General features: G+C 50.7%; 4 protein-coding genes across 4 annotated transcripts in view; 1 reads left to right on the top strand and 3 right to left on the bottom strand.

Moving 5' to 3' along the window:
* LOC132836335 (dapper homolog 1-like) overlaps nt 1-5,401 on the top strand; it is a 19,495-nt gene extending 14,094 nt beyond the window's left edge. Inside the window, exons 2-4 of the mRNA XM_060855778.1 lie at nt 267-594; nt 2,209-2,490; nt 3,071-5,401. Of these exons, the coding sequence (XP_060711761.1) occupies nt 267-594; nt 2,209-2,490; nt 3,071-4,149 (1,689 nt within the window). The 3' untranslated portion in view covers nt 4,150-5,401. The remainder of the gene's footprint in view (nt 1-266; nt 595-2,208; nt 2,491-3,070) is intronic.
* A 1,540-nt stretch (nt 5,402-6,941) lies between these two features.
* On the bottom strand, nt 6,942-14,148 carry LOC132836285 (tetratricopeptide repeat protein 9C-like). The gene is made up of 4 exons (XM_060855673.1): nt 14,070-14,148; nt 12,434-12,689; nt 9,918-10,100; nt 6,942-7,398 (listed from the first exon to the last, which is right to left on the bottom strand). Exons 1-4 carry the CDS (start codon nt 14,079-14,081, stop codon nt 7,301-7,303), a joined length of 549 nt encoding a protein of 182 aa, XP_060711656.1. The 5' UTR covers nt 14,082-14,148; the 3' UTR covers nt 6,942-7,300.
* A 9,455-nt stretch (nt 14,149-23,603) lies between these two features.
* LOC132836365 (heterogeneous nuclear ribonucleoprotein U-like protein 2) lies at nt 23,604-38,143 on the bottom strand. The gene is made up of 14 exons (XM_060855861.1): nt 37,368-38,143; nt 35,068-35,242; nt 33,901-33,977; nt 33,094-33,233; nt 32,535-32,634; nt 32,276-32,388; nt 31,479-31,742; nt 30,369-30,491; nt 29,020-29,148; nt 27,763-27,931; nt 27,164-27,349; nt 26,644-26,744; nt 26,161-26,268; nt 23,604-25,301 (listed from the first exon to the last, which is right to left on the bottom strand). Exons 1-14 carry the CDS (start codon nt 37,918-37,920, stop codon nt 25,242-25,244), a joined length of 2,298 nt encoding a protein of 765 aa, XP_060711844.1. The 5' UTR covers nt 37,921-38,143; the 3' UTR covers nt 23,604-25,241.
* Nucleotides 38,144-52,717: 14,574 nt separating this feature from the next.
* LOC132836229 (transmembrane protein 179-like) lies at nt 52,718-66,252 on the bottom strand. The gene is made up of 4 exons (XM_060855560.1): nt 65,802-66,252; nt 58,358-58,495; nt 55,874-55,952; nt 52,718-53,386 (listed from the first exon to the last, which is right to left on the bottom strand). Exons 1-4 carry the CDS (start codon nt 66,107-66,109, stop codon nt 53,195-53,197), a joined length of 717 nt encoding a protein of 238 aa, XP_060711543.1. The 5' UTR covers nt 66,110-66,252; the 3' UTR covers nt 52,718-53,194.
* Between the last annotated feature and the right edge of the window lie 4,144 nt (nt 66,253-70,396).

The raw sequence follows: 70,396 nt of genomic DNA, 5'->3' as shown, positions 1-70,396 counted from the left end.
AGGGGTTTAGGGAGACTCCGCCAGAGCCCAGGGCTTCATGCAGCTCTGGGAACATGGTGGAGCGATGGGAATCAGCAGAGGGGGTAGATGCTCAAGAGGCTGGGATTGGAGGGGGCGAGAGAGATAGGGAGGGGGCGTAGGGGGCGAGAGGGAGATAGGGTGGGGGTGTAGGGGGCGAGAGGGAGATAGGGTGTGTACACTGTTACCTGTGGATAGTGCAATGCAGTGATTATGTTGTGTGGTTTGTGTGTGTGTTTTTTTTACAGACCTGCTCACTGGCACCTGGTCACCCTGACACCCAGCGGAGTCCTCTCCACCAGCTCGCCGGGACCCGCCCGGGCAGTGGTGAGAGCCAACCCATCTCAGGCCTGGAGGATGGGCCCTATCGACCCCCAGAGGAGCCCTCCAGCCCGGGGGAACCCCAGCCCTCCCTGACGTCGGGTGCCAAATCCCCCGGGACGGCACGAGGTGGGAGGGCAGAGCGGCCTCCAGAGCTGCCTGCGATGTCCGTGGGCCTGGAGAGGCTTGGCTCGGGGCTACTGCTCACCGACAGCCCTGTGGAAAACCTCGACTCTGACTCCCGGCCTAGCTCAGGTACTGATCCAGGGCCGAGAGCTCGGAGATGCTTACTCCCTGTGAGGAGAAATCTTCTCGTAATCCGGGTGAGGGGGCTGGGTGGGTGCTGACGCAGTCATGGGAATAGACGCTGCTCTCCTTGGACAGGATTGAGAAGGCCATGTTGCCTGAATTTGGGATATCCGGTCAAGCGCGGGCAGGTTGGGGGCTAGTCTGGCTTGGCGTTACAGTCGGGCCGAAGGGTCTGTGAGACCCGCCTGGGCTGCAGAGTGGGGAGGGGAACGCTGCAGTAGATGTGGAACGGGATGTCTCCACTAACTGGGCATGGCCTCAGAGGAAAGGGACGACACTTTCGAAGCAAAGCGAGGAGAAATCTGTTCAGCCAGAGGGTGGGGAATCTCCGGGGGGGGCCAGGTCACTGAGTATCATTAAGAGCAAGGGATAGAAAGGGCCTTGATTAGTAAGGGGGTCGAAGGTTACAGGAATTACTCTGTTAGTGTTCCATTGGCCACACATGGAGAAGGGCAGGAGAGTGGCGGAGGAGACTCGATGGGCCAAACGGCCTTAATTCTGCTCCCTGTATTTGTATGGGTGTCCGTTGGCCCCAGGGACATTGCTGATCTGTTAAAATGGGCAGGTCTGAGGTCTAAGGAAGGAGAGTGAAGGGAAAGACGTTGGGCAGTGGGAGGGAGGGGGCTGGAGGAGAGAGAGAGAGAGAGAGAGAGGGAGGGGGTGGAGTGGAGTGGAGGGGAGGGAGGAGAGAGGGAGGGAACTGGAGGAGAGAGGGAGGGGACTGGAGGAGAGAGGGAGGGGGGAATGGAGGGGGCTGGAGGCTGGAGGAGAGGGGGGGGGAATGGAGGGGGCTGGAGGAGAGGGGGATGGGGGGGCTGGAGGAGAGGGGGATGGGGGGGTCTGGAGGAGAGGGGGATGGGGGGGGCTGGAGGAGAGGGGGATGGGGGGGTCTGGAGGAGAGAGGGAGGGGGATGGAGGGGGCTGGAGGAGAGGGGGATGGGGGGGGTCTGGAGGAGAGGGGGATGGGGGGGGCTGGAGGAGAGGGGGATGGAGGGGGCTGGAGGAGAGAGGGAGGGGGATGGAGGGGGCTGGAGGAGAGAGGGAGGGGGATGGAGGAGAGAGGGAGGGGGATGGAGGGGGCTGGAGGAGAGAGGGAGGGGGATGGAGGGGGCTGGAGGAGAGAGGGAGGGGGATGGAGGGGGCTGGAGGAGAGAGGGAGGGGGATGGAGGGGGATGGAGGAGAGAGGGAGGGGGATGGAGGGGGCTGGAGGAGAGAGGGAGGGGGATGGAGGGGGCTGGAGGAGAGAGGGAGGGGGATGGAGGAGAGAGAGAGGGGGATGGAGGGGGCTGGAGGAGAGAGGGAGGGGGGTGGAGGGGGCTGGAGGAGAGAGGGAGGGGGGTGGAGGGGGCTGGAGGAGAGAGGGAGGAAATCAGAGTGGGGATGGGATAGTGTTGATAACCTGGGTAAGAGAGATATTGAGGCGGTGGGGTTGGGGGGGGGGGTGGGGGGTGTGTGACTGTGTCAGAAACGGGGTGTGGGGAGGGGGAATGGGTTACACAGTGTCTGTGGCTCTGACTATATCTCTCTCTCTCTCTCTCTCTCGCACGGCGGGCGGGCAGGGTTTTACGATGTCAGTGACAGCACGTCATGCTCCCTCTCCAACTCCTGTACGTCGGTGTACAGCGAGTGTCCATCAAGCTCCAGGTGGAGTATGCAGTCCCTCACGCAGCTTCCCCGGCCGAACAGCCACCGGAACAGGCCCCGCTCAACGGACGATGCGGCCGTCTGTTTCGGGGAGCTCCGATCGCAAAGGATGCTGCTGTCTGGCCGTGAGGTACACACTGGAGAGGCCGGTGGGGCCCTTAGGAGGTGCAGAGTCTCCCAGAGGCCTGTCTCCACAGGTAAAGATCCCCTCGATGCTCTCTGTCTTGCCTCTGTGCGTAATATATACATCATAGGATTCCCGAATTAACACCCCCTCCACCTCCCTCGGTCGCAGGAACCTGACAGGCATCTCTCTGCCCATCCCCTCAGCACTGACCCTCCGACAGTGCCCACTCCCTCAGCACTGACCCTCCGACAGTGCGACACTCCCTCAGCACTGACCCTCCGACAGTGCGACACTCCCTCAGCACTGACCCTCCGACAGTGCGACACTCCCTCAGCACTGACCCTCCGACAGTGCCCACTCCCTCAGCACTGACCCTCCGACAGTGTGACACTCCCTCAGCACTGACCCTCGGACAGCGCGGCACCCCCTCAGCACTGACCCTCCGACTGCGCGCTCCCTCAGCGCTGACCCTCCCACAGTGCGGCGCTCCCTCAGCACTGACCCTCCGACAGTGCCCACTCCCTCAGCACTGACCCTCCGACAGTGTGTGTGTGTGGGGTGAATATGAGGGTTTGTGTGGGTGAGGGGTGGGGGGAGGTGTTGTTGCTCTGATGGATCGTCTCTAACCGGCCTTCTCTCTGTCTCTCCAGGAGACCTGATCACTCTTCGTCGCTTTCTGAGCGCTGACCCGGGTGGAGGGCCCTCACCCTCCAGCCCTGGCTCCTGGTTACCACCGGGTCCTCCGGACCGTAAGTACCGGTGTGACCTGGTCTCCCGGCACGGTGCGGAGGTCTACCACTACCCGAGCCCCCTGCACGCCGTGGCTCTGCAGAGCCCCCTGTTCACGGCCTGCTCAGCCCGGGCCTACCCCCTGGGCCTGCCCCCTCCCAGGGAAGCAGGGGCCGCGGGCGAAGGGATCCCCGAGGCCCAGGAGCCGCTGGAGGCCTACCGGGGCCGGCTGGACAAGTACATCTCGGGCCTGGTGCTGCGGTCGCGGTGTAGGCCTCTCCCAGGCCGCTCTGAGCTGGCCTGTCGGGCCAAGAGCCTCTCACTGTCGTCGGTCTACAGCCAGAGCTCCTTGGCGTCGGGTGGAGCTCTGGCCAGTCTCCCCGCCGCTGGCTGGAAGCTCCGCCGGAGGATCTCCACCTGCTGCCCCAGCTCGGACAAGGCCCCGCGCTCACCAGGAGAGGCCCAGGCTTGCGGGGCCTACTCGGAGATGGGCCAGCAGCCGCCGGGCCCCTCTGAAGCCCCTCTCTACCGGGGGCGGCACCTGCACCGGGAGCTGGTCAAGTGCCCCTCGGCGCAGGCCGACTCCTGGGAGCCGAGGCCCGGCAGGGATTCGACCGCCCGCTCCCTCTCGGAGGCCCACCTGGACTCAGCCCCGGTGGGCGCCGCGGCGTCCCCTGGCAGCTCTGGCGCCACCCGCGGCCGCCAGAGGAAGTGGGCCTCGGTGCTGGAGATCGCCGGCCGCTGCGGGCACAGGAGGCCCAGCCTCCTCAGCCAGGCCCAGGCTTTCCTCAGCCGCCGGCAGCGCTCCTGCCCCGGCGGGCCTCCCGCCTCCCCGCGGCTGGGTCGGGCCCAGGAGGCCGGCGCCGACACCTTGCCCAGACTGGGAGGGGCCCCCTTGGAGGGTCGCTTCCACCGGTCCAAGTCCTTCAAGGAGCTCAGGAAGAAGGTCCAGCTCTCCATCCGGCCTTGGTCCCTCAAGGTGAACAACTCCTCCAAGTGACCTCTGGTTGGGGGTGGGGGAGAGAGCAGGGGGTGAGATCTGACCCTCTCTCCCTCGGGGGGTGGGCCACAGGGGTGACATTTGCCCCCCGAGTTGTCGGGGACAGGGCTGAGGGGGTGAGATCTGTCCCCTCAGTTATTGGGGGGTAAGCTCTGCTCTCCCCCACCTCCTGTTGGGGAGGGGGAAGGGGGGTGAAGGGAACAGGGGGAGAAAAGAAATCTGCCCCCTCCAGTGGTCAGGAGCGGGCGAGAGGAAGGAAATCCGTCCCTTCAGCTCTTTGGAGAGGTGAGGGTGTGCAATCTTCCCCTGGGATGATAAAGGGCCTTGGGGGGAGTGGGGTGAGGTGGGGGAACCTCCAGAACACCGACTGTGGTGGGAGAGCGAGGCAAATGTGGGGACAGTAGCAGCAACAGGCCATTCGGCCCTTCCAGCCCCTCCTGCTATGCAAGAGGGTGGTGGCTGATGCTTGATCTCAATGCCGTGTTCTCGCTTTCCCGCCATACCTCTTTAAATATCTTTTCAAAACAAGATTTCCTTTTTTTTCTGAAGGTCCGCAGGGACCCAGCCTCCCAGGGGTTCGCCATCCTCTGAGTGAAGGAACATTCCTGCTCTGCTCAATCCTAACTGGCCCTATCCTGAGACCATGTGCCCGAGACCCCCTGACCCAAAGGGGAGGAAACACCCTCCCTGCGTCGTCTTTTCCTAGCCCTGTTAGAATTTTGTGTATTTCAATCAGGTTCCCCCCATCCCCCCCCCCTCGCCATACCCTTGAACCTTCTAAACTCCAAACATGAGGGAAATTGGGCCCCCCGACCAGCTATTCGCCAATGGGTGGCTTCGCGGCCCAGCATCTTCGAACATGGAGGGTAGAATTTAGACACCCCTCTCTCTTTGAGATTCCCAGCACCCCTTCACCCCCCCCTTCTCTTACCACCCCCACCCCAGGTCTTGAGGAGGGGAGGGGGGGTACAGGACGGGCGAAGGGAAAACAGAGGGCGAGGCCAGCACCATTCTGGCAGGGCGAAGACGGGCCGAAGGGCTGTGTTTTCCTGGGAAGTGCAGCAATGTGAAATGGTGTGCCTTAAAACAAAAAGTTTCTTTTTTTTTTAAAAAAAACACCTTTTTTTAAAAAAACAAAATCTCGAATGGTTTCTTTATGGGAAGAAGTTTGTAAACTGACTTTTCCTGCTGGGATGTAATGTTTTTCCGATACTGAATGAATGTGGAGTCCCATTAAAGCTGTGTGATTGCAGTCTGCCTGACTCGGTTTGTGTTTGGGGGTACAACAGACTGGGACGTTCGACTGGGGTAGGCATCACGGCCGTCAGTGAGGGAGCTGGGATGACAATGCTGCGCGAGGGACCCACTAGAGTCATAGGGATGTAGAGCACGGAAACAGACCCTTCGGTCCAACCCGTCCATGCTGACCCAGATATCCCAACCCAATCTAGTCCCACCTGCCAGCACCCGGCCCATATCCCTCCAAACCCTTCCTATTCATATACCCATCCAGATGCCTCTTAAATGTTGCAATTGTACCAGTCTCCACCACATCCTCTGGCAGCTCATTCCATACACGTACCACCCTCTGCGTGAAAAAGTTGCCCCTTCGGTCTCTTTTATATCTTTCCCCTCTCACCCTAAACCTATGCCCTCTAGTTCTGGACTCCCTGAACCCAGGGAAAAGACTTTGCCTATTTACCCTATCCGTGCTCCTCATAATTTTGTAAACATCTATAAGGTCACCCCTCAGCCTCTGATGCTCCAGGCAAAACAGCCTAGTGATGGGACAGAAGGCTACTCGGCCTGCTGTGTCCATTCTAGCTCTTTAACAGACTCTGTCCACCCATCCCATAGCCCTGCCAATGAGTCCCTTTCAAATATGTTGGGAATCTGCTTCCCCTGTACAGGCAATCCAGATCCGAAATAACTCGATGCATCGAAAAGTCTCCCCTCTTGAGTCAGTTCTCTGCAATATGTTTCTCACTGGTGCCTGGACAGGACCTTGGTTAGGATTCTGGTCTCCCCGCTGTAGGACAGACGTTGTGAAACTTGAAAGGGTTCAGAAAAGATTTACAAGGATGCTGTCCCGGTTTGAGGGCATGAGCTATAAGGAGGGGTGGAACAGGCTGGGGCTGTTTTCCCTGGACCATCAGAGGCTGAGGGGTGACATTATAGAGGTTTATTTAATCATGAAGGACATGGGTAGGGTGAGTAGAGAAGGTCTTTTCCCTGCACTGGGGGGGGAGTCCAGAACTAGAGGGTCTAAGGTGAGAGGGGAAAGATTTAAAAGGGACCCAAGGGGCAACTATTTCACACAGAGGGTTGTGCGTGTGTGCAATGGTGGAGGCTGGTACAATTACAGCATCTAAAAGGCATCTGGATGGGTATATGAATTAGAAGGGTTTAGAGGGATGTGGACCAAGTGCTGGCAAATGGGATGAGATTAATTTAGGATATCTGGTCGGCATGGAGGAGTTGGACCGAAGGGTCTGTTTCCCTGCTGTACATCTCTATGCCTGCCCTTGTTTCTGGAAACAGTTTCCCTGTACTTCATCTAGCAAGCGCCCATGATGTTGAACAACTCAATTCAATTTCCCCCTTAACCTTCTGTCCTGGAAGGTGAATAATCATTGCTTTGTCGGTCCCTCCACATCAAGCGGACCCCCCCCCCCCTTGAATACCATTCCCCTCCCTGTCCGATAAATCTCCTCCGGACCCTCTTCCAAGGTTCGGGTGTCTCTCTGACTCAATTCCCAGCGAGGACTGAAATGAAAAGTGCCACACCCTCGCCGATCCGAAAACATCGGGCATCTCTTTTTATCATTTCAGTGGAAATGAAAAGCAACAAAAAAAAAACACACACGCATCATTCCGGTGCCTGGATTAAATAACGGTGTATACGCAACACACGCCCAACGCCACCCTGACCAGAGACAGTCGGTAGCAATCTGCAGACGGGTAGATTTGACATAGGGGGGTGCCACCAAGTTCACTCTGAACAGACGTGAAATGTGCCGTCCTTCCTTCCTCCCTGCTGAGGGATACACGAGGTGCTGGGTTGGGGTGGGGGGGTGGGGGGTGGAGGGGAGCTGAGGCAAATGTTCCAATGGGTGGCAACGAGGAACCAGGCATGAGGGTACCGCTACGCTCACTTGGCAAACATCTCTTTGTACATCAATTTCTCCCGCTTGTGGTACTGGGTGAGGCATCGCTCGGTCTCCTGCAGGTACCTCTTCACTTGGACATCTGCGGAAGAGGCGGTGAGAACTGTGAGAACTGGGCAGCTGTGACGCAACTCATCAGCCATTCGACCAGCTGGGGCATCGCGGGCTGAGCTGCATTTCTGTAGCCCCGGATCCCCACCGCGGGACGTTGCGCTCTTTCGGTTTCTGTTCCTGTACAGTGTGTGCACGGGCTTGCACACAGGAAGATCCCAGGGATAGCCATGCAATAAATGCCCTTGGTGCTCACAGATTTAAGTTGGCACGAGTGGGGATGTTAATTATTGGCCCCAGGAAACTTGGGTGTGACAGATTGCCCTTACTCCAGAGCAACCCCTTCCCCACCCCTCCTTCCAGTAGTGGCCATCAGATTGTTAACACTCTGCAAAGACATGCGGTGCTCCCTCAGCACTGACCGTCCGACAGTGCCCACTCCCTCAGCACTGACCCTCCCACAGTGCCCACTCCCTCAGTACTGACCGTCCGACAGTGCCCACTCCCTCAGCACTGACCTTCCCACAGAGCGGCATTCCCTCAGCACTGACCCTCCCACAGTGCCCACTCCCTCAGCACTGACCCTCCCACAGTGCGGCACTCCCTCAGCACTGACCCTCCCACAGAGAGGCGTTCCCTCAGCACTGACCCTCCGACAGTGCCCATTCCCTCAGCACTGACCCTCACACAGTGTGGTACTCCCTCAGCACTGACCCTCCAACAGTGCAGCACTCCCTCAGCACTAACCCTCCGACAGTGCCCACTCCCTCAGCACTGACCGTCCGACAGTGCCCACTCCCGCAGCACTGACCCTCCCACAGTGCCCACTCCCTCAGCACTGACCGTCCAACAGTGCCCACTCCCTCAGCACTGACCTTCCCACAGAGTGGCGCTCCCTCAGCACTGACCCTCCCACAGTGCAGCACTCCCTCAGCACTGACCGTCCGATAGTGCCCACTCCCTCAGCACTGACCCTCCCACAGTGCGGCACTCCCTCAGCACTGACCCTCCCACAGTGCCCACTCCCTCAGCACTGACCCTCCCACAGTGCGGCACTCCCTCAGCACTGACCCTCCCACAGAGAGGCGTTCCCTCAGCACTGACCCTCCGACAGTGCCCATTCCCTCAGCACTGACCCTCACACAGTGTGGTACTCCCTCAGCACTGACCCTCCAACAGTGCAGCACTCCCTCAGCACTAACCCTCCGACAGTGCCCACTCCCTCAGCACTGACCGTCCGACAGTGCCCACTCCCGCAGCACTGACCCTCCCACAGTGCCCACTCCCTCAGCACTGACCGTCCAACAGTGCCCACTCCCTCAGCACTGACCTTCCCACAGAGTGGCGCTCCCTCAGCACTGACCCTCCCACAGTGCAGCACTCCCTCAGCACTGACCGTCCGATAGTGCCCACTCCCTCAGCACTGACCCTCCCACAGTGCGGCACTCCCTCAGTACTGACCCTCCCACAGTGCCCGCGCCCTCAGCACTGACCCTGCCACAGTGTGGCGCTCCCTCAGCACTGACCCTCCGACAGTGCGGCGCTCCCTCAGCACTGACCCTCCGACAGTGCGGCGCTCCCTCAGCACTGACCCTGCCACAGTGTGGCGCTCCCTCAGCACTGACCCTCCCACAGTGCCCACTCCCTCAGCACTGACCGTCCAACAGTGCCCACTCCCTCAGCACTGACCTTCCCACAGAGTGGCGCTCCCTCAGCACTGACCCTCCCACAGTGCAGCACTCCCTCAGCACTGACCGTCCGATAGTGCCCACTCCCTCAGCACTGACCCTCCCACAGTGCGGCACTCCCTCAGCACTGACCCTCCCACAGTGCCCACTCCCTCAGCACTGACCCTCCCACAGTGCGGCACTCCCTCAGCACTGACCCTCCCACAGAGAGGCGTTCCCTCAGCACTGACCCTCCGACAGTGCCCATTCCCTCAGCACTGACCCTCACACAGTGTGGTACTCCCTCAGCACTGACCCTCCAACAGTGCAGCACTCCCTCAGCACTAACCCTCCGACAGTGCCCACTCCCTCAGCACTGACCGTCCGACAGTGCCCACTCCCGCAGCACTGACCCTCCCACAGTGCCCACTCCCTCAGCACTGACCGTCCAACAGTGCCCACTCCCTCAGCACTGACCTTCCCACAGAGTGGCGCTCCCTCAGCACTGACCCTCCCACAGTGCAGCACTCCCTCAGCACTGACCGTCCGATAGTGCCCACTCCCTCAGCACTGACCCTCCCACAGTGCGGCACTCCCTCAGTACTGACCCTCCCACAGTGCCCGCGCCCTCAGCACTGACCCTGCCACAGTGTGGCGCTCCCTCAGCACTGACCCTCCGACAGTGCGGCGCTCCCTCAGCACTGACCCTCCGACAGTGCGGCGCTCCCTCAGCACTGACCCTGCCACAGTGTGGCGCTCCCTCAGCGCTGGGTTATGTGGTTGGGTTTTGCCCCTTGGGGGCTCGGAGCGGGACTCAAAGCCATGCTCCTTCAGTGATGGACACAATGACCGGATTGAGAGAGCCACCGTGCTGCCCCCTTACCGTTTGGAGACAGCTTCACCGCTTCTGAGAGGTAGTGCAGGGCCCGGTCGTAATCTCTGATGTAGTACAGGGCCACTCCAGCCCGGTACAGAGCCTTGGCATTATCCGCCTGCCTGTCTAATACCTTCAGGCAGTAGTCCCGCACCCTGTTGTAGTTCACCTTCTCGGACTGGAGCAGGCAGGCTGGAATGGAGAGGGGGAGAACAGCAGGCAAGCAGTTAACACCCAGGGGTTCCTCACCAATGCAGCTGGAATCTCCACCCCGTCCTGGCTTCCCAAGGCTAGGGCGCCAGAGGTGAACGAGACATTCTCACAGCTAGACGTACAGCCCGTTGACAAAGATGCACACAGATCTGCACCCAGCCTCCGTAATTCTCCTTATCCTGTATCCCTTAATACTTCCTGGTCACACAAATCCAAAAGTCCCAGAAGTAAAACTAATGATCTGAGCCATGACCACGATGGAGATCCAACATCTCCCAACTGCACTACCGAAAAATCTGGCTCTCCTCTTTCCACTCTGTTCTCCAGCACGCGATTCCTCGACCAGTTTCTCTCGACTGACCTCGATCTGTTCCCCGTGATCACCGAATCCCTACTGTATGGGAAAAAGAGGCCATTTGGGTCACTGAGTCCACACTGACTCTCTGAAGAGCAACCCACCCAAACTCACCCTCCTACCCCATCCCTGTAACCCTGCATTTCCCACGGCTAACCTACCTAGACTGCACATCCCTGGACGCTACGGGACAACTGCCCACGGCCAATCTACCCTAACCTGCACATCCCTGGGCACTATGGGACAATTTCCCACAGCCAATCCACCCTAACCTGTATATCTTAGGACTACAGGAGGAAACCCACACAGTGAATGTGCAAACTCTGCAGAGTCACCTGGATCCCTGGTGCTGTGAGGCAGCAGCGCTCAGCACTGAGTCAGAAAAACTGAAATTGTGAACAAATCACCTCCTGACCATCTAAGTTCCAGTTTGTGCAACCTCTCCTCAGCAACTGACTCAGAGTTAAATATCACGCAACAAGTAACTCACCTCCCGAGTCCCCATAGAGCCTGATCTCGACTGACAAGGTGAAAGGCAGAGTGTGAGGGAATACTCCCCACTTGCCTCTGGATGGGTGCAGCTCCAACAACACTCAAGAAGCTCGACAACAGGACACAGCAGCCCCAGCACAGCTCCACAATCCACTCCTTTTAGCAGTGTGTACCATCTACAAGACACACTGCAGCACCTCTCACAAACATTCACTCGGCAAAACCTTCCAAATCCCTGACCTCCATCACACAGAAGGACAAGGGCGGCAAATACTTGGGAACACCGCACCCTGCATCGGATCCTGTCCAATCCAGGCTTGGGACATATGTCGGCCGTCCCTGGGTCAGAATCCTGGAGCCCCCCCCCCCCCCGCTCTCGAGCCGGGAGGAAGTGAGGACTGCAGGAGATCAGAGTCGAAGAGAGTGGTGCTGGAAAAGCACAGCCGGTCAGGCAGCATCCAAGGAGCAGGAGAATTGACAATTCGAGCATAACCTCTTCATCAGGAATGTCGACTCTCCTGCGCCTCAGACGCTGCCTGAGCAGCTGTGCTTTTCCAGCACCACACCCTTCGGCCCCCTCTCATATCACGTGCAATTCTGGTCTCCTTCCTATTGGAAAGACGCTGTGAAACTTGAAAGGGTTCAGAAAAGATTGACAAGGATTTGAGCTGTAGGGAGAGGCTGAACAGGCTGGGGCTGTTTTCCCTGGAGTGTCGGAGGCTGAGGGGTGACCTCATCGAGGTTTATAAAATCATGAGGGGAGCATGGATAGGGTAAATAGGCAAGGCCTTTTCCCTGGGATGGGGGAGTCCAGAACACGAGGGCATAGGTTTAGGGTGAGAGGGGAAAGATATAAAAGAGACCTAAGGGGCAACTTTTTCCACACAGAGGGTGGTGAGTGTATGGAATGAGCTGCCAGAGGATGTGGTGGAGGCTGGTATAATTACAACATTTAAGAGGCATCTGGATGGGTATATGAATAGGAAGGGTTTGGAGGGATATGGGCCGGGTGCTGGCAGGTGGGACTAGATTGGGTTGGGATATCTGGTGGGCATGGACGGGTTGGGCCGAAGGGTCTGTTTCCGCGCTGTACATCTCTATGACCTCGTTCCATTCACGCATCACCCTCCGTGTGGAAAAAGTTATCCCTGAAGTCCTGCTTTTCTTTAAAAATTGTTCCCATCACCTGAAACCTCTGCTCTCCGGTTTCACCACCCTCGAGATGGGAAGATTACACAATGTTTAAAAGGCACATGGATGGGTACGTGAATAGGAAGGGTTTGAGGGGGATATGGGCCGAGTGCTGGCAACTGGGACCAGATCAGGTTGGGGGGGCGAAGGGCGTGTTTCTCTGCTGTATGACTCTGTGACAAAGATTGAGTGGAAGGGGAGGTGGGAGACGGCGGTGGGGGGGTCGGGATTGGGCCATTTCCGAACGGGACACCAACCCGAATGCAGCCGTTACCTGCCAAGTTGTTGTAGCAGTCACACTCGGTGTCGCGCAGCAGTGCCATCTGCTCAGGGCTGAGTTTGACTTTCTCATCGCCGAAGGCGTACAGGGGGGTGGGTTCGCTGGGGTCCAAGCCCCTGAGCTGCATCAGAGCCCAGTGGTAACGACTGATAGCCTCCCGCAGCCTCCTCTGGTTGTAGTACTCGTTGCCCTCCGCCTTGTATCGCATCGCCTGCCGGATGCGGGCCTCCACCTGGTCCTCGGGCAGATTCTAGTGGGTGGGGGCACAGAAAGCCAGTGGGTGAAGTCTGAGTTGGGCACAGCAATGCAGAACATCACCCTCTCCGCCCACACCACCCCCTTGAGGTGTGCGGCCCACCCTCCGCCCAGTGCTCCACCCGTTTTGAGTGCGGGTTGATTGTCTGTGGGAGCCATCACGCGGTGGTTGGTTTGACCATTCCCCAGCCCCTGCCCCGATGCTGGTTTCGAGCGATCAGAAATGCTCCCTCCCTCACGATTCCCAATCACTGAGGCCTTTTGTAACATCCCCCCCCCCCCCCCACCCTCCCTCTAAGCCCACCCCCAGGCTGACTGTAGGGTCTTTGCCATCTCCAAGAGTTGAAAAGGTGTTTTTAAGAGAGTGACTTTCTCAACTTTGGGCCAACTTTGGGCGGCACGGTGGCACAATAACACAGCACTGCTGCCTCACAGCGCCAGCGACCTGGGTTCAATTCCCGACTCAGGCGACTGACTGTGTGGAGTCTGCACATTCTCCCCGTGTCTGTGTGGGTTTCCTCCGGGTGCTCCGGTTTCCTCCCACAGTCCAAAGATGTGCGGGTCAGGTGAATTGGTCATGCTAAATTGTCTGTAGTGTTAGGTAAGGGGTAAATGTAGGGGTATGGGTGGGTTGCGCTTCGGCGGGTCGGTGTGGACTTGTTGGGCCGAAGGGCCTGTTTCCACACTGTAAGTAATCTAATCTAATCTCTTCAAAGGAGAAAGTGAGGACTGTAGATGCTGGAGATCAGAGCTAAAAATGTGGTGCTGGAAAAGCGCAGCAGGTCAGGCAGCATCCAAGGAGCAGGAGAGTCGACGTTTCGGGCATAAGCCCTTCATCAGGAAGATTCCTGATGCTGCCTGACCTGCTGCGCTTTTCCAGCACCACATTTTAAAGCTGACATCTCCTTGAAGGCAACACAACGGTTCGGTCAGGTGCTAGGATTGTGTAAACTCCAAATTGGGAACAGCAAACTCCCTCAGGCAGCAACGTGATAGTGAGCCTGATTATCTACGTTCGGCGATGTTGAGGGTAAACGATGCAGCCAGACTCGAGAGAGAACCCCCCACAACACCTTTCTCCAATAACACAGCACTCCCTCAGCACTGACCCTCCGACAGTGCCCACTCCCTCAGCACTGACCCTCTGACAGTGCGGCACTCCCTCAGCACTGACCCTCCGACAGTGCCCACTCCCTCAGCACTGACCCTCCGACAGTGCAGCACTCCCTCAGCACTGACCCTCCCCCCGGGTCTGTGACACCAGGCGGCCCCACTGGAGCGCGGCAGGATCCCCCGGTGTGAGGGTGGGGGTGGGGGGTGACAGGTGCCGGTGTGACCCCCCCCCCGGGTCTGTGTCTGGGTCTCTGTCTCTCACCGGCGTTGCCATGGCTCCTGCCGTCACCCGGCAACTCCCTGCTCACCGACAACTTCCGGCTCACATGCGTGACCCCGGAAGTGAATGTGGGCAGAGCGGAAGGAAGGGTAGGGCATGGGAGGGGAGGAGGAGGGGGTGCGGCTGGGGGAGGGGGAGGGGGAGGGGAGGGGGAGGGGAGGGGAGGGGGAGGAGGGGCCGGGGGAGGGAGGGGGAGGAGGGGCCGGGGGAGGGAGGGGGAGGGGCCGGGGGAGGGAGGGGGAGGGGCCGGGGGAGGGAGGGGGAGGGGCCGGGGGGGGAGGGAGGGGGAGAGGGAGGGGGGGGAGGGGCCGGGGGAGGGGCCGGGGGAGGGAGGGGGAGAGGGGCCGGGGGTGGGGTGGGGCAGGGGGGGAGGTAGAGTGGGGCAGGGGGAGGGTTGGGCTCCCCCATTAATCCCAGTTTTGCCAGACTTGGTCAATTGCAGCCTTGATAAGAATGGGTGCAGGCCATTCAGCCCCTCCAGTCTGAGCTGCTGTTCAATGAGCTCCATGGCAGATGTGGCCTGTCTCTCTATATCAGCCTTTGGCCCATACCCCAGATACCTCTATCTCAGACTTAAAATCAATAACTAATCCTGTTGTCACTGCCATTCAGAATCACTGAAACATATAGCATAGAGACAGACCCTTTGATCCAACCAGTCCATGCTGACCATGTTCCCAAACTAAAGTAGTCCCACCTCACTCTTCCTATTCATGAACTTATCCAAATGTCTTTTAAACTTCTCCAAGCATCACTTTCTCTGGCAGTTCATCCCACACACAAAATGTTGCCTCTCACCTTAAAAATGTTTCCTCTCGTTTTGAACTCTCCACCTGAGGGAACAGACCTCTGTATATTCATTCACCTTATCTCTGCCCCTCATGATGTTATAAACCTCAATAAGATCCCCGTCAACGTCCTATCTTCAGTGAAAAAGTCCCAGCCTTTCCAGTCTACTTTTATTCTCAATGAGCTGCCAGAGGATGTGGTGGAGGCTGGTACAATTGCGACATTTAAGAGGCATTTGGATGGGTACATGAATAGGAAGGGTTTGGAGGGATATGGGTCAGGTGCTGGCAAGTGGGACTAGATTGGGTTGGGATATCTGGGTCAGCATGGACGGGTTGGACCGAAGGGTCTGTTTCTGTGCTGTCCATCTCTATGACACTGTAAATGAATTTAAAATGTGTCTGTGCAAAAGGTCGCATTTGGCTGTTGTTCCAGCAACAGAAAATATTTATGCAAACAATGAAATAAAAATCTGTTGCATTAAAAAATATAGGTTCTATCCCAGAGGGAAGGTGACTCTTATGTGTGATCCCCCTGGGTCCTCCTGAAGAGGTGAAAGACTACAACTCCCGGCGGCCTCCGCGCTACGTCGTTGCGTCATGACGCGACCCGAGGCGCCCTCTACCTCCCCGCGGGAGGCGGCGAGTTTCGGACAAAATGGCGGAGGCGGGAGATTCGAGCGGAGCCGGAGCCCCGGCCCCGGACACGGACAGCGGACCCAGCGGTTTGCTGACCCGGCTGCCCCCTGGTCAGGACGAGGCGGCTGTGCTGGCGTCCGCCCTGCAGCAGCTGAGCTCGGTGGCCCGGTCCCTGACGGTTAATGTCCGCCAGATGAACGTCCGCCTGGAGAGGTGATGGAGCCTACCGTAATGTGCCTAATACAGGGAGGCTACCGTAATGTGCCTAATACAGGGAGCCTACTGTAATGTGCCTAATACAGGGAGCCTACTGTAATGTGCCTAATACAGCGCCACCTGCACTTTAGCCAGTCACCTGCTCATTGCCATCTCACTATAATTCTGATTTCAGACTCATGATTATTAACACTAAGACTTGAACTTTAGTTTTATAGTCACCTTGTCATATCCTGACTTTATTATCATCTTATTTAAAAATCAGATCTAATTTATCATCTACTTTAAAATAAGTTTAATGTCATTTTACTCTAACATTTTGACTCCAACACTCAGATTTGAATATTGCTGTTATAGTTATCTTGTTAAAATCAACTATGATAGTGTTATCTTGTCATCGTATTTTATTGTCGTCTCATTTAAAAACCAAATCTAATTTTTCATCTACTTTAAAATAATTTTAATGTCATTTTATTAAAAATAATTTAATGCATAATTTGCTTAAAATGAGAGTACTACTTTGATTTTTAAAGAAATGACTCAAACACTCAGATTTGAATATTGCTGTTATAGTTATCTTGTTAAAGTCAACGATGATCGTGTCATTTTATTTAAAAATCAAATCTAATTTATCATTTCTTTTAAAATAATTTTGTCATTTTATTGTCATCTTATTTAAAAATCAAATCTAATTTATCATCTATTTTAAAATAAGTTTAGTGTCATTTTATTAAAAATAATTTATGTATCTTTGGTTAAAATGAAAATACGATTTGATTTTTAAAGTGATGACTTTAACACTAAGATTTGAATATTGCTGTTATAGTTATCTTGTTAAAATCAACTATGATAGTGTTGTCATCGTATTTTATTGTCATCTTATTTAAAAATCACATCTAATTTATCTACTTATAAAATTTTATCATTTTACTGAAAATGTATCATTTGATTAAAATGAAAATACTAATTTGATTTTTAAACAGATGACTAATATTTAAGATTTGAATTTTATGACAATTTTTGACATTATCACAGATAATCACAAAAACATTGTGTTATAGTCATCTTGTTAAAATCAACTGTGATAATGTCAAAACTTAATTTTGTCATCTTGTTGTAGATCAAATCTAATTTATCATTTACTTAAAAATAAAATAATGATATTAGTGTCAGTTGAAAATAATTAAATATATAATTTGGTTAAAATGAAAATATTAATTTTATTGTAATTGCTTCAAAAATAAACCCTAATTTCTCAGGAACAAAAACAGATTGCTGGATCAGTTCAGCATCTGTGGAGAGAAATCAGAGTTAAGGATTCTGGTCAAGTGACCCTTCCTCAGAACCGAATTTATTAACTTCTTAAAAATAACATGTACTCTGTTCCTGTCTTCACAGGGCGTTGTTGGATAAGGAGGCGGTTGATGAACTGGAGGCTATGCTGGTACTGATCCTGATGAAATTATATTTCATGTGATTTGCTCACTCTCGCCTCTCTGCCTGACTAACTGCTGGTGTTTTGCCTTTTACTCCAGAATAGATTCATGAGTAGGCAGAGTGGGATGTTATCTGACCATTGAACTTCACCGGCACCGATCAACACTGGTGTATTTCTCCTTCCGCAATCCTGCATTGGACAGAAAAAGACTAACCTGAACCATTTCTATGGTTAGCTACTGTATATACTCTCTGATGTATGACCTCTCTTGCTGTTTGTAAATAAATACTGTAATTATTTGTCAGCACCGAGCACTCCAACTTTCGCAATGTGCTTTAGTATGTGAACAATAAATGGGATTAGCCACTTTTAGAATTCTGTGTATAATTCTGGTCGCCCTTCTGTAGGAAGGAGGTGGCTAAACTTGAGAGGGTGCAGAAAAAGATTTACAAGAATGTTGCTGGGACTGGAGGGTTTTAGCTATGGAGAGAGGCTGAGGGTTTTTTTTCCCTGAAGTGTCAGAGTCTAAGGGGTAACCTTGTAGAGGTTTATAAAATCATGAGGTGCATGGATAGGGTGAATAGTCAAAGTCTTTTCCCTGGGGTGGGGGAGTCCAGAACTAGGTATAAGGTGAGAGGGGAAAGATTTGAAAAGGACCTGAGGGGTGCGTGTATGGAATGAGCTGCCAGAGGAAGTGGTGGAGGCTGGTACAATTACATTTAAAAGGCATCTGGCTGGGTACAATAATAGGAAGGGTTTGGAGGGATATGGGCCAAATGCTGGCAAGTGGAACTAGGGTAGGTTGGACTGAGGGGTCTGTTTCTGTGCTGTGTGACTCTATGACTTGATCTGGAATGAGTTGCTTGGTTGGATTGCCATGACAGTAGTCATTTCTTTTACCCTTTTATGTTTTTCATGGGATGTGGGCAAGGCTAATAATTTCAACCCATTCCCTTGTACAGAGTGGTTTGCTAGGGCCATTTCAGAGGGTAGTTCACATCAACCACATCACTGTTGCATTGCGACATTAGAGCCACAGGAATTGAGCATGTGTAGAAAATGATTTTAAAACAGCAAGCAAAGATTGCACTGCAGTCTGATACTAGTGATTCTATTAATCCAGATGAAGGGTTTTCACCCGAAACATCGATGTTCCTACTCCTCGGATGCTCATAGCTCCTTGAAAGTGGGAGTTGCAGGTAGATAGGATAGTGAAGAAGGCATTTGGTATGCTTTCCTTTATTGGTCAGAGTATTGAGTACAGGAGTTGGGAGGTCACCTTGCGGTTTTACAGGACATTGGTTAGGCCGCTGTTGGAATATTGCGTGCGATTCTGGTCTCCTTCCTATCGGAAAGATGTTGTGAAACTTGAAAGGGTTCAGAAAAGATTTACAAGGATGTTGCCAGGGTTGCAGGATCTGAGCTACAGGGAGAGACTGAACAGGCTGGGGCTGTTTTCCCTGGAGTGTCGGAGGCTGAGAGGTGACTTTATAGAGGTTTATAAAATTATGAGGGGCATGGATAGGGTAAACAGGCAAAGTCTTTTCCCTGGGGTTGGGGAGTGCAGAACTAGAGGGCATAGGTTTAGAGTGAGAGGGGAAAGATATAAAAGAGACCTAAGGGGCAACACAGGGTGGTATGTGTATGGAATGAGCTGTCAGAGGATGTGGTGGAGGCTGGTACATTTAAGAGGCATTTAGATGGGTATATGAATAGGAAGGGTTTGGAGGGATATGGGCTGGGCGCTGGCAGGTGGGACTAGATTGGGTTGGGATATCTGGTCGGCGTGGACGGGTTGGACCGAAGGGTCTGTTTCCATGCTGTACATCTCTATGACTCTATTTAAGAACAATTTAGACGATCACTTGAAATGTCATAGCTTACATAGCTGGAAAATGGGATTAGATGCATGTTTGATGACCAATTTGAACTCAGTGGGCTTTTTCCTATGACATAAAAACTTTGATTCTAATTACCTCAAAGACACTGTTTAGGGATACCTGGAATAGTACAGTCCAAAGCTGCATGGGGTAATTTAGCATGAATCTAACCCAAGTGCCCAAGAGTGTGTAGGTTAGGTGGATTAGTCATGGATAATGCAGAGTTACAGGGAATAAGATTAGGGGATGAATCAGGGTGGGATGCTTTTTGAAGGGTTGGTACAAACTTGATGGGTCTTCTGCACTGCAGGGATTCTATAACAACAATAGACACCAATCCAAATCTCACTCCAGGCAGAGTAGTGAGTTATTCATTAGGTGGTGACAGCTGAAGATGGTGGCTTTCACACCATTCCTATTCTTGACTTAAAAAAAACCTGAAAATGTGTTGCTGGAAAAGCGCAGCAGGTCAGGCAGCATCCAAGGAACAGGAGAATTGATGTTTCAGGCATGAGCCAAAATTTCACTCCAGCCCCTTTATCAGGATGTCAATGGCTTTCACATAATAATGTGCAAAGGGTTAATGGCATTATAATTTAGATTGAGTGGGTGCAGGACATTAATCTGTTTCAGGAGGGGTCCCTTAAACAGAAGAGGAATGAGGAAAATTTCCCTGCATCTCTAATCATGAGACATTGTTCATTTTTCTCCTTTTTGGGAGCCATGAAGTGAAATTGAAGATTATCATTTCTAAAATGCCAGCAAATAAGTGTAACTTAGAAAACAAGTCCTATGTACTTGTGGCGGAGGGCAATGTTGCTTCTTGAATCAGTGAGGGAGGAAATTTAACACACTGGGATCATCTTCTGAGTTGAGAAAATTCTGCCAGGTGACATGTCTAATTGGTTGGTTGAGCTACGGACAGTCCGTTAGAAAGAATGATAAAAAGCCTGTAAACTAAAAGTTCTTTGAGGGGAAAAGGACTAAAACGAAAGCTTAACAAAGATTAAGATCTAGGCTCATGCAACCAACTGTTATATTGACAAACCTGTCAGACAAGAGCATGCATAATTTGTTTAACCTTAAGGAAATTGAGAAATAATTTTCTAGCTTGTCTGAACTTCTGAATCTTTCTTAGCATGTTTATATTATTTTTCCGTCCATAATGCGTCAAATCAGCTGCCTTTATTGTGCATGTGTGCTGGTATCTTGCAATTTTTAAACGGGTACAGTTTAAAGGTTCACATGTTAAGATTAGAAATCCTCTTTTGTTAAAAATGTGTTACAACAAATACAGCTGTTTTGTTAATGGTGAAAACTGGACAGAATCTTCTTTTTTTGCCCGAAATAGTAGTTGATTGTGCAAATTGATTCTTAGTTGTCCCGTAGGGACCCAGGTTCTATTCCAGCCTCGGGCGACTTTGTGTGGAGTTTGCACATTTTCCCAGTGTCTGTATGGGTTTCCTCCGGGTGCTCCAGTGTGGCTGGATAGTCCTTGGTTAGGCCACCTTTGGAATATTGTACGTAATTCTGGTGTCCTTCCTCTTGGAAGGATTTTGTGAAACTTGAAAGGGTTCGGGAAAGATTTACAAGGACGTTGCCAGGGTTGGAGGATTTAAGCTATGGGGAGAAGCTGAATAGACTGAGGCTGTTTTCCCTGGAGTGTTGGAGACTGAGGGGTATGAATAGGCTAAATAGACAAAAGTCTTTTCCCTGGAGTGTGGAGTCCAGTACTAGAGAGCAGAGGTTTAGGGTGAGAGGGGAAAGAGATAAAAGGGATCTAAGAGACAACTTTTTCAAGCAGAGGATGGTGCATGCATGGAATGAGCTGTTAAAAGAAGTGGTGGAGGCTGGTACAATTGCAGCATTTAAAAAGGTGCCTGGATGGGTATATGAATAGAAAGGGTTTAAGAGGGATATGGGCCAGGTGCTGCAAACAGGACTGGATTAGGTTAGATTATGGACGATTTGGACCAAAGGGTCTATTTCCATGCTGTACATCTCTATGACTAAATTGTGACAACATAAACATTTTCATGAGTGGTGCACATAGCGCAGATATTTCATAATCATGCCTGTAGTAGGCAGGAATGACAAAATGACAGAAAAAAGGCAGCTTACAGCAATTGTTTTTATTTACTGTATTTTTTTCCATTTAAAATCTCTCGGTTTTGGTACTACCTTAACATTTCACTACCGCTAGGCAGCACTGTGCCCAGTTACAGACACAAACTCCATTGTACACACATTTATTATTACCAGACAGTCCCATTTTTTTTTGTTCCTGCATTGTCATTGGGTCCCTCCCTCCCTCACAACCCCCCCCCCAAAAAAAAGGTTAAAAACAGACACTGCGAGGCAGCATTCCAAAAATCAAGGGTACTGCAAAACAGCATGGCTGATGCAGAGCATGGCTTTCAGGGTTTCTGCTGCACAAAAAAGGGTTACTCAGGCAGTGCAGTCAATGCATGGAATTCAACTGATGACTCCGCATCCCAGTGCTGCCTGTTAAACTCCTCTGTGCAGCCACTCGTTCACACAAGGGCCATCAAGGAAAACAGCCACGGTGGTGAAGTGTCAATTTGTAACCATAGGACTGCTGAAGACGTTTTGGGCAAAATGAACTCTCCCCTCCACACCCCCCATCCGTTTTTGAACAAATCCTTTGTCACAAATGGCTGCTCATGAGAACTGAGAATACTTCTGTAGGATGATTAGACCACATAGAAAGTACTATTCTGGACTGCAGCCACATTGTTTCCCCTGTCAGACAGGTACAATATTACAAACCTTTGACATTATTCGAACTTAGGAACAGCCGAGGACAATTAGACGCTGACTGCTCTAAGAACTCCAGGATCATTTAGAGGTAAAAAGTCCCATTTACAAAAGCCTCCCTAAAGACCAAGAACTGTTCCACTAGAAAATTCTTTGTGCATTGAAAAAGACTGGCTTTTCTTAGAACCTTTTTTTCCTTCAAAATGCATCACAAAATATGCCCGAGAAGGACCTAATCAGTGACTGGTGTGTCAAAAAGTTGAAAAATATACACCTTGGGAAAAAAAACCCACATTAAAAGACTCCTTCAGCAAGAACAGTTTTGTTTCATCTGGAACCCCCAACAGAACTACTGGGGCCATGAACTCTACAGGGTCTAGCAGGGGGAGGAGGTTGGGAAAGGAGACAGAGGGAGAGAATGGAGGGATTTGTGGACACAGTCAGCCCTGCAAGAATGTGCAGCTGCAGTCAGTGCTTGTGCTAATCAGCTAACCACTACCGGCCAAGATTTAAATAAGGATATTTTATGTAAAAAGGATCATTCTAACACTGAAGCAAGTTCATCAACATCAGTGTTGACTGCAGTAGGATGCAAGATTTTACGCATCTAATTCCAATAGGCAATTCCAGGGACAGGAAAGCAGGCAGCCAACTTCTGGGAACTTACTCCCATTCATTGCGCCATGTGGGATTTTGCAGTGGATCAATGTAGCTCAGTACTGGCCAAATGCATGGGGGATGAGAAGTGGTAAAGGATGAGGGGCAAGGGGAAAAAAAAGGCAAATAGCATAGATTGGTGGGCAGGAAGAACATTCAGCAAGCAAGTGTTTACAGGTTGAGTGAATAAGGAGCACTGTGCACACCAGGCACCAGAAAGAGTGAACTCCAGAGTTTTCACCACCAATCTGCCAAGATAAACATTTAGCCTCCCTGACATTCAAGGGTTCAGGATTCCTGTCAGCTACAAGGTGTGAAATCCAGTTTTTGCAGGGGGAAGCTGGGTCAATTCTTTTTACTCCCATCTGGCACTAAACATTTGAGTAACTTGATACAACTGAAGCAAGGATTTAACCATTCTAATTTAAGAGAAAAATTTATGATGAGGGTAATTAAAGAATTACGCTATTTTTCTTTACCTGAAATATTCATTGCCGAAATTTTCACCCTCTGCTGAAAATCAAAAGTCCTCCGAGAAGGAAGAATTCAGAGAGGGTATTATTCCAAGTCCTATGGTTAGAAGGGACACTTCACATCGGCAGTGTCTACAGATGTTGTATGGCAGCACAAGTGAAGACAGGGCCAGAGAACACAGAGTTTAACCAGCACCCATCAAGCCCGGTATGATTCCAGTGACTACTGCCCAAGTTTCTGTGCCTACTGTCCTCAGTAGGTGACTGCTAACAAGGCTGGTAGGACCATGGGCAGCAGCGTGCTCAGTTTGAAACCACATCCTTGATCGTGGGTGGACAGGGAAAACTGGAAATCACAAGCCCACCGAAAGAGCCTGGACTTGCCACGCCCTCCCCAAGATGTTGATGGGATCCCCGTCGCAAAGCCATGCACTTGTTTCTGACAAGTCGGGATGGGGGAAAAGAGGCGGGCCACGGGTGAACGTCTGGGCTGACTGCTGGCCCGACATGCTGCAGACCAGCCAGCTTCCCAACTCCCTCCACCACACGGCGCGAGGAAAGAACTGTTAGAAGGATCAAACGCATTTATCAGAAAATAGATTCATCTCTCCCCCACCCTCCCTCCCTCCCACCCACCCATCCCCCTCCCCACAGCTAACTAGACATTAAAAAGGCTGCACCGTACATTAATAACCTGCAGGCTAATGATTAGGAAAAACATCGCAAGTTGAAAAGCAAGTCTTATTTCTTGTGGGTAAAATAATTAAAAAGAAAACACGCAGGCAGGCGCACAAACAGAAGCTTTTCTGGAAGGCCGTGGCAGGAGCGGCTGTACAAAGTTCAAAGCGTTGTAAATACAAAAACTGCAACATTATTGGCTCCACTCAACTTCCTTTGCCCTTCTCGTTCACGCCTGCACCCCCCCTGGTCTGCAGCATTAATCTGGTTATCAGCGTATTCGAGAAGATGTGAAGACAAAGAATAAGCACCAAAAGATAAAAACAAAGACAATGAAAAAGAGGGAAGCCTCTCCTCTCTCCCTTGCCCAAAGAAAATAAGAGAGCTCACCCTGAACTGGCAAAGGGGCAAACTCCCCTCACCACACGTCTCTAATCTGGTTAGGGATGGGGCAGGATGCAACACAGCCACAGCCCCTTTAGCAATTGTTGGTTAGAGGAAGTTAAGGAGAAGACACGCACACTGGTCTGTGAGATACAGATTGGAGAGATTGTGTGTCATGGACCTAGTAGTTCACACACACAATCCTGCGCTCTCTTCTTCCCCACCCCTCCACCAGCTGTCATTAAGCCCCAAAGCCAGGCCATACTCTCAAAAGATGTGACATTCTGCCACTTGGCTGTGGAAAAGACAAGAGACCTGCATAAAGTGTGATCTTGGGGCCAGCGTTATGACGGTTTCGGCTTCACAGCAGCTAACAAGGGGTTATGTGCCACGGAGTTGTAACATTAAGACTGCAATGTGTACAGGTGGGTTTTAGATGGGCAGAACAGGCCAGATGTACTCATTCACCCCGCTACGTGCCCTGATGAAATGCTCGTGTTGACCTTCAGTTTGATCGTACAACTCTGAAGCCTTCTTGTTGTGAGAGTCAAACAGGGATGGGGCTCAGATGTCAACCAGACTCAGCAGGGACTGGAGTAAATCTTGCATCCTTTCTGATTAACCTTAAGCTGACAAATTGACAACCAGGCATCACCTTGAAAGGCATCGCCTCTGTACAATTCCAAGTTTCAGGACCCACACAAACAGCGGCTCCACCAGTGCTAAAGGTGTTTCCTGGCACGTTTGTGTGTGCGTACACAAGTGTAAGTGATAAGACCTTTTGTAGTTATGCAAGAGAAAATGAGGGGGAAATGAATGCAATACTGCACGCACGGGTGAAATCACACACGTGAACAGGTGTAAGTGGGAGGCAGCACGCATTTGCGAGAGAGAGTGTCCTTTATACATTCCAAATCAACTACTGTGGTACATCCATTGAGGAAAAGCTGAGATGCCCCCTAGAAAGCCAGGCACTCTCTGCTGAAATGAGAGTAGAAATAAAATTAAAAATAAAAACAGAAACAAAACATCTAAACACTCGCCAAAAACTCTGAGTGAACCCCCACAGCCACCTGCTGCTCCATCGGAATGAAACTATGTTGGAGCTTGGCTGGGGAGGGAGGGGGAGGTGGGTGGGGTAGTGGGCTACTGAGGGGAAAGGGGGAAGGGTAAGAGGTGGGGGAAGAGAAGGGGGGGGGGGGGTTTCACACATGGTTGAGCTTTCATCGGTAACCATAGTAGTTGTTGTAGTAGCGGTTTCGCTCCTCGTAATAGCGATGCCACTAGAGACAAAAAAAAAGAAAAAAAAACAGAACAGTGTTTTAACAATGTCTCAGACTGACTACACATTTTATACCCATAGCACTGGTCTTTAGTACCATTGTCACACGCTGAGCTCAGTAATCCATATAACTAGCCAGGTGAGTGGGAAGGGATTTGAGACCCCCCCGCCAAAAAAAAAGCATGTCACTGGATCAATCTCTGCGCTTTTGTTCTGCTTTTATCCATTTTTAGAATGCGTGCATCACTGTCAAGGCCCCAGCACTTGAGCCTCACCCCTTACTGACGCTTAAAAAGGAAGCAGTCAACCACTGCAGTCCATATGGACACCCAACAAGACATCTAATCACATTTTAAAAACAAAAGAATAGCTTGCTTGGGTCATTTCAGGAGAGAGTGGAGAGACAGCCACATTGCTCAAGCTCCAGTGTCAGGTCTGCTAGGCCTGTTAAGGACAGTAGATTTCCTTCCCTAAAAAGATATTAGGGAACCAGTTTGGCATTCACAACATGATTGAATGAACATGGTTAATTTTATTCCAGATTTATTATTAAATCGAATTGAAATTCCTCAACTTGCCTGACTAGATTAAAACACTGGAACATTAGCCCAGGGCCCTTGGACGATCAGTCCAATAACGTTACCACAAACTAGGTAATGGGGTACTATGTTGTTCTGGTTAACGCTGACTGGTCCACAGACTAAATATCAAATGTGAGTACAGTCTGAGAGTGAGCCATGCACCAGTGCTAAGCAAAATAGCACATGCAAGTGTACACTCTTCTAACCCGCTCCCAAGTAACAGAGAACCCATATGACATCCTCAAATAGCAGTGAATATACAGACAGACAGACACCTACCTCACGAGCATACTCCCGGTAATAGTCCCGATATCTGTGGTAGTCATAGGGCTGCGGATAAGGCCGATCATACTGCTGCCTGTATCGGTCATAGGGTTTATGATAATCCTGTGGCAATAAAGCAGCGAAGCAACATATCATGATGGGCACACCACTTTGGAAAACTCCCCCAGGCAGAAGGAGGGAGAAATTAAATAACAAGGGCGCTCCCAGGGGAACGTACTTGGGTAAAGGGGCTAGTAGCTCTCCAACACCCAGACACAAAGTAAGAAATTAATCAAAGTAAAGAGGCAAACGTAGGTCAGGAAAATGATCAAGACCCATATTTCACGCCAAATGGGTTTGATACCAAGATCTAATGTTCTTAACTTGGTGTTGAAGGGGTCAGGCTGGGTAGTTCGGGCTAAGATACAGATCAGCGGTGTCATAATAGAATAACAGAACACAGAATGCCTCCTCCTGTATACCTCACCCGACTCTTACCTCTCTGTATGCTGGGTGATTGCCATAGGCTGGGCCCCATCCATGCCCATACTGTGGCCGATCATAATTCCTGTTGTCCCACCTGCCCATGCGATAACCACCTGGGTGAGAGAGAGAGCAAAAAAAGGTGATGATACGTAATTCAATGCACACGTCCTGGATGTGTTCATCTTTGAGTGTTACTGGGACCTGGCACTCATCCAAGAAAGCAAGGAGTAAGGAGAGGAGTTACTCCTTGCAGAATTCCCAGTTTCTGAGGTGCTCTTGCAACCACTGTATTTACATGGTTGTTTCATTCAACTTCTGGTCAATTGTAACCCCAAGGATGTTGCTAGTGGGGTAAACTCAATGGTAATGCCACTGAACCTCAAGTAGTGATGGACTGATGCTGCCTTGCTGAAGATGGTCATTGCCTAGCACTTGTTACTTGTTACTCAGCAGCTTCAGCAGGGATTTTGTCTGGGTCTTAATGTATTTTGACATGGACAAAGCAGGAGAGATTGTTAGTGCAGTATCTCACCGTAGTTCCGGTCCCGGTCATTTCGATTGCGGTAGTTACGTCGATCCTGCCGTTTCTCCTGCTGTGGCCTGGCCTTCTTTGCTTCATCTCGATATTTGCTCACCAGCTTGCTGGCCGGTTCCTTCTCCAGCTCCACGTAGGTCACTTTGTCCAGGAAGTCACTCGCCTCAGGGAGTGTAAAATTGACTGAAATCAATGTTGAAAAGGGGTTAAGAAAGAGGTAAGGCACAGAGGCATACATGCAACACCTCCCTCTAGCAGCATGGTGCTGGTAGGGGCCAGAGGGACATCACTACAGACCCCTAATCCACACTTGCCCCACTGCTGCTTTTACCGATTTACTTTGATCTGTCTCCCTCTGGTGACCAACCCCCCTGCAACTGGAAACACATTCACTCAATCCATATCCCTCAGGATCTTGCACATGCCCTACCTAATAAAGATCCTCAAACTTTCTCAGCTGGTTTGAAAATGCCGCCGACTCATGGCACCAGACAGTTTACAACATCAAGCAGCAGGTACACTATTAATTTCAGCTCGCTGCATAAACACAGCACAGAAACCCCTGGATAAGCCCACCAGCCTTCCACTCAGCTCACCTTTCATTTCATTCATTGCAAAGTCTGGGACATCGTCGCCCTCCTCCGCAGTTCGCAGTTTCATCCTGGTCTTCCAATCCTCGTCACTTGGGCAAATCACTATAGCCTGGCGGGAAAATCCTTTGAAGAGAATCATCTTCCGCCGCTGGGCCGAGCTGTAGACATTGGTCTGGAAGCAGAACCATCAACGGGCAAAGAGGTAAGCACTCAAGTTTCGGAAAGCCTAACACAATGACCCAAAATTCTCGCCATGCTCCCAGATGCAGCTAAATGTTTTTTCGGTGGCATGGGGCTAGCCACAACCTTACTAGTGCAAAGCATGACTGCCACCATCAGCTCTTGCCAAAGTAGCAAGAGACCAGAAGGCAGGGCACGTGAAGCTCAAGCAGCGTTGAAAGGTTTTCAACACTGGCTGTAGGAAAATGGAGCTTTGGACATGATCAACAGCATTGTTTTGGGCAAAAGCCCTTTGCGCATCGATTTTCCTGCTCCTCGGATGCTGCCTGAACTGCTGTGCTTTTCCAGCACCACACTAATCCTGACTCTGGTTTCCAGCATCTGCAGTCATTGTTTTTACCTTGGATAGCGTGAGGGGACATAACTTTAAATTGAGGGGTGATAAGATATAGGACAGATGTCAAAGGTAGTTTCTTTATTCAGAGTAGTAGGGACGTGGAACGCACTGACTGCAGAAGTAGACCGCCAACTTTAAAGGGCATTTAAATGGTCTTCCAATAGGCATATAGACGAGAACAGAATAGTGTAGGTTAGATGGGCTTTAGATTGGTTCCACAGTTTGACGCAGAGGGCTGAAGGGTCTGTACTGCGCTGTAATGTTCTAAACAGAAGAGAAGACTCCCTGGGAGATCAGAGTGGTAGTAGATCGCTTGCCCACTGAGGATGTATCAAAATCAACAGCAGCCTTCAAAGATTCTGAGAGCATCCTCCTGCCCAATATTTTGGTTTTGCATAGCGATCTTGTAACCCCTGACCCGAATACTGTGGTGCAGGGCTGGGGCGAGATGATTTGGGGGGGGGGGGGGGGGAAATGATTAATCTACGAGCACTCACTTTTGCAGACCACACTGCTTACATTGAGGAGCACTGGCTATAATACACCATTTAAACAGACTATGTGGACTGCTGCAGCACGCGGGTTACATAGATCTTATACTAAATGCCACCACCAGCTCTCTGACAGAGTGAGGTTAAAACATTCAGAATATTTCATGGGCGATCCCTCCATGAGGAGTGTACCTGATCAAGGATATAGTTATGCTTCTTGCAGGCTGCAATCTGAATAAATTTGCTCAAGCACTGTGTTGCCTGCTGGGTCAGAACATTCCGTCGCTCTGCATTCATTTCAGGAGCTTCCAGTCCTTTAACCTGGATGAACACAGCCAAAGAACACATTCTTTAAGCATGATTTACAAAATACCTTGCAAGAATTGTAACAAAGTAGACTGGACCAACAGGCAGAAACTAGCCACTAGAATACATGAACATCAACTAGCCAGAAAAGGGCATGACCCACTCTCACCAGTATCCTTACGTACAGATGAGGAAGGACACCACTTCAACTGGGACAAGACATCCATCCAAGGACAAGCCAAACAGAGGCATGCACAAGAATTCCTAGAAGCATGGCATTCCAACTGGAACTCTATCAACAAACACATTGACTTGAATCCCATTTAACCCCTCCTCAAGAAAAAGAACAGGAAATGACATCACCAACCCAAGGAAACCGAAACACAAATAGAAAGCGGGCCATGCCACTCATGCTTCATCCAGAGGCTCACTGAAGATGTTACCTCGTATGGTGACAAAATGTCTGAAAATGAACCTTCCAACTCAACAAGCAAGCCTACATCCAGAACCTCAAACTGAGCTACAAATCTTCTCAAAATTCACCAAAGTCAAGGTTTATAGGGATGTCAAGAAATGGAGAGGAGGCCAGTCAGATCAGGAACTGGCTGAACTTGCCAAAAGGCTTTCTCTGGCTCATAATTTGTGGGTTATGACCTTAACACGCTTAAAGAAGTTTGGACACTGAAAAACCAGTTTGAAAGAAATTAAAGGATTGAGTGGAACCTGGGCATTTATATATAAGAATGGAGTTTGGTTAGAATAAAGACTGTTAAATTGACAATTCAACAAAAGAAAGAAAATCCCAGACCAAAGTTGGATGGTGTCATGCTAGACTGTCTGCAAGCTTAAAGATAAACTGGCCTTGAGAAGGAGAGAGAGAAAACCAACAGAGAGAGAGAGAGAGAGAGAGAGAGAGAGAGAGAAGCAACGGAGAACACCTTTAAAATCAAAAGCATGTGAATAAAGACAACCATTTTAGGAAAGATCAAAGCAGAATGCTCACAATACTGAGCTAACATCACCTGCTAAACACAGGCAAGAACTGCCAATGTGATTGTCAACCTCAGTCTCCAGGGGCAAAAGAATTCTGAATTTTGAGCTCTTTATATACATATAAAAGGTTGAGAGAATTTAAACTAGCTAGGCTGCAATATTAATAAAATCGTGCTGTTCAAATAAATTGAAGCCATTATGGACCCTAAAGACAGCATAAATGATAAACCAAGACTTCTCACCCTCATCTTGTCCAGAATACTGTGTGTGCCCAGTACGACGTATCGCTTCTCTGGATTCTCAGCCACGTGCTTCTTCACCCAGGTTGTCTTCCCCACTCCTGGCAACCCAACCATCATTATGACCTGCGACGAGAGCAAAGTACTTGCAATTAGGTGCTTGGTAATGCACTGTTTATTTTACACAAGAAAGAGGCGCAGATTGATTGGGGCACTGACGTGGAGAATGCACCAGAAAATACAGCCTCCCCCCCCTCCCCCTCAAACACTTTTATTCTGAGAAGTAGACAGCAGTGTCTCAGAATAAAGCCCTTTTAAAAGACAGAGATGAGGATGAATTTCTTCAGTGTGGTGAAGCTTATCTATGACAGAAGGATCTGGTGGCTTATTCCTGAAGTATATTCAAGATTGAGATGAATTAGAGATAATGGGACACAGACATGGTATGGGCAAAACAGTGCTGACATAAAAGATTGGCCACAATCTCAGCCAAGGGCTGGAAGGGCCACTCAGGATCACGCAAGAGTGAAGGCACAGAAAGAGGCCATTCAAACCATCACGGCCAGTCCAACTTCCTACATTCTTGGCTCCGCAGTGAATGATTAAGATTTGGAAAGTGCTGCCTGAAAGCAATATGGGTGCAGGATTTTTTTTTGATTAGATTACTTACAGTGTGGAAACAGGCCCTTCGGCCCAACAAGTCCACACCGACCCGCCGAAGCGCAACCCACCCATACCCCTACATTTACCCCCCCACCTAACACTACGGGCAATTTAGCATGGCCAATTCACCCTGACCCGCACATTTTGGACTGTGGGAGGAAACCGGAGCACCCGGAGGAAATCCACGCAGACACGGAGAGAACGTGCAAACTCCACACAGTCAGTCACCTGAGTCGGGAATTGAACCCGGGTCTCAGGCGCTGTGAGGCAGCAGTGCTAACCACTGTGCCACCGTGCCGCCCACTAAGGGTTCCAGCAAGGCTTTCAGAGGAAATTGAAGAGGAACAAAAAAAAATCTGTGGTGCTGCAGGAAGACAGCAGGCAAATTGGTCTTGCAGAAAGTTGGTATGCAGAATGGAACTACTCTCTAATTCTATTCCCAGTGCTTACTTCACATGCATCCTTAGTTTTAGGACCAACTGCTCCCCGAATACGCTCTTCCAGGGGAACGTTCTGAATGAAGACGTAGTCCTCTGGAATTGGGAAGAAGGGTTCCTCCTTGTGGCCAAAGTTGCACTCCACCGCGCAGTTTTTAGAAAGGATGTGGGGGAACAGTGCTTCCTCGCCAAGGGACTCCTTGCTAATCGAGAAGGCCACCCCAAGGCATGTTCCGTTCTTTGAAAAGGACAGCTCCACCTCCTCATTGTCAAAATCCTGCAAACAGACAAACAAGAGCCTGATTACAGCAAACTGCAGGCAGTGCTCAGCAATGCAAACATGGACCCTCAATCCCAAAAGTCCCCCATGTTTGCTCTCAGTTGCGTGTGATGGTCTAACACCAGTTCTGACTGACCACCCATTGACGGCAGAATACTGCAGCAGTTTGACAGGAATAAGCAATCTCACTCAGAGGCCACACGGCAGCCAGCATGAGGACTGCAGCAACAATGGAAATCCAGGTACAGGAGCAGGGTAAATTGAGTTTCATTCTGTATCTAACCCTGTGCTGTACCTGTCCTCGAAAGTTTGATGGGGACAAACGTGGAGAAAGCCTGACTTGCAGTTTGAGAGAGTAGATTTAGATTTACTCTGTATCGATCCAACTGCGGTGTGTGTATTGCACGTTGCTTCACTCGGAACAGCTCAAATTAAAAGAAATTCAGCCATAGCATTAATCTCAGAGGGCCTAGAATTATTTGTAATTATGGTCTTAGAGCTAATCTAGTGGACTGAGGTCATGAACTTACAGCAAAACAACCAATGACATCATTTTCATCAAACATCTCTCCATATTCCTCAAACTTGGAGTTTTCCCACTTTCTCCCAACTCCGTCGTAGCCATAGGAAAATTCCCCATCTCCTGCAACATATTAATGTTTAAGCATTACCCAAATGGAAAGAAAAACACATTCATTGTCAAGGTGGGGTTAGTCAGGAGGACATTAGTCAATGCAGACACAGTGGGTTAAGTGTTGCCGTTCTGGCAACTCCATAGCATTTACATACCCAGCTGCAGTGAGGAGCTGTTCAAGGACCAACCCACACGGACAAGATGGCGCTCACTTTCACTCTCGGGCAGCTGTTTCACAGGGATCTTCTGGGTCACCTGAAACCGAAGTTGAGTGTGTACCCGTTAATGTCACAATTCAATCTCCACAGACCTCTTTGAAGACGGAGCACAAGTGCCTGCACCTTTAACTGTCAAAACATTACAAGGGAATGCACTTCCAAATGGCAGAACATTGATCCTGTGTCACCACAGGAGGCACAGACACAATGTAATCCATGCCCCTACCCTCACTGCACCGAAGCAGAGGGTCTTCTGAGGGAGTCTAGGCTTGAAGCACTTTCACAGCAGTGTGTTGTGGGAAGCATTTACAATGCCTTCAGAATGGTTGGCAGGTAACTATTCCTTACAATGATTGTGCTTCAGGATCAGAGCCAATCCTGAATAGAAGGCAAATTTCTGGTGCCAAGAGGTTTTGGGGGAACAGAGGCGGGACTGGTGCGATGACTATGTCTAAGTGAACCAGCTACAAGTTTATTGCAGTGAGGCCAGTCTTACCTTCACCTCAAAGCAGATTTTCCCCTTAGTCACGCCGTAGGTAGCCCGTGCGCCAGCCCAAAGGTAGGCAAACTTCTCAGGGGCGAGCGGTTGCCCGCCATAGCGGTCCTTAGCCACTTGGAAATGGATGTCAGAATTATCTGTGAAGTGGATTTAAAGAAAAAAGCAAGACAGTTGAAACATTTGTAGTTTCCAGGAGGGTCAGGGCTGTTGGACAGGTGGCCAATCCCCAGCTTCACCAGAGTTTGGGGCACACCAGAAACGCTTATTTAAAACCACAGGTCACAGCCAAATCTTAAAAGTGACCAGCCTGTTGGTTTCACGTGGAACAATTAACATCAATAAGACCAGAGGTGCTGGGGAGCACGGCCACAGTGCAGCCGACCTGAGGGTACTCCCCACTCTGGAACCTGTAAGGTACAAAGTCTGTTCTGCTGGCCAATGTAAACCCCGCGAGTCAGTTTTAACTTCTGCCGAGTGGATTGAACAACCGGTACATGCAGTGGCGAACTGCATCTGCAATGAGATGTCCTACAGTCGAACTTTCAACAAAGTGCCATTGGTTGCTGGTTGAACGAAGCCTGGAGTATCTCTCTCCAACTCATCTGGAATGTCAGCAACAAACTCCCATGATCCAACAAGTCTCCGCTGCTTCCGATTTGCTGACAACCCCCCACCGTTCCCATGCCTTCAGTAAACCCCAAAAGCCGTACTACGCGGTCTGAGGGCATAACGGAAATATTAAGAGACCATTTTTAAACTGACGGAGTAAACGTTGACCGTGGCCTCACAGAACGTCGCACTTACAGGTGTCGAGACAAACTAAACTGTCGTCAAATTCCTCTTCAGCCTCCTCCTCCCCCGCAGGCACCGGGGACTTTGCCCTGTAGGGATCAACAGACAGAATTTAGAGGCTGCAGCAGAATAAGATCAGGGTATGGGACAGCAGCGCAGCAGCAGAGGATGCCTCGAGTGAGACCGAAGTGGAGTTCAAGGAGCAGGGGAGATGATTAAGAAAAATAGTAACAGTAACAGAGGGACCTTACCACACAGAAACAGGTCATTTGGTTCAGTCCTGCTCCACACAATCTTGAGAACAAGTGCCACTTAAAGTAAACAGCAGGTCAAGCATGATCAGAAACGCATGTTATAACGAATATTGGTGTTCTGACTTACCCAAAAAAGGTTGCTCAGAGACAGTTAGATGATAAACACAAGGAAGTGCACAAGGGCTTGGCACTTTCCAAGCAGGATTGTTATTTAAACACATTTCACCAATACATCTCTCCATCTCTCTTTCTAAGGCACCAACTCCACAGAGACTGGACCTGCACAGATACTTTTATGTTCTTCAATAATGGCCCTCAATGACCATTCCTGCCTTTCCACCCTGAGATCCTGACCCCAAATTACCAGAGATCAGTTAAATCAAACCCATGCCATGTCAAATCTCAGGTCAATTTTCTGGCTGATAAAAGCCACTGTGAAACTAGGGAAATCAAGAGGCAATTTGTCCTCTCTTATGGACAGATTGGGTTGTATTTTAAAAAAACACAAGTAACTTGTAAGTAGTCAGATGTCAGCTATTCATGCAAAATCCATGTACAAGGCACGGATGGCACTGGGAGAATGATCTAAACTTTTGCCCTGTACAGCCACCTAATTGCAGCAGCATTTGTTGACGCAGTGTGTCAAATAAAAAGCAAGATTGCACCATACAGGAGGCAGCCATACAATCCATAGTGGCCTGTTCAGGTAATTAGTCCCTCTCCCTTTACTCCATAGCCTTGCAAATTTCTTAGATGCAACTGCTACCTCACCTCAACTACCCGTAGGTTTTATTCAATTCCAGTTTGAAAATTAATGCGGTTTCTTGTACTCACAGTGAAGATTCAGTGCTTGTGGAGAGCTGTAATACCTATACATACTTAGTTGAGGTATAAATCATTTACATGGGAATGGGAATTCCCTCACCGGTTGTAGTAAGTCTCCTCCCTGAACTCGTAGTACCCACGCCCGCGATCATCATGCCGTCTCTTCTGTCCTCGCTTCTCATTCACGGGTGGTCGTTCCTCACTGACTGAAGCCCGTTCCTCACTGCCTCCTACTTTAGGCTCTTGCTCACTGTTCGGTTTTGCAGCCGATTCATCTGAAAAAAAAGTACAAAAAGGGTTACTTACTCTGGAATATCCTGTATCTGAGCAGCACTAACACTGAGCAAACCGCAGTACCACATCTCACGGCACACAGAATCAAAAAGGATGGGGTCAGCTTATTCCCAACATCTGGGAGCCCATTTGACTGGCACCCTACTCATCATTGGCAACATTGTGTACTGGGTCAAGCAGCTCACCAATGCATAATCAATGTCCCCTTCTACAGTCACACCATCATCCACATAGAGGAACATGGGAAGTGTATATATGAAAATATCACTGCCTGGAAGTTTCCCCTCCAAGCCACACACCATCCTGACTTGAAACTTTACCATCTCTTCACTGTTATTAGGTTAAAATGCTGGAACTCATTCCGTAACAGCACTGTGAGCATCACTACACTACAGCGTGCAAGGGTTCAAGGCAGCTCATGACCAACAACATCACTACTAATGGGCAAAACATATTCTGCCATACCATCAACACACGTGCCATAAAAGAACAGAAATCGCGCAGAGTGAATAAGGCAGATTCACTATTTATACTAACTGTAGCATCAGAGCAAAAAACATAATCACTACAGTTGCATTGTAAACAGCGAATCAGAGTGAGAAACCTGAATCACTGACACGAGAGTTCCAATGTTAAATGTGAAACAGCAACGGATCACTTCTGGACACTGCACACTGCTAGCACAGTTCCAGTATAACACAAGGAATCACAGCGGGAAACCCCAAACATTGACAATACAGTTGTGTGTAAACCTTACAAAGTACCAGTTAGTGTAAACCCCTCTACACTGACAGTAGTTTCTGCAAACCATCAGTGAGAGACCCCTCATGTGAACCTTGCGAGAAACCTCACACTGACATATCAGCCAGAGATGCCCTTGCACAATCTGCCGTCATCACCCCTCTAGCATTAAACCCCTGGCACCAGCATCACCCCCACCAGCATTAAACCCCAGGCATTGGCGTCACCCCTCCAGCATTAAACCCCTTGTACTGGCATCACCCCCTCCAGCATTAAACCCCTAGCATTGGCATCACCCCCTCCAGCATTAAACCCCTGGTACTGGCATTACCCCCCCCCAGCATTAAACCCCTGGTATTGGCATCACCCCCTCCAGCATTAAACCCCTGGTATTGGCATCACCCCCTCCAGCATTAAACCCCTGGTATTGGCATCACCCCCTCCAGCATTAAACCCCTGGTATTGGCATCACCCCCTCCAGCATTAAACCCCTAGCATTGGCATCACCCCCTCCAGCATTAAACCCCTGGTACTGGCATCACCCCCTCCAGCATTAAACCCCTGGTATTGGCATCACCCCCTCCAGCATTAAACCCCTGGTACTGGCATCACCCCCCCCCAGCATTAAACCCCTGGTATTGGCATCACCCCCCCCAGCATTAAACCCCTGGTATTGGCATCACCCCCCCCAGCATTAAACCCCTGGTATTGGCATCACCCCCCCCCCCAGCATTAAACCCCTGGTATTGGCATCACCCCCCCCCCAGCATTAAACCCCTGGTATTGGCATCACCCCCTCCAGCATTAAACCCCTGGTATTGGCATCACCCCCTCCAGCATTAAACCCCTGGTATTGGCATCACCCCCTCCAGCATTAAACCCCTGGTATTGGCATCACCCCCTCCAGCATTAAACCCCTGGTATTGGCATCACCCCCCCCCCAGCATTAAACCCCTGGTATTGGCATCACCCCCTCCAGCATTAAACCCCTGGTATTGGCATCACCCCCCCCAGCATTAAACCCCTGGTATTGGCATCACCCCCCCCCCAGCATTAAACCCCTGGTATTGGCATCACCCCCCCCCCCCAGCATTAAACCCCTGGCATTGGCATCACCCCCCCCCCCCAGCATTAAACCCCTGGCATTGGCATCACCCCCTCCAGCATTAAACCCCTGGCACCATCTCTCCAACTGGAAACAGATAACATTTAGCACCCCCCCACCCCCTCCCCAAATCCCCCTGATGTGGGCTCATCCACCTTCTCTCCCCCCACACACCCTAATCCCCCCGGGGACGGGGGCTCCCAGCGGACTCCTCCAGTATCCCAGCGCTACCCGGGGAGGGGGAGGGAGTGAGGCCTTACCGGCCTGCGGCTCCCCGCCGTTGCGCTCCTGGGCCTGGCCGGCCTCGGCTTGCTGTGCCCCCTCCTCCACCTCCGCCTTCACGGACTGCTCTCCCTCCGCCGCCTCGGAGGGCGCCGGGACGTCCGAGTAATCCATCGCCTCCTGCTGGGAGGTAGGCCTCTCCTCATCCCCGAGCTCGCCTACGGGCCACCCGCCGTCGCCGCCTTCCTCCTCCTCCTGATGGTGTCGACCTCCTGCCTCCATCAAGGCCTCGGCCTCTCCGTGATCCTCCTCCTCCTCCTCTTCGTCGGCGAGTAATTCTTCGTCCTCCTCCTCCTCTTCTTCTTCATCCTCCTCCTCCTCGTCGTCGTCGTCATCGCCGCCGCCATCGGTGTAGGCCCGGCTAGGCCTCGGCTCGTCTGCGCGGCCGCCGCCGCCTTCCTCGGACAGAAGCTCGGCGTCCAGGGCCTCCTGCAGCCGCTGCGCCAGCTCGACCTTGAGGCCGCGGGTGTCGAGGCCCCTCTCCTGCAGCTCCTGCCTCAGCTCGGCCACCTTCAGCTTCTTCACGTCCATCGTCGGCGGGGGCGGGGAAATATTAAACCACGCACACGGTCAGTGACGGGGGGGGGAGGGGGGTCGGTGAGGGGGGGGGAATAAATGTTTATAAAACTAAACTCCAGGCGGTGAGGGGGGGGTTATTCGGTCGGTTTTTCCTTTTGAATTTTAACCGTTACCGCCCCCTCCCCCTCTCCGTCTCCGTCTCGTAACGGCCTAAATTTTTCAAAAAAAAACAAAATGGCGCCTCCCCTCTCCCCCGTCTCCGCGCCTTTTTTTTTCCGCCGTCCGAGCCGCGTTGTCAGCCCGTCGGCGATTGGCTCCCTCGCGCCGCCTCCCCGCCGGGTCCGAGCTGCGGCCGGCCAATCGGGCGCGCCGGCTCATCCACCTTGATGCTCACTCAGCGCGCAACCCCACCCCCCCCCCCCGGCGCGCGCCTCTCCTTCCGTAACGCCCACTTTGATTGGTCCCCTTCATTCCCGCCAATGGGATTCCCCGACATTTCTTTGCGCTCCTTCTCACCTCCTCGACCATTGTTTTTTTTTCCCCGTCCGCAAAGGCCGATGGGAAATGTAGTCTTTTGAAACTTTCCCCCTCCCCCTCCTGTCTCCAACCCTCTATTCCACAATACTGGGAGAGGCCACTCAGCCCCTCACTTTGGGATAGTCTGGCCTTGGCCCAGCATTTTTCATAGATAGAAAATGCAGGTCTTGCAGCATTGGAGAGAGAAATGGAGTTAATTTTCTGGGTCTCATCAGGGGTTGAGCTCAGATGAAGTGTCCCAATGATGGACCCAAAACATTGATCTGCTTTTCCTCTGCAAATGCTACCAGACATGTTGAGTTTCTCCAACAGTTTCTGTTTCAGTTTCCCAGCATCTGGGTTCTTTGTTTTAGTCCAGCGTTTTGTCACTCCACCACTTACACCCCTCCCTCCCCCACCTAAACTCTTCAGAAATTCAAGAGAATCTTTGGAGGTCCCAGAAAGGGACATTTTTTTTTCAAATCACCAATTGTTCTGCTTATATTGCGCACAGACAGCTCTCACTGTCTAAAAGATTGGTAGAGCCAGTAACCTTCTGGACATTTAGGAACGATTTAGATGAACATTTGAAACACCATAACATACAAGGCTACAGACCAGGCTGGTATATTGGGATTAGGATAAATGGAGATTTGATGACTGGTGTATATGCGATGAGCAGAAGGATTTCTGTCCATGCTGTTAAAAACTCAATGAGTCTATGACAGACAGCAATGGACTTCTCCACCAAATTAGATTCCCGACAGTGTAGAAACAGGCCCTTTGGCCCAACCAGTCCACACTGGTTCAGGTATTAACTAAAAGAAGGAGCTGTGTTGTGAGAATAAACAGCAACAATGCAGCTCTCTCTCAGAATTGGCATTGGGCGCGCTGTTTTATATTTCGGCTTCTCCCATTTCATTTGGAATTGCTAATAGACTACGTTCTCTCCCTGTCTGTTCACTGTGTGTCTTCCAATTCCTTTGGATTTAAACCTCTTCCTCTCACACATCAAGAGCGAGGCTGTAATGATCTTCAGGTGGGGTCATCAAATAACCCAGACCCATTTCCCTCCGACTAATGCACCTAACACTATGGGCAATTTAGCATGGACAATTCACCTGACCCACACATTGAGTCATAGAGATGTACAGCATGGAAACAGACCCTTTGGTCCAATCCACCCATGCCGAACAGATATCCCAACCCAATCTAGTCCAACCTACCAGCACCAGGCCCATATCCCTCCAAACCCTTCCTATTCATATACCAATCAAATGCCTCTTAAATGTTGCAATTGTACCAGTCTCCACCACTTCCTCTGGCAGCTCATTCCATACACGTATCACCCACTGCGTGAAAAAGGTGCCTCTTAGGTCTCTTTTATGCCTTTCCCCTCTCACCCTAAACCTATGCCTTCTAGTTCTGGACTCCCAGACCCCAGGGAAAAGACTTTGCCTATTTACCCTATCCATGCCCCTCATAATTTTGTAAACCTCTATAAGGTCACCTCTCAGCCTCCGACGCTCCAGGGAAAACAGCCCCAGCCTGTTCAGCCTTTCCCTGTAGCTCAGATCCTCCAAACCTGGCGACATCCTTGTAAATCTTTTCTGAACCCTTTCAAGTTTCACAACATCTTTCCGATAGGAAGGAAACCAGAATTGCACGCATTATTCCAACAGTGGCCTAACCAATGTCCTGTACAGCCGCAACATGATCTCCCAACTCCTGTACTCAGTACTCTGACCAATAAAGGAAAGCATACCAAATGCCTTCTTCACTATCCTATCTACCTGCAACTCCCACTTTCAAGGAGCTATGAACCTGCACTCCAAGGTCTCTTTGTTCAGCAACACTCCCCAGGACCTTACCATTAAGTGTATAAGTCCTGCTAAGATTTGCTTTCCCAAAACACAGCACCCCGTATTTATTTGAATTAAACTCCATTTACCATTTCTCAGCCCATTGGCCCATCTGATCCAGATCCTGTTGTAATCTGAGGTAACCCTCTTCGTTGTCCACTACACCTCCAATTTTGGTGTCATCTGCAAACTTACTAACTGTACCTCTTATGCTCACATCCAAATCATTTATGTAAATGACAAAAAGTAGAGGACCCAGCACCGATCCTTGTGGCACTCCACTGGTCACAGGCCTCCAGTCTGAAAAACACCCGTCCACCACCACCCTCTGTCTTCTACCTTTAAGCCAGTTCTGTATCCAAATGGCTAGTTCTCCCTGTATTCCATGAAATCTAATGTTGCTAATCACATGGGGAACCTTGTTGTAATGCTTTACTGAAGTCCATATAGATTACATCTACTGCTCTGCCCTCTTCAATCCTCTTTGTTACTTCCACATCCTTGGACTGTGGGAGGAAACCAGAGCATTCCCATACAGACATGGGGAAAATGTGCAAACTCCACACAGTTACCCGAGGCTGGAATCGAACCTGGGACCTTGGTGCTGTGAGGTAGCAGTGCTAACCACCGTGGTGCCCTAGGGGATGTTTGGGATTTTTGGCAATGGGATGAAGGGGTACATTTTCTACACAGTGCAACTAAGATAACATCCTCCCGTCCATTCTTCTGCAAAATCTTCTAAAAGGATGTGTCGCTTACTTCTAATCAAACCAGAGTCAAGATTAGAGCGGTGCTGGAAAAGCACAGCAGGTCAGGCAGCATCCGAGGAGCAGGAAAATCGACGTTTTGGCAAAAGCCCTTCATCAGGAAGGGCTGATGAAGAGTTTTTGCCCAAAACATTGATGTTCCTGTTCTTCAGATGCTGCCTGACCTGCTGTGCTTTTCCAGCACCGCTCTCGTCTTGACTTTGATCTCCAGCATTTGCAATACTCACCTTTGCCTTGTAATCAAACCAGTTAGACATCAGGTGGAGTAGAGTGTGCAGTCCTGAACATCACACTTTAGGAAGGAGATGAGTCGGTGGAGAAGGGGCTTAAGACAATCGTTGGTTCCAGCAATAGAATCCTTCATTTATGGAGATAGAGTGGAAAATTTAGTCTTGTTTTCCTTGGAGAGAAGATTGGATAGAAACTTTCAAAATTATGAAGGATCTGTCAGAGTAGATAGGGAAAAACTGATTTCTCTCATAAACTGATTGAAAACAAGAGGGTTCAGATGTTAACTAAAAGAAGGAGCTGTGTTGTGAGAATAAACAGCAACAATGCAGCTCTCTCTCAGAATTGGCATTGGGCGCGCTGTTTTATATTTCGGCTTCTCCCATTTCATTTGGAATTGCTAATAGACTACGTTCTCTCCCTGTCTGTTCACTGTGTGTCTTCCAATTCCTTCGGATTTAAACCTCTTCCTCTCACACATCAAGAGCGAGGCTGTAATGATCTTCAGGTGGGGTCATCAAATTTTCTCTCTCCCTCCCCCCAATAATTTCTTCACAGCTGCTTCCATTGATGGAATCCCATAATCTTCACTGATTCCTCATTTGCTGATCCCTGATAATGTCCCTTCTCCTGATGCATCTCAATGTCCATGTGGCATGAGAATCCAGTCGTCAGTCCTCCCTTTTTGATAGTTCTCAGGTTTTTGAGTTTCCATTGGACAATGGCCCTCCTTGTAGATTCCCAGCAGCATCCACATTTTTGCTGTCGAAACATCTGTAGTGAACTTTGAACCCCACACCGTGTCAATCAGAGGCGAGTAGTGGGTGGCACAGTGGTTAGCACTGCTGTCTCACAGTGCCTGAGACCCGGGTTCAATTCCCGACTCAGGCGACTGACTGTGTGGAGTTTGCACGTTCTCCCCGTGTCTGCGTGGGTTTCCTCCGGGTGCTCCGGTTTCCTTCACAGTCCAAAGATGTGCGGGTCAGGTGAATTGGCTATGCTAAATTGCCCGTAGTGTTAGGTAGGGGTAAATGTAGGGGTATGGGTGGATTGTGCTTCGGCGGGTCAGTGTGGACTTGTTGGGCCGAAGGGCCTGTTTCCACACTGTAAGTAATCTAATCTAAAACGTTACCCACTTTACCACAGCGGATATCTCAATCCTGCACCCTGCCTTTGAATTAAGTCAGGCAGATTTCTGTCTTAATTCCATCCATGTGTCTTGCTATCTTAATACCCTTGCTTAAATTTAATCAATCCCAGTTTTCATTGAATCCCTACAGTATGGAAGCAGGCAGTTTGATACAGCTCTGACCTTCTGAAGAGCATCCCGCGCAGATCCACATCCCTTCCCAATACCCTATCCCTGTAATCCTGCATTTCCCATGGCTAACCCACCTAGCCTGCACATCCCTGGACACCATGGGCTATTTAGCACGGCCAATTGACGCTAAACAATGTGGGAGGAAACCCATGCAGACACGGGGGAGAACGTGCCAACTCCCCCATAGACAGTCACCCGAGGTTGGAATCGAACCCTGGTCCTGTGGAGCAGCTGTACTAACCACTGAGCCACCATGCCGCCCAAAGGTGAAAGGATTTTGACAGGAAAAGTATTCCGGATTTGTGCCCAATTTATTTTAATTTTAATTTCCTTTCATGTGCTTTAATTTTTGCAACAAAAGTTGGAGGTGATTACTTTTGCTCAGAAGAACATGCAGAGACAATAAAAAAATACAGTTCTAAAGGGTTGCTCCTTCTCCTTGGCTCTGTGATCACCCTCCCAAGTGGCACGTTGGCAAAATGCCCTCTGAGGTTGCTCCTTGGACAGTCTTGGACCAGTGCTTCCCAGGTGTCTGTGGGAATGCTGCACTTCTCCAGCGAGGCCTTGAGGGTATCTCTGAGGTCCTTCCTCTGTTCACCTGGGGTCGCCTGCCCTTTCAGAGCTGGGACTAGAGTATCTGCGCGGAGAATCTTGTGTTGGTTGTGCAGATGACCCACACAGCCCATCACAGCCGATAATAGAGTATCAAAGGTGCAACATCTATAGGGGGTGCAGGAGCTGAGAGATTCAAAGATGCCCGGACAGGTGGAGAGATCAGGCACTATTAAAACCATACAGTGTCCTTGGCTTTGTTAACAATATAGCATAGAGTACAGCAGCAAGGAGGTCATGTTAGAATTGTAGAAGACAATAATGTCAGCCTCACCTTGAGCGGCTCAGGCAATTGACTGTTTGGAGTTTGCATGTTCTCCCCGTGTCTGCGTGAGTTTCCTCCGGGTGCTCCGGTTTCCTCCCACAGTCCAAAGATGTGCGGGTCAGGTGAATTGGCCATGCTAAATTGCCCGTAGTGTTAGGTAAAAGGGTAAATGTAGGGGTGGGTTTGCGCTTCGGCGGGTCGGTGTGGACTTGTTGGGCCGAAGGGCCTGTTTCCACTCTGTAAGTAATCTAATCTAATCTACATCCAATTCTGAGGCAAGGATACAAAGACATTTGGTTCTGGGATTGTGGAATTTTGAGTTGTGAACATGGATTGGGGATATTGGGACTGCTTCCTGAGGAGACAGAGCTATTGGGATGAGATCTGATCATGGTTTTCACAATGGATAGGGGCCAGGACAGAGTGAATGAGGAAAAACTGTTCCCATTCGTGAAAAGGACGACATTGAGAGGGCACAGGTCAAAAGTGATTTCCCGACCATGTGAAAGAGATCAGAGAAGAAAAGAAATCTCACACAACAAATGGTTAGGGTCTAGCATGCGCTGAATGACAGATGGCCGTGCTGGAAGCAGATTAAATTGAGGCTGCCTCAAGGGAGTTGGATGGTTCTTTGAAGGAGAACAATATGAAGGATTACAGAGAGAAGGCAGTGGAAGAACTTTCATTGGAATGTTCTCTCAGATGGCCAGTGCTGACATGATTAGATTAGATTACTTACAGTGTGGAAACAGGCCCTTCGGCCCAACAAGTCCACACCGACCCGCCAAAGCGCAACCCACCCATACCTCCACATTTACCCCTTACCTAACACTACAGGCAATTTAGCATGGCCAATTCACCTGACCCGCACATCTTTGGACTGTGGGAGGAAACCGGAGCACCCAGAGGAAACGGAGAGAACGTGCAAACTCCACACAGTCAGTCGCCTGAGGCGGGAATTGAACCCGGGTCTCTGGCGCTGTGAGGCAGCAGTCCTGACCACTGTGCCACCGTGCCGCCCACTATGGGCCAAGTGGCTTCCTTCTGCCCTGCAGTGGCTCGTGACGACCCTCCCAAGTGGCACGTTGGCAAAATGTCTTCTGACAACCTATTTTACTGTGTTAAATCCTCAGCGTTTTCACTAACACTCGCACTAACGACAAATAAATCAAAGCGATTGTGACAGAAACACTCCCGCTCTCTCCAACCTGGCTTTACCGTTCTGAACATACTCTCATTTCACTCTTCTACAGACCGGGTTTTTTTTTTCAGTCTATAGCCTGGAAATGGGAAAAGAAATGGCTTTAAACCAAGGAAATTGTGGAAGGAGGTGGTTGTAGATCCCAATTCATGTCATTTGGCAGCCATACTTTGTACAGGATGTCGGTGCGGCCTCTTCTGCAATACTGTGTCCTATTCTGATCGCCCAGTTATAGCAAGGATATTATTCAGCTGGAGAGGGTTCAGACGAGATTTACCAGGATGTTTCTGGGATTGGGGGGTTTGGGTTATAAGGAGAACTGGATAGGCTGGGACCTTTTTCACTGGAATGTAAGAGGTTGAGATGTGACCTTATTGAGGTTCGTAAAATCACGAGGGGGATAGATAAGGTGAATGGCAGGTGTCATTTCCCTAGGATGTGGGATTTCAAGACCCCGGGGTGTATTTTTAAGGCTGGAGGAGAAAGATGTTAAAAAAGACATGAGGACGAGTTATTTTTTTGTGTAGTTTGTGTGTGGAATGAATTACCAGAAAAACCGGTGGATGCAGGTACAGTCACAATATTTAAAAGACGTTTGGATAAGTACATGAATAAAAAATATTTGGAGGGATATGGGCCAGGTGCAGGCAAGTGTGGGACTAGTTCAGTTTGGGAATATGGTCGGCATGCACTGATGGGACTGAAGGGTCTGTTTCTGTGCTCTGTAACATTCATGGAACTCATCATAAGCACTGGAGGAGCATGCTAGATGTATGGGTGTGTTCAGAGCAACATTACCCAGTCTTTTGATTGGTTTCAGTTGGTTGATTCCTGGCTACAACTTTGAGTGTGCACAGTACAGGGGAAGCTTCTAGAATACACCGTGACCTTGTTATCCCTCCTGTTGTGTAGGCGTCAACAGAAAACGATTAGATTCTCTACAGTGTGGAAACAGGCCCTTCGGCCCAACAAGTCCACATCTCTACCCTCTGAAGATTAACCCACCCAGACCCATTTCCCTCTGACTAATGCACCTAACGCTATGGGCAATTTAGCATGGACAATTCACCCTGACCTGCAGCTCCTTGAACCGTGGGACGAAACCAGAGCAAACCCACGCAGACATAGGGAGAATGTGCAAACTCCACACAGACCGTCACCAAAGGGTGGAATCGAACCTGGGACCCTAGTGCTGTGAGACAGCAGTGCTAACCACTGAGCCACCGTATCGCCTGGTGGCTGGTCTTGCTCGCCATCTTCTTGTGAAGTACTCTCTCTGCAAATTCCCTGGTTGAAAGGAAAAAGTGGGGAACAATTTCTTCAAGTCCACAACCCCGTGAACGAAAGACGGAGAACCAGCGTATCCACAATCTCACGTCATTCGCAAAGGATCGGAAAGAGTCGACAGAAAATGGAAAGAGTCGACAAATGTGTTGCAGATTGGTGCCAGGACTCTGCTTCCTTGAAACAAACAGAAATTACTGAAGAAACTCAGCAGCTCTGGCAGCAACTGTGGAGAGAGAACAGTCACTGGACTCGAAATGTCAACTCTGTTTTCTCTCATAGAGAGACGTACAGCACGGAAACAGACCCTTCGGTCCAACCAGTCCGTGCCAACCAGATATCCTGACCCAATCTAGTCACACCTGCCAGCACCCGGCCCATATCCCGCCAAACCCTTCCTATTCATATACCCATCCAAATGCCTCTTAAATGTTAAAATTGTACCAGCCTCCACCACATCCTCTGGCAGCTCATTCCATACACGTAGCACCCTCTGCGTGAAAATGTTGCCCCTTAGGTGTCTTTTATATCTTTCCCCTCTCACCCTAAACCTATGTCCCTCTAGTTCTGGACTCCCTGACCCCAGGGAAAAGACTTTGTCTATTTACCCTATCCATGCCTCTCATGATTTCATAAACTTCCATAACGTCACCCCTCAACCTCCAACACTCCAGGGAAAACACCCCCAGCCTATTCAGCCTCTCCCTGTAGCTCAAATCCTCCAACCCTGGCAACATCCTTGTAAATCTTTTCTGAACCCTTTCAAGTTTCACAACATCTTTCTGATAGGAAGGAGACTAGAATTGCAGGCAATATTCCAACAGTGGCCTAACCAATGTCCTGTACAGCCACAACATGACCTCCCAACTCCTGTACTCAATACTCTGACCAATAAAGGAAAGCATACCAAACGCCTCCTTCACTATCCTATGTACCTGCGACTCTACTTTCAAGGAGCTATGAACCTGCACTCCAAGGTCTCTTTGTTCAGCAACACTCCCCAGGACCTTACCATTAAGTGTATATGTCCTGCTAAAATTTGCTTTCCCAAAATGGAGCACCTCGCATTTATCTGAATTAAACTCCATCTGCCACTTCTTGGCCCATCTGGTCCAGATCCTGTTGTAATCTGAGGTAACCCTCTTCGCTGTCCACTACACCTCCAATTTTGGTGTCATCTGCAAACTTACTAACTGTATCTCTTATGCTCGCATCCAAATAATTTATGTAAATGACAAAAAGTAGAGGACCCAGCACCGATCCTTGTGGAACTCCACCGGTCACAGGCCTCCAGTCTGAAAAACAACCCTCCACCACCACCCTCTGTCTTCTACCTTTGAGCCAGTTCTGTATCCAAATGGCTAGTTCTCCCTGTATTCCATGAGATCTAACCTTGCTAATCAGTCTCCCATGGGGAACCTTGCCGAATGCCTTACTGGAGTCCATATAGATCACATCTACTGCTCTGCCCTCATCAATCTTATTTGTTACTTCTTCAAAAAACTCAATCAAGTTTGTGAGACATGATTTCCCACGCACAAAGTCATGTTGACTATCCCGAATCAGTCCTTGCCTTTCCAAATACATGTATATCGAGTCCCTCAGGATTCCCTCCAACAACTTGCCCACCACCGAGGTCAGGCTCACTGGTCTATAGTTCCCTGGCTTGTCTTTACCGCCCTTCTTAAACAGTGGCACCACATTAGTCAACCTCCAGTCTTCCGGCACCTCACCTGTGACTATCGATGATACAAATATCTCAGCAAGCGGCCCAGCAGACACTTCTCTAGCTTCCCACAGAGTTCTCGGGTACAGCTGATCAGGTCCTGGGGATTTATCCACTTTTAACCGTTTTGAGACATCCAGCACTTCCTCCTCTGTAATCTGGACATTTTACAAGATGTCACCATCTATTTCCCTCCAGTCTATATCTTCCATATCCTTTTTCACAATAAATACTGATCCAAAATATTCATTTAGTGTCTCCCCCATTTTCTGTGGCTCCTCCAGAAGATGCTTCCCAAATTTACCCGTCAATGTTTGTTTTTATTTCAGATCTCGAACAACCGCAGTCCTTTGTTTATTTCTGTGCTTCTCTGGCGTTACTTTTCTCCCTCCCCACCTGCAATATTTTTGTCTTGTCTCTTTGCATGTCTATTTGTTCTGAAATGTGAGGTAGTAATATTTATAAGTTAGCGATTCATGTTTCTTTCTTGCTGTTGGTTAAGAACGTGATTTGGAGATGCCGGTGTTGGGCTGGGGTGGACCAAGTTAAAAATCACACCCACCAGGTTATAGTCCAACAGGTTTAATTGGAAACACTAGCTTTCGGAGCATTGCTCCTTCATCACAACCACCTGATGAAGGAGCGTCGCTCCGAAAGCTAGTGCTTCCAATTAAACCTGTTGGACTATAACCTGGTGTTGTGTGATTTTTTTAACTTGGTCAAGAACAGTTTGACGACAATAAATAGTGATATTCTTCTCAATGACTAACAAGAACTTGGTGTGCTCATATCTTTCGACAATTTGGCGATTTAATCAAATTCTCACATCTGAGACAACTTCAAGAATAATGGGACCTGATTTTCCCCAACTAACCCAGTAGTTGCACTCCCCCGAGGAAGCGTGATACTCTGAACGCCAGGTGTTATCTCTAAAACCTGCGCATTAAAACTTCAAGGTCTGCTGACTTTGTTCAATAGAAATTGGGGTTACGTTTGGCGCACCCACCAGTGTAGCCTCCAGCACGATGTTTCGGTCAGGAACGCCAGATGTCTGGTTCAGGTCATCAAAGTGCAAGACTCGTCGTTCTCTCTAACATCACAACACAAAAGAGAGATACTTCTTCTGCTCCAACATCAGTCAAAGATTTCAAAGCAAAAGATATGGACACAGCCATCAGACTGGAGTACAGAAGGCTAGGAAGAGATTTAATCAAAATTTTCTTTAAAGTAATCGATTCACAAAGAGGTATTAGAGATTATACAGCACAGAAACAGACCCTTCGGTCCAACGCATCCATGCCAGATATCCTAAATTAACCTAGTCCCATTTTCCAGCACCCGGAATATCCATCCATCATATCATATATCCATCCAGATGCCTTATAGATTAGATTAGATTACTTACAGTGTGGAAACAGGCCCATCGGCCCAACAAGTCCACACCGACCCGCCAAAGCACAACCCACCCATACCCCTACATTTACCCCTTACCTAACACTACGGGCAATTTAGCATAGCCAATTCACCAGACCCACACATCTTTGGACTGTGGGAGGAAACCGGAGCACCCGGAGGAAACCCACGCAGACACGGGGAGAACGTGCAAACTCCACACAGTCAGTCGCCTGAGTCGGGAATTGAACCCGGGTCTCAGGCGCTGTGAGGCAGCAGTGCTAACCACTGTGCCACCGTGCCGCCCACAAATGTTGTCATTGTACCAGCCAACACCACCTCCTCTAGCAGCTCATTCCACACACACACACCACCCTCTGTGTGAAAAAGTTGTCCCTTAGGTCCCTTTTAATTAGGGTGGCACAATGGCTCAGTGGTTAGCACTGCTGCCTCACAGCACCAGGGTCCCAGGTTTGATTCCAGCCTCGGGCAGACTGTCTGTGTGGAGTTTGCACATTCTACCCATGTCTGCATGGTATTCCTCCCACAGTCCAAAGATGTGCAGGTCAGGGTGGATTGGCCATGGTAAATTGCCCATAGTGTTAGGTGCATTAGTCAGAGGGAAATGGGCCTGGGTGAGTTACTCTTTGGAGGGTCGGTGTTGGGCTGACGGGCCTGTTTCCATACTGTAGGGAATCAAATCTTTCTCCTTGCACCTTAAACCCATCCCCTCTAGTTCTGGACTCCCCTACCCATGTCCCTCATGATTTTATAAAGCTCTATAAGGCCACCCCTCAGCCTCCAACGCTCCAGAGAAAACAGCCCCAGCCTGTTCAGCCTCTCCCTGTAGCTCAAATCTTCTAACTCCCAGCAACATCCTTGTAAATCTTTTCTGAACCCTTTCAAGTTTCACATCATCTTTCCTATAGCAGGGAGACCAGAATTGAACAGATAGGATCGAAAGGGAATCAGGAACAAAATATAGGTCCACAAGGGTGCTCTGACAACCAGAATTCAGCAAAGTTAGGCCTGAATTTAGGTGCCAATTTTATATGTAAGATGCATGTCAAACAACATACCCTGGAGCCTACGCACAGCACATAGACTGCAGTAGTTCAAGAAGGCAGCTCACCCCCACCTTCTCAAGGGCAACTAGGGACGAGCAATGCAGCAACACCCACATCCCACAAGCAAATAAAAAAAAATCCTTCAACTAAAACAGAAATTGCTGGAGAAACTCAACAGGTCTGGCAGCATCTGAGGAGAGAAAGCAGAGTCAATGTTTTGGATCCAGAGCTGAAGAAGGGTCACTGGACTCGAAACGTTAACTTTGATTTCTCCCCACAGACGCTGCCAGGAGTAGAATAGAATCCTGACAGTGCAGAACCAGGCTGTTCTGCCCATCGCGCCCACACTGACCCTCCGAAGAACATACCACCCAGCCCCATCCCGGTAACCCTACATTCCCCACGACTAAACCATCCAGCCTGCACGTCAGTGGGCTGTGGGTGGCAATCAGAGCCCCGGAGGAAGCCCACGCAAACACAGTGAAAATGTATAAACTACACACGGACAGTTGCCTGAAGGTCCCTGGTGCTGTGAGGCAGCAGTGTGAACCACTGTACCACCCTGGTTTTAATTTGAACCTATTCCTTCACTTGCTCGTGATGGGTAGAGCACAGTGCGCCTACAGTCATGGGGCTGTGAGAATCAGTCTGGAGTTTGTGTCCAACTGTCTGGAGCAGAGCTATAACATTCTGACTCTGCCGCAGCTCACTGTCCTTTCCCTCCTACATTCTGCGTTCAGCTCTGTCTCTCTCAAACAGGGAGGCAGAGTGTGGGGCAGTGTAATTGTCCTCAGCATCTTTGTTTTAGTTTTGGAGGGGAGGGATAGGCAGTGACACCATATTGGGTCTGGACAGTCCATCCCCAGTTAAGGTGTCAGGGACAGAGGACACAGGTTGGGGGGGGGGGTGCCCGTGTGCAGGAGGATTCCTGTCGGTAATGGGAGAGCTGGCAAGAACACCCGTCTGACCCATTCCCCAAGGAAGTCTCCCTGGAAAGGAGAGCAGGGATGTTAATTGCTACTCCATTCCCCGATAAACAGCTGCTCAGGCAGGTTGACCTCTGGCAGCCTGTCAGTCAAAGGGGTCCTTCATTAAATTCCACACGGTTTTCCCGAATGTTCTACGACCCAGCCCCCACCTCGGGCCCTCACTCATACTTTAACAGATGAGGCCTAGCTCTCCTGGGCCTCAGTTGTCAAGGAAACCCCCAGATGGACCCCCCAGCCACTGCCTGAGTTTGGTTTTCTCTTCAGTCCCCTGGGGGCTGGAAGGTCACCGAGACGGAGAGAGGTGGGGTGGGGGAGGGAAGGAGGCTGAATAAAGAGGGCAGAGAGGGAGAAAGAGAGAGAAGGAGAGGGCAGAGGGAAAGAGGACAGGGAGAGAGGGAGAAAAAGGGAGGGATCAAGGCAGAGAGAGAAGGAGAGAGAGAGAGGTATGAAGAGAGGGGCAGGGAGAGAAGGACAGAGAGGGATAGGGAGAAAGAGAGGGAGGGGTACAGAGAGAGCGACAGAGAGAGAGAGGGCAGCGGGAGAAAGGGGGAGAGGCAGAGAGGAGTGAGAAGCAGAAAGAGACGGGTAGAAAGAGGGAAGGGTTGAGGCCAGGATTGAGGGAGGCAGAGAGACAGAGAGGCAAATAGAAATAGAAACAGTGAGAGAAAGAGGAACAGAGAGAGAGAGAGATAGATAGGAGGCAGTGAGACAAAAAAAAGGGAAGACAGAAAGAGAGAGAAGGGATGGAGGGTGAGGAGCGAGTACAGAGAAAGATCGGAAAGTGAGATCGAAAAATAGATAGAGATGGGCTTCTCAGAACCACAGGAGAGACTTTGGAGGTGTAACAATGCAGAACGGTTGAAGAAATAACCACAGAACACAGTCTCATATTTATTGTTGCTTAATAAATACAAACAGATCGGTAATAGATTGATGAACAAATACTGGAACACTGTTTACAATGAAAATAACTTAAAAACTCAAGTGAATAACACACAGGATAGAGCTGGACTTTTATCCATGAGCCTGCTACAGGGAGTTAGTTTTGCATCTCTCCTGAATTTTATTCCCACACACCCTCGTTGTTTTCCTAAATAAGCTCCAAATCCAAAGTTTCTGACTCCAGAGGTTGAAAGCAGGATACCTGTCCCTGTCCGAACCACAAACTACCGCCCCTCCCTTCCCAGGCCGAATGTTCCAGGGTCCCCCCAGCCTGGGGCGGTTCAGCTATGGCATCAATCGCTTGACTGCGGACCCTGTTCCACAGCCCAGGCGCGGGTCTGTCCTGGGGTGGGGTTCGCTGGATTGGGCACACCCTTGGACTGCCTCCTGCCCCACGATTGCCCCCTCCCTCCCTTCACCCCACCAGGCCCTGAGGGGCATTGGTGTGGGAAAGGGAGAAGAGGCGTAGGCTGCAAGTTGTCCTGGCCCTGGGGATTTAAGATGACAAAGCCTACACCTCCCCCTGCCAAACCCAGACTCAGGGGGTTGGGGTGGGGGGGTGTTGTAGTGCTGGAAGAGCGCAGCAGGTCAGGCAGCAGCCGAGGAGCAGGAGACACGAAGATGGGCTACGTCCCGAAACGTCGACTCTCCTGCTCCTCGGCTGCTGCCTGACCTGCTGCGCTTTTCCAGCACCGCTCTCTCGACTCTGATCTCCAGCATCCCAGAGAAAGAGGAGGGGGGGTGGTCAGAAACGTGCGTCAGAAACCGTGACGGCCCCTCACGGTCGAACTTCACAATCACTGACCTGACCTCACGGGCAGTGGGCTGGGGGTAATAAAATCGGAAGGTGACGAAACCGAACTGCTGACGACAAGCTGATACTGTGTAGGGGCCAGGCAAGGCAGAACTCTGGAGCGTCCCACAAAGCAAACTGCAAACAAAAATATCTGAGTGGTTAACTCCTCGTGCCTGGACAGGGCAGGGGTCACTGACTTGTCTATTCCCACTAAAGGCTATTTATATAGGCCCAAGGCTCCAGGCTTGCCCAGGGATACATTGGTCTGCAGCGTTTGCCTCTGTGCCCAGTATTGACCCACGGGGGGCAGCGGTCACCTCAGATGAAGACGCTGGGGAGGTCAGCCTGCTCTTCGGACAGGGGCCGGCTGTGCAGCGAACGGTCAAGCAGCAGCTCCTTTTCCCGGGACAGGCAGCGAGCCAGCTCTTTGCGCTTGTAATTCCGGTAAACCTTCAGGAAGGCAAGCACGCCCAGCAGCACCCAAATGGTCCAAATACTCCACAGGCCGAACTACGGACAAGAACCGGGCAGAGAATTCAACCCCAGAATTCGAGGAGAGGGCACCTCTTCTGTCCCAAGACTCCCGATTCCCGGAACCCCAACTTATTACGGGGACGGCGCATACATTTCTCGTCACGTTTCAATGTTACAAACGCACAGCAAGCTCCCACATGTCAACGGGGGGAGATCCTCCCCGCCCTGCCAATAATCGCCATCTGGTCTTTGACAGTGCGGCACTCCCTCAGCACGGACCCTCTGACAGTGCCCACTCCCTCAGCGCTGACCCTCCGACAGTGCCCACTCCCTCAGCACCGACCCTCCGTCAGTGCCCCCTCCCTCAGCACCGACCCTCCGTCAGTGCCCCCTCCCTCAGCACCGACCCTCCGACAGTGCCCACTCCCTCAGCACTGACCCTCCGACAGTGCCCGCTCCCTCAGCACCGACCCTCCGACAGTGCCCGCTCCCTCACCACTGACCTCCCGACAGTGCCCCCTCCCTCAGCACTGACCCTCCGACAGTGCCCGCTCCCTCAGCACCGACCCTCCGACAGTGCCCGCTCCCTCAGCACCGACCCTCCAACAGTGCCCACTCCCTCACCACTGACCTCCCGACAGTGCCCCCTCCCTCAGCACTGACCCTCCGACAGTGTGGCACTCCCTCAGCACGGACCCTCCCACAGTGCCCACTCCCTCAGCGCTGACCCTCTGACAGTGCCCACTCCCTCAGCGCTGACCCTCCGACAGTGCCCACTCCCTCAGCACTGACCTCCCGACAGTGCCCCCTCCCTCAGCATTGACCCTCCGACAGTGCCCGCTCCCTCAGCACTGACCCTCCGACAGTGCCCACACCCTCAGCACTGACCCTCCGATAGTGCCCACACCCTCAGCACTGACCCTCTGACAGTGCGGCACTCTCTCAGCACTGACCCTCCGACAGTGCCCACACCCTCAGCACTGACCCTCCGACAGTGCGGCACTCCCTCAGCACTGACCCTCCGACAGTGCCCACTCCCTCAGCACTGACCCTCCGACAGTGCGGCACTCCCTCAGCACTGACCCTCTGACAGTGCGGCATTCCCTCAGCACTGACCCTCCAATAGTGCCCGCTCCCTCAGCACTGACCCTCTGATAGTGTACACACTGTCTCAGTAATGACTCTCCGACAGTGCCCGCTTCCTCACAACCAACCCTCCAACAGTGCTGCACTCCCTCAGCACCGACCCTCCAACTGTGCCCACTACCTCAGCACTGACCCTCTGACAGTGCGGCACTCCCTCAGCACTGACCCTCCGATAGTTCCCGCTCCCTCAGCACTGACCCTCCGACAGTGCCCACACCCTCAGCACTGACCCTCCGACAGTGCCCACACCCTCAGCACTGACCCTCTGACAGTGCGGCACTCTCTCAGCACTGACCCTCCGACAGTGCCCACACCCTCAGCACTGACCCTCCGACAGTGCGGCACTCCCTCAGCACTGACCCTCCGACAGTGCCCACTCCCTCAGCACTGACCCTCCGACAGTGCGGCACTCCCTCAGCACTGACCCTCTGACAGTGCGGCATTCCCTCAGCACTGACCCTCCAATAGTGCCCGCTCCCTCAGCACTGACCCTCTGATAGTGTACACACTGTCTCAGTAATGACTCTCCGACAGTGCCCGCTTCCTCACAACCAACCCTCCAACAGTGCTGCACTCCCTCAGCACCGACCCTCCAACTGTGCCCACTACCTCAGCACTGACCCTCTGACAGTGCGGCACTCCCTCAGCACTGACCCTCCGATAGTGCCCGCTCCCTCAGCACTGACCCTCTGATAGTGTACACACTGTCTCAGTAATGACTCTCTAACAGTGCCCGCTCCCTCACGACCAACCCTCCAACAGTGCTGCACTCCCTCAGCACCAACCCTCCAACAGTGCCCACTACCTCAGCACTGACCCTCCGACAGTGTGGAACTCCCTCAGCACTGACCCTCTGACAGTGCGGCGCTCCCTCGGCGTTGACCCTCCCACAGTGCGGCATTCCCTCAGCACTGACCCTCCGACAGTGCCCGCTCCCTCAGCACTGACCCTCCGACAGTGCCCACTCCCTCAGCACTGACCCTCCGACAGTGCGGCGCTCCCTCAGCACTGACCCTCCTACAGTACTGATCCTCTGACAATGCGGCGCTTCCTCAGCGCTGAACCTCTGACAGTGCAGCGCTCCCTCAGCACTGACCCTCCGACAGTGCAGCGCTCCCTCAGCACTGACCCTCCGACAGTGCAGCGCTCCCTCAGCACTGACCCTCCCACAGTGCCCACTCCCTCAGTAATGAGTCTCCTCAGCGCTGACCCATCATTGGTTGTGAGCCACATGCGCAGACCTGAGTCCACCTGACCGCACTCTTTCACCCGGCAGTGAACCGTATCTGGGTACAGGGCTAGCGGTATGTGGAGGGTAGGCCGAATCCTCCTCTCACCACCGCGCAATCCCTGGTGGTATCTCTCGGTGACACTCACCTGTGCAATCCTGAAGTGGACATAAAAGGCAGATGTGTCCACGTCGAGGTGCAGGTTCACTGACTGGATCTCCTCACAGCTGCCAAGCGGAGAAAGGAGAAGAGCTCAAATTAAATTCTGGGAGCAATGGGGGGTGTGTGCGTGGCTGGAAGCATTGAGAATCAGAGCCTGCCCTGTAGGCCATCGCTGCTGCACCATTCCCACCCTCAGATGGTGAAACCTTGCTCCAGCACCAGCCTTGTTTCTTGATAGAGAATGTTCCAGAGTCCTTGCTGTCCTGTGAGCAGACCTGTCCTGATTTCTCTGTTCAAGGTTGTAACCCCCAACCCCACAACCGCCTTTTCCCACCAAAGTGATTCATGGAGTCTGTTCAGTGCAGAAACAGGCCACTCAGCCCGCTGAATCTGTACCCACCCTCGGAGCAGCATCCAGCACCCCCTCACCCCATTAATGGTTTTAATGTGGATAACCCACCTCGCCTGCACATCCCTGGGCACTATGGGACAATTTAGCACGGTCAATCCACCCTCAACTGCACATTCCTGGATACTATGGGGCAATTTAGCACGGCCAATCCACCCTAACCTGCACATCCCCGGGCACTATGGGACAATTTAGCATGGTCAATCCACCCTCACCTGCACATCATGGGCAGCACGGTGGCACAGTGGTTAGCACTGCTGCCTCACAGCGCCTGTAGACCCGGGTTCAATTCCCGACTCAGGCGACTGACTGTGTGGAGTTTGCACGTTCTCCCCGTGTCTGCGTGGGTTTCCTCCGGGTGCTCCGGTTTCCTCCCACAGTCCAAAGATGTGCGGGTCAGGTGAATTGGCCAAGCTAAATTGCCCGTAGTATTAGGTAAGGGGTAAATGTAGGGGTATGGGTGGGTTGCGCTTCGGCGGGTCGGTGTGGACTTGTTGGGCCGAAGGGCCTGTTTCCACACTGTAAATCTAATCTAATCTAATCCCTGGATACTATGGGGCAATTTAGCACAGTCAATCCATCCTAACCTGCACATCCCTGGGCACTATGGGACAATTTAGCACGGCCAATCCACCCTAACCTGCACATCCCTGGGCACTACGGGACAATTTAGCACGGCCAATCCACCCTAACCTGCACATCCCTGGACTGTGGGAAGAAACCGGAGGAAACCCCACACAGACTCAGGGAGGACGTGCAAACTTCACACAGACAGTCGCCCAAGGCTGGAATCAAACCTGGGTCCCTGACGCTGCGAGGCAGCAGTGCTAACCACTGAGTCATCATGCCTCTCTCTCTCACACACACATACACACAAAACGATTTTCAGTCGACAGGAAATATTTTTTTTCTTGACAGTTGTGATGTTGCAAAGGTTGCAGCTGTTTGTGAACAGCAGACTCACACAGACTGCACAGTGTGAGTGAGGGAGAGAATGGTAGAGTTGGTTCAAGGTGATCGTCTCCTTGGTTCCTCGTGATGTAACTGCATTGGAAACAATCCAAAAGAAGTCCGACTGTGGGATTCAGAATGAGCTTGCCAAATGGATACAAAATTGTCTCAACAGCAAGCGACAGAGAGTGGTTGTTTTTTGGATCAGAGGCCTGTGATCAGCAGTTTCCCAAAGGTATCAGTGCTGCGTCCATTTTTGTTTGTCGTGTATATAAATGATTGAGATGAGAATGTAGAAGGCATGGTTAGTTAGTTTGCGGATGACACCAAAATGGGTGAAGAAGGTTTATCTGAGATTCCAAAGAGATCCCAGAGGATTACCTGGGTCCCCAGACTAACAAGAGAGTGGTGCTGGAAGAGCACAGCAGGTCAGTCAGCACCCGTGGAGCAGGAGAATAGACGTTTCAGGCAAGAACCTGGATTCCTGATGAAGAGCTCTTGCCCAAAACGTCGACGCTCCTGCTCCTCGGATGCTGCCTGACCTGCCGTGCTTTTCCAGCACTGCACTCTCAGCTCTGATTCCCAGCATCCGCAGGGCTCACTTTCTCCCCATTGGGACACCGCTAGGCCGTGGTCTCCTCTTTCTGTTGCCAGGGTTCGAAAACCGAAGCTGTGAGGAAAGATTGGACAGGTTGGGATTGTCTTCTTAGAACGGAGGCGGCCAAAGGGTGGCTTAATCAAGGAATAATGAGGGGCTGGGGTGGAGCAAAACAGGGGAGACTTGTTCTTCAAGCAGAGAGGCCATTTGCAATGGTTGGCAGAAGGACAAGAAGGGATGTGAGGGAAGAGCTTTTTCACCCAGAGGGTGGTGGGTGTCTGCAACTGGTATTGAAGGCAAGAAACCCCTCGACTCATTTAAAATGGGTCTGCCCCTGAAAGGCTGGAGCCTGCAAGGCTAGGGAGCCTGGGCTGCCGGGAAATGGGACTAGGTTACACGAGGGCTGAATGGCCTCTTCCTGTACTGTGGGGAAGAGGGAGTCTGTTCGCTGCTGGTCATCGGCAGTGTGGGGACTTGGGAGGGTAAACCTGGATTTCAAATCACAGACTCACCTCATGGGCATGTTGCCATGGTCAGTGACCACATCACACCAGATGTTGAAGCCCACGCTGATCATCACACAGGCCACGATGGTGAGGAACAGCACCGAGCAGCTCAGCACCAGGGTCAGGAAGGCGGAGAAGAATGTACTGAAAGAGCAAACAAAAGCACAGGCTCTCTGTCATTACCATCGTGGTGGGAGTCTCTCCCGACACACAGCAGACCCTCTCCCCCGTGGAGACCAAAGACTGGTCCCCCTCCCAGTCTGGTGCTCACCGGGCCCACCCGTGACCAATTCCAACACCTCCACCTGATGGGCCAACGTGGCGAGCTAATCACTCTCCGACACAGCAGGGAGGGGGTGTAGGGGCTGGAGGGGGTGACAGAAATAGGGAGGGGGTGTCGGGGGTGACAGAGATAGGGAGAGGGTGTAGGGGCAGGAGGGGGTTACAGAGATAGGGAGGGGGTGTAGGGGCTGGAGGGGGTGACAGAAATAGGGAGGGGGTGTAGGAGGTGACAGAGATAGGGAGAAGGTGGAGGGGGTGACAGAGATAGGGAGGGGGTGTGGGGGGGTGACAGAGATAGGGAGAGGGTGTAGGGGCAGGAGGGGGTTACAGAGATAGGGAGGGGGTGTAGGGGCTGGAGGGGGTGACAGTGATAGGGCGGGGTGTAGGGGCTGGAGGGGGTTACAGAGATAGGGAGGGGGAGTAGGGGCTGGAGGGGGTGACAGTGATAGGGCGGGGTGTAGGGGCTGGAGGGGGTTACAGAGATAGGGAGGGGGAGTAGGGGCTGGAGGTGGTGACAGTGATAGGGTGGGGTGTAGTTGCTGGAAGGTGTTACAGAGATAGAGAGGGGTGCAGGGAATGGAGCAGGATACAGGAATCGAGAGGGGCTGGAGACGGTGTGAATATGAGGTTGGAAGCTGATCTTGGTCTGGAAAGTGACCTGGAGGATGTGAACAAACAATTCAACCCCAGACTGTTACCAGGGAGTGGGTTTGGAGCAGGGACCGAATCCAATGGCTTCCCATTGTTCCCGAGGGACAGTCCATTCTGTCCTGTACGACTGGGTCAGTCCCCAGGCATCGGAGAGATCGAGAGGGCTGGTGCTATGGGTAGTATTGACAACAAATGGTGGATGAGGTCAAAGGAGATGCGACAGAAGGCAAACCAATAAAAAAAACTGGACTCTGAGAGAGAGAGGGGAATGGGCTCATTAATAAGCCTCTCACTTACCGGTTGGAATGAGAATTCATGTCCAGGCAGACATTTCAGATGAGTCTATGATTTAATCAGCTGTGCCTGCATGCAAGTCATGATAATCAAATAGATCCGGCAGTGGAGATCCCTACAGTCATTAAGCAGCTGCCCCGAACACTCACCCAGTCCCTGCCTACACTCTCCCATCCTTAACCCCAGAGGGAGCACGTCACGTGAGGGTGCCTCAAACCTGCTCCATGCCAGTCAATTCAATCATACCCAAACAGACTGGGATCTCAGTTCCCCTGGCCCCTTCCCCAGTGACCCTCCAGCCTCTCATCGGCCAAAGCTCTGTGGTAGGAATTAAGAGGTGGGGGGGGGGGGGGGGGGGGGGGGGGGGGGGAGTAGGCAATTCAGCTCTTTGAGCCCATTCCGCCATCTAACATGACCATGGCTGATCTTCTTCAGGCCATCCCGAAACGTCGATTCTCCTGCTCTTTGGAGGCTGCCTGGCCTGCTGCGCTTTTCCAGCAACACAGTTTCATGGCGGATCTTACCCTGGTTTCAACTCCACTCTCCTGCCTGCTCCCCATCGCCCTTTATCCTGGTTTTCACCAGAAACATATAGAATCCCTACAGTGTGGAAACAGGCCCTTCGGCCCAACAAGTCCACACTGACCCTCTGAAGAGTAACCCAGCCAGACCCATTCCCCCCACCCTCTTATCCTACATTTATCTCTGACTAATGCACCCTAACCTACACAGCCCTGGACACATGGGACAACTTAGCATGGCCAATTCACCCTCACCTGCACATCTTTGGGTTGTGGGAGGAAACCCACGCAGACACGGGGAGAATGTGCAAACTCCACACAGACAGACAGTCATCCAAGGCTGGAATCGAACCCTGGTCCCTGGAGCTGTGAGGCAGCAGGGCTAACCACTGAGCCACCTTGCTGCCATATCTATTTCCGGAATCTATTGATTGGTTCTGCCTCTGCTGCACCCTAGGGGCAGTGACTCGCAAATTCACAACCCTCTGAGAGAAATAGTTTCTCCTCCCTCTGTATCCATGACCTCGTCTTTGAGACTGTCCCACGTGAGGGAACTATGTCCACTTTATCAATCCCCTTTCGCATTTTATACACCTCAGTCAGGTCTCCCCCCATCATTCTTCAGAACTCCAATGAGTACAAACCCAAACTATTCAACTGCTCCTCGTATGCCAGCTCTGGAATCAACCTTGGGAACCTCCTCTCAGCTGCCACCACATCCTCCCTCGAGTGCGGACATCAAGACTGGACACAACACCCCAGCTGTGGTCTCACCAACGCCTTTTATAATTGTCTATCGCAAGCTTGAGTGCATTCAATAGGAGAAAGTGAGGTCTGCAGATGCTGGAGATCAGAGCTGAAAAATGTGTTGCTGGAAAAGCGCAGCAGGTCAGGCAGCATCCAAGGAGCAGGAGATTCAACGTTTCGGGCATAAGCCCTTCTTCAGGAATCTGCCCGAAACGTCGATTCCCCTGCTCCTTGGATGCTGCCTGACCTGCTGCGCTTTTCCAGCAACACATTTTCAGCTACATTCACTAGCCCAGGCTCCATTGCTCTCTCAGGGGAGGGAGAATTCCCTCTGGCCTTCTGAGAGATGAGAGTCCTCCTTAAACAAGGACTCTCTTATTCTGAGACGTCTGTGCTCCCAGGATCAGCACCTTGCAGGACAAAACCATAGAGTTTGTGGGGGATGGACAGTTTGGCAAAGCGACCAGCTCAGGCTTGATGGTAGTGAATGGCCTTCCTCTGGCACAGATGATTCCAGCTATTTTCCTACTCAACCTACAGCTAGGAAAGGTTTAGAAGGATATGGGCCCAAGTGCAGAGACATGGGGTTAGTGTGGATGGACATTGTGGTCAGCATGGACCAGTTTGGGCCGAAGGGCCAGTCTCCAAGCTGTAGGACTCTATGATTCTAACCTGATCAGGGATGTTACCTCTGGAGCAGGTGGGACTTGAAATCCTGTCTCAGAGGTGGGGACACTACCACAAGCACCCTCCCTGGATGACTCTACTTTTCGCTTTTCCACTACGCACAACCTAACGACTTTCCCACCACCAAAATCACCGTGATATTTTTTTTTCTTCTGCTTTTTTTAAAACTCGTAACCACTGCCAGTAGCCAACTGAATATGCACAAGCAAAGTCCGTTGTGGGGAATCCACTTCTGCCCGGAACGTCGATTCTGCTGCTCCTTGGATGTTGCTGCGCTTTTCCAGCAACACATTTTTCAGGGGAATCCAAACCATCGAAGATGAGAGGGAAGGGACGAAATGAAAATGGAGTTGGAGGGGGAACTGAAAAGCGCTGGATGCCCACAGCGCCCAGCTCAGCCTAAAGGCATCAAGAGCATTGATGGATGCGGCATATTCCCAGGGCTTGAACGAAGATGGGACAGGTAGTTGGCAGTCCTAGGTGATCCTATGTTAGAGGAACTGCGCGACGCAGCTCAGGATAATTTGTGTACCCCCCGTCACCTTGTACCGATTGTCTTCCATCTTGCCTGTTGCTGATGTGGGTACGCCTCAGTGCTGTCATTAAGCTGAAAACAACAAACGCTGGGGTCACAGCGAGTCAGCATTGTAGAGAGATGGCAGGCTAATGCTTCAAGGCTAGATAACTCTTCGTCATTGAGGTGCCGACTCTCCTGCTCCTTGGATGCTGCTGCGCTTTTCCAGCGACACATTTTCAGCTCTGATCTCCAGTATCTGCAGTCCTCACTTTCTCCTAGTCGTTCAGAGGCACTAGTTGATATTCTCATGGACACGGCTTTGAATCCAAGTTCAATGAAATAAATGTGGAATCAAAAACCCTGGATAGCTTGTGATACCCAACTCCCATGAAGTAATTTGTAAGTCTCGGGATGAAAGATTTTATTCTATCCAACTATGGGACATAGGCATACTTGGCTGGGTCCGGAATTATCCCCGTCATTTCTGCTCCCCTCTCCCGTGTAATTGCATCCTTCTGATAGTCAGATGACCAGCACTGCACACAATATTGCTGCCCTGGCCTAACTAAACGTTACTCACAACTCCACTCTAACCAACCTCTCAATTAAATCAGGGAACTGCGGATGCTGGAGATCTGAAACACACAGAAACAGAAATCGCTGGAGAAACTCAGCAGGTCTGGAAGGAGAAACAGAGATAATGTTTGAGGTCCATGAAAAGGCGTTGGGATGGGGGGCAAGGGTGTGGCCGAGGTCGAAACGTCCCTGTTTCTCTCTCTACAGATGCTGCCAGACCTGCTGAGTTTCTCCAGCAATTTGCGTGTCCCATCTTAGCCTCCTTGCTTGAAGAGTGTGGTGCTGGAAAAGCACAGCAGGTCAGGCAGCATCCAGAGAGCGGGAGAGTTGGCATTTTGAGGGTACGGTCTTCATCAGGAAAACGTCGACTCTCCTGCTCCTCGGATGCTGCCTGACCTGCTGTGCTTTTCCAGCACCACACTCTCGACTAATCAGGGCAAGTGTCCCATGTACCTTCTTAATCACCTATCGTGGAGCCTTCAGATGGGCAATTGAGAGCCAATCACATTACAGTGGGACTGGAGTCACGTGTAGGTCAGACCTCGCGAAGACAGCAGATTCCTTTCTGTAAGGGGCATTGGGGAACCAGATGGAGTTTTTTGCTTTAAAGCAATTGACGATAATTATCACAGTCCGAATTACAAGCTTCACTTCCAAATTTGATTCATTAAATTTAAATTCTGTCGTCTGCAGTAATGAGATTTGAACCTGTGTCCCCCCTGGGACTCCCGGTTACCAGCACAATGGCATTGCAAGATGTAAATGGAATCCAGTTCAGAGGTGGTGTACTGGATCGATACCTGAAATGTAAGGATGGATTGGACAAACTCCCAACAGAGTGAGGGGTGACTTGATGGAAGAGCATTAGATCCTGAATGATCCTGAAAAGACCTGGGTCAGTCCAGAATAAAGGGACAATGTATTAAAATTAGGCGTCTCCCTTTCAGGACAGACAGAACATTTTTTTTTTCCCCCCATTTTCTCTCAGAGGACACTTTTCCTTTGAAACTCTCTATCTCGGAAGGTATTGGCGGTGATGTGGATGGGGCACTGAATATTTTTAAAGCAAGGTATCTAGATTTGTGCTAGGCAGGGGGTCACCATAGGTCATTGGGGAACGAGGAATTTAACACAGAGTCAGATCTTACTGGGTGGCAAAACTTATTCCTGTTCCTATTTCGTGTGACCATCTGATCACTACATCCCTGGCCTTGCAAAGGATTTGAAATGGAAGGCAAAGAGAGAGACAGACAGAGAGAGATAGAAGGATAGAGGGATAGAGATAGAGAGAGAGAGATAAAGGGAGAGATAGAGAGATAGACATAGAAAGAGAGACAGAGATAGAAACATAGAGAGAGATAGAGACATAGAGAGAGAGATAGACAGAGACATGGAGACATGGATAGAGAGAGAGAGAGAGAGAGAGATAAGGAGAAAGAGAGATAGAGATAAACATAGAAAGAGAGAGAGACACATAGAGAGATAGACAGAGACATGGATAGAGAGAGATAGGAGATAGAGAGAGATAAACATAGAAAGAGAGAGAGACACATATAGAGATAGACAGAGACATGGATAGAGAGAGATAGGAGATAGAGAGAGATAAACATAGAAAGAGAGAGAGACACATATAGAGAGAGAGATAGACAGAGACATGGAGATATATATTGAGAGAGAGAGAGAGAGAGAGAGATACGGAGATAGAGAGATAGACATAGAAAGAGAGAGAGACACATAGAGAGAGATAGAGACAGAGAGAGATAGACAGAGACATGGAGACAGATAGAGAGGGAGAGATAGAGAAATAAAGAGATAGAGAGATAGACATAGAAAGAGAGACAGAGAGAGTGAAACAGAGAGAGAGATAGACAGTGACATAGAGAGAGACAGAGAAACAGAAAGAAATAGACAGAGAGAGATAGACAGAGATAGAGAAGTTGTTTCTCTTGTTGACACCTAGGAGCCTGGACCAAGAGGAGGGCAGGGAAGGGAAGGAGCTGAGTCAGGCCATTCAGAGGTAAGCTCCAGCAGCACTTCCTCATGTCAAGGAGGAGCAAAAACCTTGAATCTTGACATCCACCTCCTTCCCCCAATGAAAATAAGCAGCCAAGACTGGGGTAGCTCAATCAGAGCTTTAAAGATGGAGCTGGATAGATTTGAGTTAAGGGCAACATGAGATTTTAACCGAGAGATAGTCTAATCTGGCTGAATGAAGTCTGAGGGGGCCGAATGGCCTCCAGAACAAATGGAAATGAAATCATTCCAAAGGTCACTGTGGGAGGTCAGGTCACAGAGACTAGGCTTCTAATGCCCTCTCAATCCGGCCCTGACTGGGTTGGCTGATCTGGGGCTAGTTGGGAGGTGTCACACGCTATTCCCGTTCCTTCCCCGGAATAGGCGAGTGTCCGATGAGGAAACGCAGTGGCTAGGATCGGACTGAACTGTGATTTTGCCTTCACCTGGTGGATCCACCTGGCTGGTACAGCAGTGTCAGGCCCTGGGGCTGGGGGGAAATCACAGCACACTGGCCTCACACCCAAGAAAATCTGGGAGGATGGAGATAGGGAAGGAGTGACAGAGGGAGGAGGAGGGACAGAGAGAGAAAGAGGAGGAGGAGGGATGGAGAGAGAGATGGAGTGATGGAGAGAGAGAGTGAGGGAGAGAGAGAGAAGGGGAGAGGGTTAGCGAGAAGGAGGAGAGAGAAAGAAAGAGAGGAGGAGAAGGGATAGAGAGAGGGGCGAGGGGAGAGAATAGAGAGAAGGCAAGAGGAGTAGAGAGAGAAGGAAGGAGGGATAGAAAAAGAAGGAAGGAAGGAGAGAGAAAGAAAGTGTGGGAGAAATGTGAGGAAGGGTGGAGGGAGAGAACAGGAGGGGGGAATGGTGGATGTGAGAGAGCAGAAGGGAAAGAGAGGGAAGGGTGGGAGGGAAGGAGGGAGAGAGCAGGAAGGATGGTGAAACAGAGATTGGGAGGTAGAGAGGGAAGGGAGGAATGAATAGAGAGAGTGAAGGAGGACAAGAGAGGGGCAAGAGACAGACAGAGAGAGGGGGAGAGACAATAGGAAAGAGGTGGGGAAGGAAGGAGAGATGGTCGCAGTTGGGGGGAAGGAGGCAATATGGGCTAGGGAAGGGGGTGGGGGGGGGAGGAGAGCAAGAAGTGGGAGAGGGCTCAGACTTACTCATCGTGCCCCTTGCAGAGGTAGAACAGGGTGCGCCAAGCCTGCACCGCGCAGAAGATGAGGGTGAAGAATCCCACAAAGGTACAGAACTGGCAGGCAGCTGCAGGCCCCCACTCCTCCACCACGAAGCGATTGATGAGTGAGCCAGTGCTGTTCTCCTCCCTCCAGAAGGCCCGGCTGAAGAGCAGGCACCTCCCTTTGAATTCTCGTCCGTTCTCTGCCAGGGGCACCACCACAAACAGGGAGAAGAGCAGAGCCAGTACGTAGGAGCAGCACTGTGTGGAAAGCAGTTTATTTGAAATCTCCATCGTTTTCTCTCTCTCTCTGTCTCTCTCTCTCTCTCTCTGTCTCCCTCCCTTCCCCAATCTGGTCTATAACACTGACAGGCAAAGATTCAATTCTCAGCTGGGTGTTCCCTCTCCCCACAGTCTGGCCCACATCTGCTGACTAGGTCTTTAACCCTTTGTCTCCCTTCGAGAAGTCAAGTGTCACATTGTGATTTAACAGATCCCCCCCTCCCAGCCCTTCAGAATGCACTGTCTCCCTGAAGGTCCCTTGCTTAGACTCCACTTTGGGGAGGTACTGAAATTAAGACTGCGAACGGCTACAGGAACACAGGAGGCCATTCAGCTCACCTTTGTCTGTGCTAGCCCCTCTTCAAGAGCGCCTCACCCAGTCCTGATTAGATTGGATCACTTACAGTGTGGAAACAGGCCCTTCGGCCCAACAAGTCCACACCGACCCGCCACCCACCCAGACCCATTCCCCTACATTTACCCCTTCACCTCACACGACGGGCAATTTAGCATGGCCAATCCACCCTGACCTGCACATCTTTGGACTGTGGGAGGAAACCGGAGCACCCAGAGGAAACCCATGCAGACACGGGGAGAATGTGCAAACTCCACACAGTCGCCTGAGGCGGGAATTGAACCCAGGTCTCTGGCGCTGTGAGGCAGCAGTGCTAACCACTGTGCCACCCGTGTCACCCTGCTCCCCACCCCCATGTTTTCCCTGCAGCCTCTCTGATTATTTTCTCTTCTGAAAAACTGCCCTTGACCTCTCAGGCAATTTACTCCAGACCCGAGTCATTGGCTGAGGGACAAACATTCTTTCTCATGTCACCCTTTGCTTCTTCAGCGAAACACCTCTCATTCGGCGACCTCTGACTCCTGACCCTTCCCAGTCATCTCCATCAAATTGTCAAGGAAGATCCCAGACCTGAGAGGTTATACCCCGTCAGGAAAGACCGAACCAACCAGGCTCTTTTGTCTCCAAGAGGGAAGGCTGGCGTAGGGTGGGACCTTCCAAAAACGAGGGAGGGGACAGGATTGGTGGAGTGAAGCTATTTCCAATTACAGCCGAGATCAGTCTGGGGTGATCCATGAATGTGAGACTCGTCCCCACAGAGAGGGGTTGAGGGGAATGCATTTAAGGGTCAAGTTGGATTCGACACGAGGGAGAAAGGAAGAGAGAGTAGGGTGAAGTCCTGGTAGGAGTATGGTGCAGAGGTGATGGGCTGAATGGCCAGCTGCTATACTGTAAATCAGATGTAACTGTGAGCATTCAGTTGCGAGGTAGCAACGCCCGGTTTCCTATTTTAATGAAGCGTTCTGGCCCTGACCACTGCAGGGTTCTCCATCCCATTGCTCATTCAGCTGTGCGACTGAGGGTGGCTTCACAGTTCACCTTGGCGATTTCCCCAGCTCCACCCCAATGCTCCCACATTCTAATGGGACGCTTTGATCACTGAAGGGGCACTGAGGCTGATGGGATATTTGACCAAGGCTGCCCGAATTGCTTTGCCAAGTGAATGTAAAGGACCCCATGGCACTGTTGAAAGAAGGTGATGAGTGGTGGTGGAGGAATTCTCCCGGTTTCTTGACACCAATATTTATAGCGACCAACACCACCACGAGCAGATGATCGGAGTCATTATTGCAAATGCTGCTTGTGGGGGACCCTGCTTCGCATGAATTGGCTGCTGTGATCATAACTCTGACCACACTTTCGGATGTTTTAGAGCAGTGAAAGAAGCAACAGAATGCAAATCTTCACCGGCGGGAGTCAAAACAGGAGAGAGTTTTATACACGTCATATCCCACTGAGGTCTAGGGGAAGTAGAGTCTACTCCTCAGAGACTGGGATTGGTTCCATTCAAACAGAAGAGGAATTGGAATTGAGTTTTATTTAAATTACAAAAGATAATAGTCATGTGAATACAGTGGCTACAAGAGCAGGTCGGAGGCTGGGAATCCTGCAGTGAGTACTGACTCCCCAAAGCCTGTCCATCATGTAGGCAGCAGTGTGATGGAATACTCTACTGGATGAGTACAGATCCCACAACACCGTCCAGCCCGATTGTCCACCCACCACTGTTATTCAGTTGTAGCAATGTGTACCGTTTACCAGATGCACTGTAGCAACTCACCCTGGCTCCTTATTCAGCAGGACATCCACCGTCAAGAAGAACGAGGGTAGCAGATACATGGCAACACCGTGAGACATCAAGAATCAAACAATCTTGCTTTACATTCTTTCAGGTAGCCTTTTCTTTTTTATTTATACTTTGAATGAGGTAGGAATCACTGGCAGGGGATATCGCCCATCCCTAATTGCCCTTGAACCGAATGTCTCACGAGGGCCATTTCACAGGCCAGTTAAAACTTCAACACATTATTCTGAGCCTGCAATCGCACGTATACCAGATTGGGGAAAGACAACAGATTTTCTTCCCTAAAGGACATTAGTGAACCAGAGAAGTCTAATTACAGTGGATGACAGTTGTCATGGTGACCATCATTGGGATTAGCCCTCCCTATCTCTCAAAGCTCTTCAACCCCACAAACTTATCTCTGTAACCTCTGCCAGCCCCTCCACCTATCCCTACCTCTGTCAGCCCCTGGTCCCCACTCTCTTTGTAACTTCCTTTAGCCTCTGGACCCTCCTTATCCTCATATCCTCCTCCAGATCCTACAATCCCTCCTCATCTCTGTAACTTCTTCCAGGCCCTATATTAACCTCTGCTAGCCCCTACACCCTTCCTTATCTCTGTAACCTCCTGCCTGGGGCCTTGAGCTCTGGAATTCCTCCCCATACCTCTCCACCTTGTTGGGTCTCATTTCAGATACCTCTTACAACCCACCTCTGTCTCGTATTTTCTGAGGGGTCTCGACGTCACACTTTGTTTTATTATGCTCTGTGAAGGGCCTTTGGATGGTTTTGCTACATTGAGGGTAAACAAGTTCTGATTGTTGTACTAAATGGTAATCATTTTTACTTCCAACTCTGCACAGCAACAGATCTGTGTTTAAAGTGAGTTATTTCAGAGAGACGTGACATTGTTAGTAAAAAAACAAAGAGGTTCCTACCAGAAGTAGGAACCTGTTGCTACATATGCACACTGGTGCAGAATGGTCCTCTTCTGATTTTAAAAAAATCCTTCCCTAGTTTCCATGGTAGTTTTTATAACCAGCTCCTATGGAATTATAGAAACATACAGCTATAAACAGACCCTAAATCCCAAACAAAACTAGTCCTCTCTGCCTACGCCTTGGCCCATATCTCCCCAAACATTTCTTACTTGTGTACTTATCCCAATGTCTTTTCAAAGTTATAATTGCTCCACACATGAACCACCCCTCACGTCTTCTTTAAATCTTCCCCTCTCACTCTAAAAATATTTCCCCTCATCTTGAAGTCCCCCACCCTAGGGAAAAGACTCGCCTTACCTGTACCCCCTCATTATTTTGCAAACCTCAATACGGTCACCCCTCAACCTCCTGCGCTCTGGTGGGAAAGGTCCCCAGACTCTCCTTATAACTCAAACACTCTGTACCCATCAACATCTTGGTAAATCTCTTCCGAACCCTCTCCAGTTTATCAATAGCCTTCCGACAACAGGGCGATCACACAAAGCAAAGACTGGGTTTAAGGGAATTGTTGACTGCTGTTGGAAGAGGAAGACATATTGCCCGGGAACATATTTAAAGACCGGAAGTGCTCCTCACAGAATCGTTGCTCTGTAGAAGGAGGCGATGGCTTTTAACACGTACTTGCTGGCTCTCTACAAGAATAACTTAGCTGTTCCAGCTTCCCATTCTGGAAAGCCCCAGATGAACCGCTCTCCCCCACCCACCCAACCAACTCGTGGGCTATGCGTGCCAGAGTTAAACCATCAGCTGTGATTTTACTGTATGGTGGAGCAGGCTGTAAGGGTGGAGTCTGTTCCCATATCCGCACCAATGTGGACGTGTGCAGAGGAAAGGTGAACTCCTCAAGCAGAGCAGTTTACCTCATGATTAGATCACTGACAGTGTGGAAACAGGCCCTTCGGCCCAACAAGTCCACACCAATCCCCCTATGTTTACCCCTTCACCTACCACTACAGGCAATTTAGCGTGGCCAATCCACCCTAACCTGCACAATTTTGGACTGTGGGAGGAAACTGGAGCACCCGGAGGAAACCCACGCAGACACGGGGAGAACGTGCAAACTCCTCACAGACAGTTACCCGAGGTGGGAATTGAACCCAGGTCTCTGGCGCTGTGAGGCAGCAGTGCTAACTACTGTGCTACCCGTGCTGGTAATTAACC

Source organism: Hemiscyllium ocellatum, chromosome 46, assembly GCF_020745735.1.
Source record: "Hemiscyllium ocellatum isolate sHemOce1 chromosome 46, sHemOce1.pat.X.cur, whole genome shotgun sequence".
NCBI classification, from domain to species: Eukaryota; Metazoa; Chordata; class Chondrichthyes; order Orectolobiformes; family Hemiscylliidae; genus Hemiscyllium; species Hemiscyllium ocellatum.
The sequence above is the reverse complement of the archived record's forward strand: the minus strand, read 5'-3'. Positions and strand labels throughout refer to the sequence as shown.

Coding starts and splice junctions, on each gene's coding strand:
- LOC132836285 (XM_060855673.1), bottom strand. Junction 10,101..12,433: donor CTGCTACAACAACTTGGCAG/GTAACGGCTGCA, acceptor TCTCCATTCCAG/CCTGCCTGCTCCAGTCCGAG. Junction 7,399..9,917: donor GGTGAAGCTGTCTCCAAACG/GTAAGGGGGCAG, acceptor CCTCTTCCGCAG/ATGTCCAAGTGAAGAGGTAC.
- LOC132836365 (XM_060855861.1), bottom strand. CDS start 37,920: ATGGACGTGAAGAAGCTGAAGGTGGCCGAGCTGAGGCAGGAGCTGCAG. Junction 33,978..35,067: donor GAGGAGACTTACTACAACCG/GTGAGGGAATTC, acceptor TGATCCCTACAG/GGCAAAGTCCCCGGTGCCTG. Junction 26,269..26,643: donor ATCACCCAGCATACAGAGAG/GTAAGAGTCGGG, acceptor TTATTGCCACAG/GATTATCATAAACCCTATGA.
- LOC132836229 (XM_060855560.1), bottom strand. CDS start 66,109: ATGGAGATTTCAAATAAACTGCTTTCCACACAGTGCTGCTCCTACGTA. Junction 58,496..65,801: donor CTCTGCAAGGGGCACGATGA/GTAAGTCTGAGC, acceptor TTGCTCTTTCAG/TACATTCTTCTCCGCCTTCC. Junction 55,953..58,357: donor CATGGCAACATGCCCATGAG/GTGAGTCTGTGA, acceptor TCCGCTTGGCAG/CTGTGAGGAGATCCAGTCAG.